At 36.0% G+C, this 72,089-nt stretch overlaps 3 protein-coding genes and 4 pseudogenes across 3 annotated transcripts; all 7 read left to right on the top strand.

Moving 5' to 3' along the window:
• The first annotated feature begins 10,432 nt into the window (after window positions 1-10,432).
• Window positions 10,433-11,689, top strand: LOC113915247 (olfactory receptor 8K3-like). The gene is given in 2 exon segments (XM_035723136.1): window positions 10,433-10,917; window positions 10,920-11,689. Coding segments are annotated over 2 exon segments (954 nt in total). The 5' UTR covers window positions 10,433-10,733.
• An 8,594-nt stretch (window positions 11,690-20,283) lies between these two features.
• LOC113913558 lies at window positions 20,284-21,230 on the top strand (annotated as a pseudogene).
• A 7,857-nt stretch (window positions 21,231-29,087) lies between these two features.
• On the top strand, window positions 29,088-30,011 carry LOC113914852 (annotated as a pseudogene).
• An 8,966-nt stretch (window positions 30,012-38,977) lies between these two features.
• LOC113914683 (olfactory receptor 8K3-like) lies at window positions 38,978-39,919 on the top strand. Its single transcript, XM_027580115.1, has one exon. It carries the CDS (start codon window positions 38,978-38,980, stop codon window positions 39,917-39,919), a length of 942 nt encoding a protein of 313 aa, XP_027435916.1.
• An 11,092-nt stretch (window positions 39,920-51,011) lies between these two features.
• LOC113915223 (olfactory receptor 5AL1-like) lies at window positions 51,012-51,986 on the top strand. The gene has a single exon (XM_027581045.2). The coding sequence runs from the start codon at window positions 51,012-51,014 to the stop codon at window positions 51,984-51,986; it is 975 nt and encodes a 324-aa protein (XP_027436846.2).
• Window positions 51,987-57,266: 5,280 nt separating this feature from the next.
• Window positions 57,267-58,171, top strand: LOC113913557 (annotated as a pseudogene).
• A 10,608-nt stretch (window positions 58,172-68,779) lies between these two features.
• Window positions 68,780-69,699, top strand: LOC113915334 (annotated as a pseudogene).
• The last annotated feature ends 2,390 nt before the right edge of the window (window positions 69,700-72,089 follow it).

Raw genomic sequence — 72,089 nt, forward strand, 5'->3', positions numbered from 1 at the left:
AACCAGTAAGGAAATTGAAGCAGTCATAAAGAATCTCCCAACAAAAAAAAGCCCAGGGTCAGATGGCGTCCCAGGGGAATTCTACCAAACATTTAAAAAGAATTAATACCTATTCTTCTGAAACTGTTCCAAAAAATAGAAATGGAAGGAAAACTTTCAAACCTGTTTTATGAGGCCAGCATTGCCTTGATCCCAAAACCAGACAAAGACCCCATCAAAAAGGAGAACTACAGACCAATATCCCTGCTGAACATGGATGCAAAAATTCTCACCAAAATACTAGCCAATAGGATCCAACAGTACATTAAAAGGTTTATTCACCACGACCAAGTTGGATTTATCCCTGGGCTGCAAAGTTGGTTCAACATCCACAAACCAATCAATGTGATACAATACATTAATAAAAGAAAGAACAAGAATCATATGATCCTCTCCATAGATGCAGAAACAGCATTTGACAAAGAACAGCATCCTTTCTTGATCAAAATTCCTCAGAGTATAGGGATAAGGGTACATACCTCAATATCATAAAAGCCATCTATGAAAAACCCACAGCAAATATCATTCTCAATGGGGAAAAACTGAGAGCTTTTCCCTGAGGTCAGGAACACAGTAGGGATGTCCACTCTTACCACTGCTACTCAACATAGTACTAGAAGTCCTAGCCACAGCAATCAGACAAAAAAAAGAAATAAAAGGCATCCAAATCGGCATAGAAGTCAAATTCTCACTCTTTGCAGATGATATGAGAGTTTTTGTGGAAAACCCAAAAGACCACCCCAAAATTGCTAGAACTCATACAGGAATTCAGTAAAGTAGCAGGATATAAAATCAATGCACAGAAATCAGTTGCATTTCTATACACCAAGAAGACAGAAGAAAGAGAAATTAAGGAGTCGGTCCCATTTACAATTGCACCCAAAACCATAAGATACCTACGAATAAATCTAACCAAAGAGGCAAAGGATCTGTACTCAGAAAACTATAAAATACTCATGAAAGAAATTGAGGAAGACACAAAGACTTGGAAAAGCTTTCCATGCTCATGGATTGCAAGAACAAATATTGTGAAGATGTCAATGCTACCTAGAGCAATCTACACATTCAATGCAATCCCCATCAAAATACGATCCACTTTTTTCAAAGAAATGGAATAATCCTAAAATTTGTATAGAACCAGAAAAGACCCCGAATAGCCAGAAGAATGTTGAAAAAGAAAAGCAAAGCTGGCGGCTTCACAATTCCGGACTTCCAGCTCTATTACAAAGCTGTTATCATCAAGACAGTATGGTACTGGCACAAAAACTGACACATCGATCAATGGAACAGAATAGAGAGTCCAGAAATGGACCCTCAACTCTATGGTCAACTCATCTTGGACAAAGCAGGAAAGAATGTCCAATGGAAAAAAGACAGACTCTTCAACTAATGGTGTTGGGAAAATTGGACAGCCACATGCAGAAAAATGAAACGGGAGCATTTCCTTACACCACACACAAAAATAGATTCAAAATGTTCGAGAGACCTAAATGTGAGACAGGAGTCCATCAAAATCCTAAAGGAGAACAGGCAGCAACCTCTTTGACCTCAGCCACAGCAACTTCTTCCTAGAAACATTGCCAAAGGCAAGGGAAGCAAGGGCAAAAATGAACTATTGGGACTTCATCAAGATAAAAAGCTTTTGCACAGCAAAAGGAACAGTCCACAAAACCAAAAGACAACCGACAGAATGGGAGAAGATATTTGCAAATGACATATCAGATAAAGGGCTAGTATCCAAAATCTATAAAGAACTTATCAAACTCAACACCCAAAGAACAAATGATCCAATCAAGAAATGGGCAGAAGACATGAACAGACATTTTTCCAAAGAAGACATCCAAATGGCCAACAGACACATGAAAAAGTGTTCAACATCGCTCGGCATCAGGGAAATCCAAATCAAAACCTCAATGAGATACCACCTCACACCAGTCAGAATGGCTAAAATTAACAAGTCAGGAAACGACAGATGTTGGCAGGGATGTGGAGAAAGGGGAACCCTCCTACTTGTTGGTGGGAATGCAAGCTGGTGCAGCCACTCTGGAAAACAGTATGGAGGTTCCTCAAACAGTTGAAAATAGAGCCACCATACAACCCAGGAATTGCACTACTGGGTATTTACCCCAAAGATACAAATATAGTGATCCAAAGGGGTACATGCACCCCAATGTTTATAGCAGCAATGTCCACAATAGCCAAACTGTGGAAAGAGCCACGATGTCCATTGACAGATGAATGGATAAAGAAGATGTTGTATATATATGCAATGGAAAATATGCAGCCATCAAAAAAAAAGAAAGAAAGAAAGAAAAGAAAAACCGAAATCTTGCCATTTGCAATGATGTGGATGGAAGGAACTAGAGGGTATTAAGCTAAGCAAAATAAGTCAATCAGACAAAGACATGTATCATATGATCTCACTGATATGAGGAATTCTTAATCTCAGGAAACAAACTGAGGGTTGCTGGAGTGGTGGGGGGTGGGAGGGATGGGGCAGCTGGGTGATAGACATTCAGGATGGTATGTGCTATGGTGAGCGCTGTGAATTGTGTAAGCCTGATGAATCACAGACCTGTACTTCTGAAACAAATAATACATTGTATGTTAAAAAAAAAAAAGATAGTAGGAAGGGAAAAATGAAGGGGGGGAAATCGGAGGGGAGACAAACCATGAGAGACTATGGACTCTGAGAAACAAACTGAGGGTTCTAGAGGGGAAGAGGGTGCGGGGATGAGTTAGCTTGGTGATGTGTATAAAAGAGGGCACGTATTGTATGGAGCACTGGGTGTTATACACAAACAATGAATCAGGGAACACTACATCAAAAACTAATGATATAATGTATGGTGATTAACATAACATAAGAAAAAATAATAAAAATAATAAAAGAAAAAAGAATATGATACAATTTATTATATATTTATCTATCGTTTTACTTTATTTTGGCCGTATTTAGCTGCAATAGCCTACATACATGCAATTGGGCAGGTATATTTCCTGGCAGAAAGGCATTCTCCTTGAGTCTAGTTCCGTGAACAGAATTGGAGCAACAGGGCTAAACTCACACTTTCAGGTCTACCGATTCTATGTATTTTATTAAATGAACTAAAATCAAGAATGAAAGCTGTAGCGTTTTATACTTATTAACTTGATTTAAATATATGTATTTTCTAAACACAATTATGTTGTCACTTGTGTTAGTTTCCTAGTGCTATATAACAAATCACCACTGACTTTGTGGCTTGAAATAACAGAAACTTACTATCCCACAGTTCTGGAGGTGAGAAGTTCAAAATGAGTCTCACTGGGCTACGATCAAGAAGTCAGGAGGCTGTTTTCCTTCCTCGACTTCCATGGAAGAGTCTGTTTCTTTCCTCTTCCAGCTTTTAGAGGCAGCCAACATCTTTTGCTTGACATCTCCTTCCAAGCAGTGATCCTATTACTCTGACCTCTGCTTGCACTGCTACATCTCCTTCTGACTCGGACTCTTTTGCCTCCCTTTCCTTCTTGGGATTACATTGGTCCCACATAGATAGTCCGGGATAGCCTCCCCATCGGGAGGTCCTTAACTTAATCACATCAGCAAATCTCTTTGTGTGGAAGGCATCATGTTCACAGTTCCGGGCATCTTTGGCAGAGTGGGGGACCAATTTTCTACCTCCAATATTTATATCCATATTGGCATATTTTGTGAAACCGGGCAATCTAAATTCTTGCACGTCTCATTCACTAGTACTCATTGGGATAGCTCACAAATGCTTACACTAGTTACGCTTTCTACATTACTTAGCTACAAAATTTGTCCTAAACAATCTATACACAAAGGCTCTTTGAAGGATAAGTAGAAAGCATTTGGTTCAATGGTTCCAAAGTGTATACACACATACACATGGGCTCACATATCACTTGTACACAATTAGGACTTGTAAGGCTTCCAATGGAGGTTTTCTGGTCCCTTAAGGTCTACATAAGTTTGGTTTGAGCTGCGAAAGCCATCTCCCTGCAAGTTCATAAGCCTTCCCCAGATTCCTAGATTCCATAGGTCACATCTACCCTCTCTGTTTTCCAAATGGCTATTCCACAACCCACCTCCATGGAAAGGAAAAAATCCTTTCAAGGAAACCATTCAAGAAAAAAGTAGAAATCCCTGCAGATATGGGTGATAAGAGACAAAATAGAGTTTTCTACTAGGTCAAGTTTACATATGCTTAGAGAAACTTAACCACTATACCACAAAATAATTCTCCACTGTACTTCTTATATCCTCCGTATATATTGGCTGTTAACCTAATACTGGTGCCTTTCTCTTACTCATTCTCTCTGTCTAGCCTTTCTTTTCTCTCTTTGTCCCATTTAAAGGCTATAGATTTTTTTCCTTTTATTAAACAGAACTATTACTTATAAGGCCTATGACCATTCCATAATACCACCAGTTGTCACCCTCTATCTTATGCACCTGTCCAGAATTGGTTTTGACTCTTTCAATACATAAAGGCACTTTTACAAACAAAAACCATCTACCAGGTTGGAGAAATTTTGTTGACAAAAAAGTTGTTGTCAAGCTTTGATAACAAACTCTTCCCTCATCTCACAGAACGTACATGACTTGGGCTTAACTAAAATGAACATATCCAAATATCTACTTCTTAACATCAAGCCACAAAAATAATTTAAGCTATAGTTGTCAAAAGAGGTCAGTAATGATTTTTAAAAAACACTAAAATTCATATTTCAAAGAATAGATTACTGAATGATAAAGATTAATGTTTACCCAATCACAAAGTGATTAATTTAAGACATATACTCAGATTATATATCAGTTAAAACCCTTATGAAATATAATGTAAAAAACTTCCATGTTAAGATATGGTTGCTTAAAATATTGCCTTGAGATCGATGCATGTCAAAAAGGGTGCAAACTAACAATTCCTTAATAGCTGTGGCATCTTTTCTTATATTGTAATCACTTTTCTCTTTGTTTGCTTCCTCTCTCACAGTTTTTCAGCATTTTATCTGCATTTCATATTTTGACCATTGGGAAAACTCTGAAAGAGAAAGGCACTGTGGGAGGCACTCAGGACCAGCACACAGCAGGGATGGAGAATGGCTGCACACAGGGAGGGGTTGTGCCTCCACAGAGGAGTCAGACTACAGCTCAGCCACTTCTCCATACCTGCCAGGAAGATGAGAAGTCAGCTGGCCATGTGCCCAGGAGGAAAGGCAGGATTTGGAGGTCTCCCTGCCCTCACTCTGCTAGGAGGTGTTTGTCAATGTTTTGTCACTTCAACATCTACTTCATCAGCATTATCACAGCTATAGACATTCAAATAGACATTCAAATCATTATATTAAAATTAATGTGTGTCTGTCTCTGTTAAAATTTCTGAACTTCTTTGTTGACGTGGATTAGTTAGTGCACTTTCCCATTTCAAATCTTGACAGATATTTAGATTTTTTATTATTTTTTTAAGATTTTATGTACTTATTTGAGAAAGAGAGGGAGAGCATGAGAAGGGGGAGGGGCAGAAGGAGAGGGAGAAGCAGACTCCCACTGAGCAAGGAGCCTGATGCAGGCCTTGATCCAAGGACCCTGGGATCATGACCTGAGCCAAAGGCAGACGTTTAACTGACTGAACCACCCAGGCGCCCCAGATAGTTGGATTTTTTTTAAAAAATAATGTATTAAATCAAGGAAAACAATATTAGCTCTATACGGTATATCTGATTTAATTATTTGCTGCAAACTTTACCATTTGTTCAAGAGGTACATATTCATAAGTTGGATGTCCACAGTATGAAATGCAGTGTACTGATGATGGAATGCATGTGGATAAAAGAAGTCTTGGAATAGATCCATCCTTATATAAATAAATTAAATGTGCTCTATTCATCCCCAAACAGGGCCTCGGGAGATATTTCAGACATGTTCATTCATGAGTCAGTGGGGACCACACACACAAAGTTGTTAATTGTGGTGATGCATGTAGAAGTCACAAGTTGGGAACTAACTAAATGCCTGTTACTATGGCAGCAAACCTATAGTAAATGGGGGCAGAGACAGATTGTAGCAATTTTATTAAACAGAGGCCAGCAGAATATTGGTGTGTATGTTACAAAATGAATAAAATTCAAAGCCATATAGATCAGTGAGAACATTGAAGTATCAAAGTAAGTTATATAAAAATCTGTGTGTGCACTTTAAAACATACATTATATTCACTTTATAAAGCCGCATTCCTTTTTTTTAAGATTTATTTATTTAATTTAGAGTTTGAGAGAGAGTATATGTGGCGGGCGGGGCAGAAGGAGAGGAAGAGAATCTCAAGCGGACTCCCCTCTGAGTGTGGAGCCCAATGCAGGGCTTAATCTCTCCACCCTGAGATCATGACCTGAGCTGAAACTAAGAGTCAGATACTTAACCAACTGAGCCACCCAGGCACCCCATAAAGCTGAATTTCTTGTTAAGAACATATATCAGCTTTTGTGGAGGAGATACTTGTGGAGGGAAAGGAAACTGATATAGGAGTGGGAATCAGGATGTGGATGCACACGGGAGGTGGAATTATGTATCATTAACTCAGTTTAGTCCCTTAGGTTAAAAAACTAAATATAAATAACTTTACATACATATTCATAATTTTTTATTCTTTCTGAGCTTTTAACACACTACAGGTCATGTGTAAATAGTCTTGTCTTTATCCTCAGACATAAAACATGGCAGAAGCCATTGTGGAAAAAGCTGAAAGTTTATGTAATTGATAGATGATGAAAGCATGTATCTGAGAAATACTCTACTTACATCCAGATGTTTGAGTGAATACAATAAAGATAACAATTAAGGAAAGCAGGTAAATTGTATATATAAAAAAACAGGGCGCCTGGTGGCTCAATTGGTTAAGTGTCTGCTGTCAGCTCAGGTCATGATCTCAGGGTCTTGGGATGGAGTCCAGTGTGGGGTTCCCTGCTCAGCAGGGAGTCTGCTTCTCCCTCTTCCTCTGCCCCTCCCCCCACTCCATCCTTCTCTCTCTCTCAAATAAATAAATAAAATCTTTAAAAAAGATTTCCTCAATAGGAAAATCAAAGTTACTCGGAATAATTAGCAAAGACCAGTAGCATCATTTCCTGCTCTCAGATGCTTGGGAATAACCAAGAATTGCATTCAAGCTCCCAGGGGAGTATCTCAAAGGGAGGAGATGCTCATAAATTCTCCTGGCAGCAGTCAGGTCTAGTAATCACAATAGAACAAGAGGACAGTCTTCATTTAAGGTGAATAGATGGTACTGATTATACTGATTACTAGATTAGCTACCGTAATGATTTTTGATGACTGTCTTCCCCTTAAATGACAGTTATGAGTATAGTCACCAGTGTCAGACTCAGAGCATTACATCATGTATATTAATCATCTCTGTTCATAACTAGGTTTTTTGGAACAATGATATATGTTTACCACAGTTAGTATGTTCTTTAAAGGTGGTAAGGGACCTCATTTCTATTTGTTATTATTTCTACATTGATATTGAGATTGCAGACAATAAACATGGTGAAGGGGGAGTAAGCATTTTTGCAAGCTCTACTTATAATCCTCCTCTCTCCTTCCCTCCCTCCCACCTTTTAATAAGTGTGCAATGTTCTCAATATGACCAACCTCTTCACCTCAGTCGAGGTTATTTAGAAAATGTTATAGAATATTAAGTTGAGCTTGGGTGTTTGCATTTGCATAAGAAGATTCTTGGGCTCTATGTCCATCCCCCAGGTCCTGGTACAGCTCTGGAGTTTCTGCTTCCATCTGATAAGAGTCAGATTTGATGCTCAATTTGCTTGTTTCTTTCCAGGCAGTGCTTGGGTAGGACTGGTGAGGACAGGGCAACACAAATATTCACTCAATTGAGTTTCAGAAGAACTCCAGGGATTTGTAACATCACAATAAAATGAATGTTGGGATGAAGAGGTTTGACAAACTGTACAAACTACTGTGGAATAGTCCTTTCTTTGGGTATAATTTTTGTAGCTTAAGACATTAGACTTTGTCATTTGATTGTTGCTAATGAATGTTTGTTATTGCTTTACTATAAACATTTTGAATAGATTTTTGGGTAGAACAAATTTGTGAAGTAATTTTATCTGCCAGATATTTTATTTTTTTTTTTAATTTCTGTTTATTTAAGGGCATCCAGAGGTTCTAGTTTTTAAGGTTACTAAAGTTTAGAGGCACTTGGGTAGCTCAGTTGGTTAAGCCTCCGCCTTTGGCTCAGTTCATGATCTCTGGGTCATGAGATTGAGCCCCGCCTCAGGCTCTGAGCTGGGCGTGGAGGCTGCTTAAAATTCTCTCTCTCCCTCTGCCGCACCTCCCACCCCCTCCATGTACAGGCTCTCTCTCTCTCCCAGGAAAATAAAAATAAGTTTAACATTTTCTATGACATTAAGTCCTTCACCAGTCTAGGGTTGATTTTTATATGGATCAACAAAACATCCAATTTCATCATCCTGTATATGGATAATCACTTTGCCCAGATACACTGAATAGGCCATTTTTGCATGCCTGTCCTAGGATGCCACATCTGTCATATACCACAGCTCTACACATTCATGGGTCTTTTTCTGAGGTCCCTATTCTTTTCCATTGGTGTATGCCATATTGCCTCAATAACTCCAGCTTTCTAATTTTTATTTATCTGGTAGCATTATTTAAATCAATGTCAAATTCTACATTCCCTTAGTGAGATTTTGATTGTAAAGCATTGTGCAAATGAGATTAATTTGAGCACAATTGAAATTTTTATAACACTAAATTACATAATCCAGGAACATATTTTACCACTTTGTTTAGGATTCTATATTTTTTTCCCAAAAACGTCTTAACTTTTCACCTTTTAAGAGTAGGTACATTGTAGTTTTTATTAGATATTCTATCATTATGGTTTTTCCCTTTTATTCTTAATTTTTATAGCTTTTATCCATTCTAAATGGTATTAATTCTTCATCAGTTAAAATGCTCCATTTTTTTTCTAATTCAGTCAGATAATGTGATGAATTCTAATTATAGAATTTCCAAAATTAAACCATCCAGCCGAACATGGGATCAACGCAGCTTGGACAACTGTCCTGTAATTGTTATACCTTTTTTAAATTGATATCAGCGACATATTAATATTGTTTAGTGGCTATAGATAGATAGATAGATATATTAAACCTGAATATATTATAGGTTTGTGGGATGTGTGTGTGTGTGTGTGTGTGTGTGTGTGTGTAGCCTAAATATATTGTGGGTTTCTTTTATTATCTTTCTTTTTTAAATCATGATTTTGTCTCCTAGAATGAGTTACAGGGGGGTTCTCATTTTTTCACTCTGGAATCAAGTTAGTAAAAAAATATGGATGATTTCTTTTTCCATGAAATTTTGGGACACCTGCCTTTAAAAACAATTGGAAGGAGAAAGGAGTTGGAAAAGTAGAGGTCGATAAAGTGGAATCTTTAAATAAAATGTGTTAACAGAAAACATTTCGTGTATACTTGATGGAAGATGAAAAAGGTGTAAGAATAGTATTTAAATTAAAATATGATAAATGTACTCCATTTCTTTCAATACCATGTCCAGTTCGCTTTATTTGGATCAATAAGTATTTGTTCTGTCCATGTACATTTAAACAGATAAAATTTAAGTACTTTAAATCTTGCCATATTTCTTTTCCCTTGTTCCCTATTACTCTGTCTTTCATTCATGTACCTCATGCAGTATTATTTACCAGCCTCTAAGATATTTGAGATAGTATCCCCTACTTTGGAGTGATATTTCTCTTTGTTGGATAAGCAGTATACTGGATGATTTTAGGCAATACATTAACAAATACAGTCTAACTTTTACTTGTCTTAAAATGTATTAGAAAGTACAACTACACCATTAAACACAACATTTCAGAGAATCAGTACTAAGGTCAAAGCAAATGTAAGAATATAGCGAATTCTTCTTTTTTATATTGAATAACTTGTAGATGCAGACCATACTTGGTGTGCAACATATCACAGATCAGAAACTGAAAAAAATCCACATGTAAGTGCTAAATATTGAGATACACTATTCTAAGAAAATAAAATGTATTTATGTGCATTAGAGTGGGCATGTTATGGACATCTGCAAGTTTGCTAAATTGTATATCATCATAAAAATCATTAAACAATATTTAAAACTCATAAAAGCATAGTGGAATGGGAACACAATTTAATAAATCAAATGGGTAATGGAATGGGAATACCATTAGATATGCAGAGTACTAATGAGAAATGCAAATCAAAGTCTATTAAATGAGTTATTCATGGTTTACATGGAGGTTGGAACTGACGTTGCAAGGGCAAGAAGCAGAGGATTATTACTTTTATTATAATTCCTTTTAAAGTAAGATATATTTAGCCAGTTATAGGTATTTTAAGTGAAAAACATTTTTAAAAATTTCAAAATTCCCAGCCAACATGTGGCACAAAAAATAAAATGGCTACGATATACCTTAGGTCATAACACTTTTTAGGTTTGGTTCCAGGTTCAATGATGGACGTGAGTCTTATTTTAAATTAACCCATCTAAAAAATTAGATTTATCTTACCCCTAATGGCTTTGCCTCCTAAAATGTCAACAGATGATGTTTCCTGAAACCCAATGATTCTTGTGATGGTTGTTCCCACAGCAATTTTCCTTAATGGCCTGGATGAACAAACAAAATCTAACAGTGCTAACAGAATTCAGCCTAATGGGAATCATAGACCATCCTGAGCTGCAGGTTCCCTTCTTTGAGCTCTTCCTCATCATCTACACAGTCTCAGTGGTGGGCAACCTGGGCATGATCATCCTCACCAAGGTGGACTCCAGGCTCCAAACACCCTTGACTTCTTCTTCAGACACCTGGTTTTCATTGACCTTGGTTATTCATCAGCTGTGGGACCCAAAATGTTAGTAAATTTTGTAGCTAATCAAAATACAATTCCCTATAACTGGTGTGCTACGCAGCTGGCTTTCTTCATCTTGTTCATCATCAGTGAGCTATTCATTCTGTCAGCAATGGCCTATGACCACTATGTGGCCATCTATAACCCTCTGCTCTACATGATTGTTATGTCACAGAGGGTGTGCTGGGTGCTGGTAGCAGTCCCTTATGTCTACAGTGCCTTTCTGACAACCACCACAAAGATATTTATGTCATCCCTCTGTGACCATAATGTCATTAGACATTTTTACTGTGACAGTCTTCCCTTGTTAACTTTGCTGTGCTCAAGCACACATGACATTGAGTTGATAATACTGATCTTTTCAGCATTCAATTTGGTTTCCTCCCTTGTGATAGTGCTTGTGTCCTACATCCTGATCCTAAGGGCCATCCTCAGGATGAACTCTGCAGAGGGCAGGCACAAGGCCTTCTCCACCTGTGGATCTCACCTGACAGTGGTCATTGTATTATATGCAACACTATTCTTCATGTATGTGCAGCCCAAATCCAGTCATTCCTTTGATACTGATAAAATTGCCTCTGCATTTTATACTTTGATAATACCTATGCTGAATCCCATGATCTACAGCCTGAGGAACAAAGATGTAAAAGGTGCCCTGCATAGGATATGGAAAAATCTGCACAAACTGCCTATATACAATTCAGTATAGACTATGTATACAAAAAATTATGTTATAGACTACTATTTATTATATGACATAGGCCTTTGAGAGGAGTAATGTGTAAAAGTAATGGAAAACTAGAAATATTTTTCCTGTTTTCAACTTATAGGTATTCCAATAGTGATCATCTTTCTGGTATCAACTTTTATTTGTCCTTAAGTATTATGTAAGGGACTGGAGTCCAGACTTCTGTTCTCACATTTCCAATACTTATGTTGCAATTTAAGGGAAGTCTGTTTTAATACATCTGCCATTAAATAATTTTTAAAGGCTTTCTGGTGTCTTTCGTTAAATATATTTTGTGGGCTAGACACCATTTTAAGACCAGTGCCCACCACGCTGGAATACTGACATAAGATGGCATTTATTGTTTGTTTGTTTGTTTTTTGTGTGTATGCTGGGCATATATACATCAGTGAGTAATCAGCAATATCTGTCTTAATGACACTTTGGTGGATGGCATTTCAGATTTGTTGCATTATGATATATGAACATGTATAAGCATGGGAAAGCAGAATAAAGTTTGATTATTTTCAAGTGTCATAAATATGTACATTAAAAATGCAAAAGACTGCACTGAAACATTAGAAATAATAAGTGAATTTTGTAAGATTAGTGGATATAGTATCAACATATTAAAGATCAATTATTTTGCTATACACCAACAAAAATAAAGTTGAAATTTTCAACTATCAATTATACTAGACAAAATTTATATAATATTTAGGGAAAAACCTAATGAACAATTTGCATGATTTCATTGCTAGACACTACAATAAACATTACTGAGTTATTGAAGGAGAGATAAATGTTAATATACCACCTCATTGGTTGGAAGATATAAATGTTGTGATGATGCTAGTTCTCCCAAAATTCTCCCTAAATTTTCAGATTTAATGCAGTAACAATCAAATCCAATACTATTTGTTAATGCTTAAATTGATATCAAAAGTTATGTGGAAATGCAAAGGATCTGGAATAGCCAGGGCAATATTTTAGAAGAAGAAAGAATTCAGAGGACTTCCAATAACAGATATCAATTTCTTTAATGAAGTAGATTATTTTTTAAAATATGTCATTAGTGCACATATTTACAGAGAGATCACAAATATAAAAATAAAGTCCAGAATAGACTCACATGTGTAATTCCACTTGTTTTAAAACAAAAGCCCTACTGAAATTTAATGAGGAAAATCATGCTTCTCAGTGAACTGACCTTGTTCAATTAGGTTCCTATGTAAAACATGCATCTTGGTCATTTATACACTACATGTAAACATTAATTGAGATGTGTTATGAATGGGAATGTGAAAGCTGAAACCAAAAGGTTTGTTAAAGTAAAATAAAATAATATTTTTATGACTTGGGATCAACAAAGATTCCTTAAATGGGATACAAAAAATAATAATAATAATAGAGAAATAGTACTCTCTACAATGAAAATGTGCATTAATGAAAATACACCATAAGAAAGCAAAAAATTCCAGAGGGACCACATTTGAAATACACACACCCGGGGTGCCTGGGTGGCTCAGTCATTAAGCGTCTGCCTTTGGCTCAGGTCATGATCCCAGGGTCCTGGGATTGAGTCTCCCATTGGGCTCCCTGCTCCACGGGGGGCCTGCTTCTCCCTCTCGCACTCCCCCTGCTTGTGTTCCCTCTCTCACTGTGTCTCTCTCCATCAAATAAATAAATAAAATCTTAAAAAAAAAGAAATACACACACCCTACCATGGTAATTTGTAAAAAAAACAAAACAAATTGCTTAACTCCTAGAATGAAGATGATCAAGACAGTCAATCTACTGGGAAGGAAAAATAAGTTGGGGACGGAGCAAGACACCTAAAGGAACTCTTCACAAAAGAGGATATCAAAACAGCCAAAAACATGTAAATGCGTTAAAAAAATACATAAATGTGTTAAAAAATGTGTTAATTATTCAGTACATAAATGTATGTGAAGACTCTATACTGTGACCTCATTACACACTCACCAGGATAGCTAAAATTCAAAGTTTGTTTGAACAATAATTCAAAGAGTTGATAAGAACGTGGAACACTGTAATTCTTTTACTTGTTTCAGGGAGAGTACATTGCTATAAAAACTTTAGAAAAATAAGGGAATAATTACTAAAGTTTAGTATATGAATACTCTATGATGCAGCAATTCCATTCCTGTGTAATTATGTCCACTGGAGAATAAGTAATAGAATGTTTATGGCAGATGTAGTCATCATAAGTGTTAAATGCTTATCAAGGGTGGAATGGGTAAATATGTGGTGGCATGTTCAAAAAATATATTCTACAGAGCAGAGCAAGAAGAAGAGGTAAAAAGAAGAGAAGGAAGACCAGAGGAGGAGGGGGGGTGGCAAAGAAGATGAATGAATATAATATTAAGTGAAAGACACCGTACTCCCCAAAAGTTACACCAGCCATACAAATAGCAATGAAACTAAGCTGTAGTATTATGAGTACTTTACATAAGTTACACATTTTGTTTTAGAATGCATAATATAATTAAGGAGTCCTGCTTGTAAGCAAGAATGTAGGGCTGATTTCACAATTGAAAACCTATTACATAAATTAACATTATTATAAGTTAAAAGAAAAAATAAAATAGGTTTATGATAAAATTCAACACCTATTTCTAGTAAACTGCCTGGCTGACCAGAATAGAAGAATACAGTATTATAAATGCTATCTATAAAAGTCCTATATACCAGGATATACCAGGGCGGGGAAGGACAAATAAATTGAGGACAAAAGATTTTAGGACAGTGACAATATTCTGCATGATATTATAATGATGGATACATATTGTTTCACTTAAAAATCTAAATAAAACTTTTAATGTAATACTAAAACGTTAGAAACTTTACCTCTGAAATTGTCCACAAGACTAGGAGACCCAGTCTCCGCATTTATCTTCAGTATGTATTGAACATTGTAGCAGACTCACCATGATAAAAAATAAAAGGTAAAGATGATAGGAAGTCACAAACTGCCATTTATACTTTTTGATAAATGTTGTAATTAAATACATAGGGAAATATATAATTTATTAGAAATAATAAATGAATTTAGCAAATTTGCTGGATATAAAATAAACTTTAAAAACTCAGCTTTATTTTTACATGCCACCCACAATTAGAAAATAAAATTTAAGGAAAGATAACATTTATAAAACCATTAAAAAAAAGAAACCTAGGAGTGCCTTTGGCTCAGGTCATGATCCTGGAGTCCCGGGATCGAGTCCCGCATTGGGCTCCCTGCTCGGCAGGGAGTCTGCTTCTTCCTCTGACCCTCCCCCCTCTCATGCTCTCTCTCTCTCTCAAATAAATAAATAAATAAAATCTTTTAAAAAATTTAAAAAAAAGAAACCTAATTTAGGAATAAATCTAATAAAAAGTTCTTAAAACCTCAGTAATAACGTGTACAAAAATTTAATAAGACATTTATAAAAGATAAATCAAGAAAATGTATACCAAACATGTCCATGGAATGGAAGACTTACTATTGTAACAATGTCCAATATCTTGATATTGATCTATAGTTTCAATATAATTGCAAGAGGAATCCTTTCTTCTTCTGTCCTCCCTCCCTCCTTCCTATCTCCTTCCATCTTCACTTTTTCCTTTTAGAACTTTAGAAGCTGATTGTAAAATTTTGTCTGTTTTTCCTCTTTTAGTGGGCATCTCCTTTGCCTCGTATTTTATTTTTCAACTTAAAATCATATTCATTTTTATAGCTGTCAGATAAGTAGGCATTCAGCATTCTTTTTTTAATTTAAATTTGATTTTATTAACATATAGTGTATTGTTAGTTTCAGGGGTAGAGTTTAGTGATTCATCAGTTGCATACAACACCCAGTGCTCATTCTATCAAGTTCCCTCCTTAATGCCCATCACCCAGTTACTCTATCCCTCCACCCACCTCCCCTCCAGCAACCCTCAGTTTGTTTCCAATAGTTAAGAGTCTCTTATGATTTGTCTCCCTCTTTGTTTTCATCTTATTTTTCCTTCCCTTCTCCTATTTTCATCTGTTTTGTTTCTTGAAATCTACATATGAGTGAAATCATGCAGTATTTGTCTTTCTCTGACTGACTTATTTCACTTAGCATAATACCCTCTAGTTCCATCCACATCATTGCAAAAGACAATATTTCAATCTTTTTGATGGATGAGTAATATATATATATATAATCACATCTTCTTTATCCATCCATCTGTCAATGGACATCTGGGCTCTTTCCATAGTTTGGCTATTGTGGACATTGCTGCTATAAACATTGGGGTGCATGTGCCCCTTCAGATCACTATATTTGTATCCTTTGGATAAATGCTTGATAGTGCAATTGTTGGGCCATAGTTTAGCTCTATTTTTAACTTTTTGAGGAACCTCCATACTGTTTTCTAGAGTGGCTGCACCAGTTTGCATTCCCACCAACAGTATAAGAGGGTTCCCTTTTCTCACATCCTCGCCAACATCTGTTGTTTCCTGAGTTGTTAATTTTAGCCATTCTGACAGGTGTGAGGTGGTATCTCTTTGTGGTTTTGATTTCTATTTCCCTGATGTCCAATGATGTGGAGCATTTTTTCACACGTCTGTTGGCATTCGTATGTCTTCTTTAGAGAAATGTCTGTTCATGTCTTCTGCCCATTTCTTGACTGGAGTTTTTGTTTTTTGGGTTGGGCAAAACACCATAAAAAGGTGAAGGATGGCACTTGTGATGAGCACTGGGTGTTGTATGGAAGTGTTGCATTACTATATTATACATCTAAACTAATATTACAGTGTATGTTAACTAACTGGATTTTTTTTATTTTTTTAAAGATTTTATTTATTTGAGAGACAGAGAGAGCACGAGGTAGGAGAGAAGGAGAGGGAGAATCTCAAGCAGACTCCCTACTGAGCTCAGAGCCGAACCAAGGGCAAGATCTCAGGACCCTGTGATATGACCTGAGTCGAAACCAAGAGTCAGCTGCTTATCACCTGAGCCACCCAGGTGTCCCTGACTAACTGGAATTTAAATAAAAACTTAAGGGGCACCTGGATGGCTCAGTTGTTAAGTGTCTGCCTTCGGCTCAGGTCATGGTCCCAGGGTCCTGGGATCGAGCCCCACATCAGGCTCCCTGCTCAGCAGGAAGCCTGCTTCTCCCTCTCCCACTCCCCCTGCTTGTGTTCCCTCTCTTGCTGTGTCTCTCTCTGTCAAATAAATAAAATCTTTAAAAATAAATAAATAAATAAATAAAACTTAAAAAAAAAGAAAGAAAGGCAAAACACCAAAAATAGCAAAGGTAATCTTGAAGAAAGAGAATAAAGTTGCAGGAGTTGCACTCCCAGATATCATGACCTATTAAAAGCTATGGTAATTAAGAAAACATTTTCTTGTGGACAGAGAGGCTGATCTATGGAATAGAATAGTAACTCCAGAAACAGATCCACACATATACCATTACCTAACTAAGGATGGAGACATCACTATTTTCCAAAAGAGAAAGAATGATCTTTTCAATAAGTGCATTAGGTAATTTGTGTATTTATTTGAGAAAAACTAAATTTGGACACCTACCCAGACCTTATCAGAATCACTTCTGCTTGATATAAAGGTCTAAATGTGAAATGTAAATAAACATTTTAGATGAAAACATAATGGGACATCTTTGTGGTACTAGAATATGTATAAATTTTAAACAAAACACGCAAAGCAATAATTGTATAAGACTAAAATAATTCATTGGACTATTTTAAGAATTCTGTTCATCAAAATTAATAATGTGAAAAGGAAAGTTTCGTAGTAGGAGAGAATACTTTTATTAGACCTATATAGTCAGACATACATAAATGAAAAAGGACTCATGCAAAATATAAAAATAACTTATAAATCAATAAATAGTTGACATGATATACAATACAAAGCTGACAAAAGACGTGAACAGGTACTTTTCAAAGTAAATATATAAATACTTCTAAAACAAATGAAAAGGTTTTTTTATTTCATTCAGTACAAGGATAATGCAAACTAAACCACATAGATACCCATACACAACATCTAGAAGGCTAGAAAGAAAATGATGTAAAATACCAAATCTTGATAAGAATATTGAGCAATTGTAAAAATTTGCACGGCTACCAGGAATGCACATTGATATAACCACTCTGGAAACTCATTTGGTAGTACTTACTAATGTGGAAAGTGCATATCCTATGGCTCAGCTATTTCAGGGTAGGAAATATACAGAAATAGAAATATATTCAAGATTAAGTCAATCTTGCTATACACACAAAGGGTGTGGGAGTAGCCATTTTTAATTACCATTGTTAGGAAACTTTTGTGTTATCAGGGTAATAGTCTCTATAATCTGTAAATGATTCTCTTTAATAAATACATGATAAAATCCAATTTTTATTATTTCACAAGAGCCAAGATTTGAAAAAGAAAGCTTTATGTTAATCAAAATATCAGATGAAGTAGAATGCTTATAATATCACTATCATAAAACCTAAAAATTGAAACCAGTTCTAATATTTAACAATAAAATAATGGGTAACTAATTTGTGATATATTCATAAAATGGAGTTGTACACAGACATGAGAATGAGCATTCTACAATGACCATAACAGTATGTTAACTGAAAGAACCCAGACACAAAAAATAGTATATATAAGATTTCTTTTATATAAAGTAACAAAAATAGGTGAAAATAATTTATGTTGTTAAAAAACAGAATAACGGTTATCTGTGTGTGTGTGTGTATAAGGGGGGCAGTTCATTGTAGATAGGAAAATGAAAGATCTTCTGGGGTCCTGATAATGTTTTATTCTATTTTTGTTATTGTCATTGCTGTTTAATCTGGATTCCAATTACACAATGTGTTATGTTTGCAAAATTTATTTATGATAAATACATTTGTCAGTATGTATATTATATGTCAGGAATAAGTTTAAAACACCACAAATGAGAAAATATATATTTTATATATATATATTATTTTCCCTTGTGAATTTTTAAAAGGATGCAATAAGCATCATTCAAACATTCCTCCATTAGGTCCTGATCCATGAAATCTTAAAAAGCCATTGTATTAACAGGAAACAATTATGGGTTGGGAGAAAAATGAGAATATCTTTCCTACAGATACAGTGTTTTGATTACAGATCTCTGAGTTAGAGTAGAAAGACTTTACCAGGAGACACTGTGTGGAAAGGTATCTAACAGAACTTTATCTGTAAGGAGATATAAAGATGTACTCTATAATTCACAGATATACCATGGCTTCATTTTTAACCTCCAGGCTTAATTAACTTGTATTCTTTCTCCTCAGGGAGAGCCTCAAAGGAGGAAAGATACACATAAATCCTTCTTACTGGGTTATGTTAGGAACACATGGGAGTACAGAAAGATTCCTCCTCAGAAGTGAGTGGACTGCTCCTGTCTCTGTAACTAACTCAGACTAGTGACTCTTCAGGACCCCATTAGTGTCTGATACCTCCCTTGGTGATTTAGCCATCTCTTTAATAATCTGCTTTGATAACTGAAGTTTCTGAGTGAATACAAGGTTGTAAACAACTTTATTATAATTGTGGGTGAAAGCTAGACATTTGCTATGAGGCAGCAAGCTTGTATTCTGTAGATCTAAAAGTGGATTTGCCAGGTTATAATGGCAATTCTATGGTTAACTTACTGAGTCACCATCAAATCGTTTTCATAGTGGTTGTACCATTTCACATTGCCAACAAGAATAGAAAGAGGTTCTAATCTCTCCACACTTTTGTCAGCATTTATAATTTTCAAAAAAAAAAAAAATAACCATCCTAGGGGTGCCTGGGTGGCTTGGTCCATTAAGCGTCTGCCTTCAGCTCAGGTCATGATACCAGGGTCCTGGGATGGAGCCCCTCATTGGGCTTCCTGCTCAGTGGGGAGTCTGCTTCTCCCTCTGCCTCTCCCCCCTTGGCTTGTGCGTGCTCTCTCTCTCTCTCTCTCTCAAATTAATAAATAAAATCTTTAAATAAGCATCCTATGGGGTGTGAGGTGGTGTCTCATTGTGGCTTGGATTTTCATTTTTTTAATGAGTAGTGGTGTTGAACCTTTCTTCATGTGCTTATTGGCCATTTGTATATCTTCCATGAGAAATGTCTGTTCAAGTCTTTAGCCTGTTTTCTAATTTGGATTTTTGTTTTGTTTTGTTTTGTTTTGCTGTTGAGTTGAAGAATCTTTATATATTCTATATAATAGAGTTTAACCGGATATATGATTTGCAATCTCCTCCATTGTGTGTGTCATCTTTTCATTCTTTGATAGTGTTCTCTGAAGCACAAAAGTTTGTCTGGTTTTTTTTATTTTGATTATGTCCATTTATCTATTTTTACTTTTGTTGTTTGTGCTTTTGGTGTCATATCTAAGAAAGTTGTAAAGAGCTCAGCTGAGCTGGGAGAGAGAGAATTGAGCTGCCGGGTGTTGGAACAGCCAATATAAAGCAACAAGATTTCAGCCTTTAATCACTTTCTACAATGGTCATCTCAGTGATATGTCATGCAAGTTAATGATTATTTTTATATTTAACCCCAGTATAGGTTTCCCAAATGGCCTGTACAGAGAAACACAATGTAATGAGATGGAAAGAATTCATTCTAATGGGAATCACAAGACCCCCTGAGCTGCAGGCTCCATTGTTTGGACTCTTCCTCACCTTTCACCTGGTCTCAGTGGTGGGTAACCTGAGCTTGATCATCCTCACCAAGATAGTCTCTAGGCTACAAACACCCATGTACTTCCTCAGACATCTGGCTCTCACTGATCTGGGTTATTCAACAGCTGTGCTAGTAAACTTTGCTGTAGATCAGCCTACCATCTCTTAAAACTGGTGTGCTACCCAACTCACTTTCTTCAGTATGTTTATTACTAGTGAAATTTTCATTTCGTCAACAATCGCTTATGATCACTATGTGGCCATCTGTAACCCTCTGCTCTACACAGTCATCATGTCACAGAGATGATGTCAGTTGCTGGTGGCAATCCCCTATCTATACAGCATTCTTTTGTCTTTGTTGACCATTATATTTCACCGTTTGGTGGCTATAACGTCATCAGGCATTTCTACTGTGATAATCTACCACTGATAGTTTTGCTCTGCTCAGGCACACATGAAATTAAATTGATAATTCTGATCTTTTCAACTTTTAATTTGATGTCATCTCTTCTGATAGTCCCTGTGCCTTACATGCTGATCCTTGTTGCCATCCTTAGGATGAACTCTGTAGAAGGCAGGCACAAGGCTTTCTCCACCTGTGGATCTCATCTGACAGTGATAGTCATATTTTACAGCACTCTATTTTTTATGTATGTGCAGCCCAAATCCAGTCATTCATTTGATACTGATAAAATAGCTTCCTTATTTTACACTTTGGTTATACCCATGCTGAATCCCATGATCTACAGCTTGAGGAACAAAGAGGTGAAAAATGCCCTATATAGGACCTGCAGAATGTTTGCAAATGTTCTATTTAAAATTCACGGTAGGATACACTAACAATAAATTCTGTATTAGCCAATGTACATTATAATTAACCTTGCTATAATCTTGTTCTGTTGCTTCCAGGGGATGAGCAAGAATCAATGTGTGATAAGCATAGAAATAAAGAAATTTCTTGATTATTTTCAAATTTCAAATGAGGATAATCACCAACAGATTTCTTCTTTCTCATACTTCAGATACTAACCTCATTTAGTTTCAATTCCAGGTCAAGTACAATTCCTACATGTTCTGGCACTACCCTATTTGTCTGCCTCTTCCACTAAACACTTATTTTTATAAAACCAAAGACACCATATATTCTTTTCACAATCTTATCTATAACTTTCTAGCATAGTAAAAGACACACACAAAGAAGATACCTGATAGATACTATATAAGTGAATTAATCAAGGAAATAAACATATATTGTGCACTTTAACAATCAAAATCCCTCTCTTTATGGGGCTTACAGAAAATAGGCATCAAGAGAAGTGGTCCGCACAGTGGGACGGATTGGATTAAGCAATGTGAAAATGGTATAGAGCCAGTAGCCAGGATGGGGGTTACCTTTTAATTAAAGTTGTCGGAGCACTCTGCTAAGATGGCATTGAAACAAACACTTGAGCTGAGTGGGTAGACTCTGACTACCTAGTGGAAGCCTATTCCATGGGGACAGAACTGACATTGCTGCAGCTACCGGTGACTGATGTGCTGAGGAACACCAGAGTCAAAGGTGGTGGGAGCATAAATGGGATTAGGAAATAAAACTCGTACTTTTGGTACTTTCCCATTAAAACAACTACAAGGTTGTACTCGTACAACCATTCTGGAACTTGTAACATAGAATTTGATCTTGTAAGACTATATAGACCACTGTACAACTTACCTTTTATTCCAAATGATAAAAAAGCCTTTGGAGGATTTTGAGCCAAGGAGTGGTTTGATCTATCTTTGATTAAGGGACAGCTATGACTACTGTGCAAATAATGGATGGCAAACTCTAAGGTTGGAAATTGAAGATGCTGAGGGGTTAATCATGGTACATTTGAGAGAGAATAGAGGTTTAATCCAGGACAAGTACAATCAGAGGATAGAAATGATGAGATTCTTAACATATTTTTAAGAAAATCTCAATATTTCTTCACATTTATGTGGAGTATAAGAGGCATAAAAAGGAAAATTAATGATTTAAAAAGAATGGAAAGGCTAGTTCCAAGGCTCATCTTAAGATATGCTGAATACTTTTTTCTGCTTTCAATTAATATGACCTTAACTTCCCATTAAAACAAGGGGGGAAAAAAGCACCAAACCAAGCAAAAACAGAGACAAGATATATGTAACAAGTCGTCACAACACTGACATCAAGTAACAAAGGCCAGTTTCCCTGATGGATGAGGAACAAATGAGGTGAATCCTATGATGGCTCCACCTGCCTGATGAGTTGAAGAAACAATGTTGAGGGTCCAGTAAGTCTATGGTAGCTCAATTTTGCAAGACAGAGTGCCAACACTAGGAGAGCTGTCCAAAGAAAGAACCCTGGATCTCTGCAGAGAATCCTCCTCAATTATTGAGATTAGTGATCAACACATGCAAGAGGAAACCATCCAGGCGAAAGAAAGAATCATCTAAGAATATGACAGGCAACTGTATCTGAAACTCAAACAGAGGTAGAATTTGTGCAAATGTATTGCACAGGGAGTAGAAAACCTCATAGTTTATAGGACTTTAGGTAAAGTATTCAAGAAGGTCTTCCTTCAGTAAGTGAAATAATTAGCCCTAAACTGCTACACTGCTCTGGTCCCACCCAGGAAATTATAAAAGCAATATCTGAAAGGATTAAACTATTTCAAAATAACTATATCCTAGAACAAAATTCAGGGAATATTTTTAAAATACAAATGTATCCAGTATCCATCAAGAAAAATTCGCAATGAGTTATATATTTATAATATATATTTTATATATATAATTATAATTATATATAATTAATTAAAATAAAATAAATAAATTAATTAATTTAAATAAATAAATTTAATTAATTAAATGATTGATTTAAATAAATTAAAATTAATTTTATATAATAAATAAAAATTAATTAAAATAAAATTAATTAAAATAAATACAAATATAAATATAATTATCAGGCATACAAAGAAGCAGGAATACATGATCCATAATGAATAGAATAACCAATCAATGGAGACTGGTCAAGAACTTGCCCATGTTTGAAATAACAAACAAAGGCAAAAAAACAGTTATTATAATTGTGTATCATAGTTTCAAAAAGATACCTAGAGACATGGAGGGTATTGAAAAATAAGAATCTCTACACCTAGAGATAAAAAATACCATGTTCAAGGTGAAAGATAAATGGGATTGTATTTACAGCAGATCGGACATTACAGAAGTAAAGATTAGTGAGTCTACAGATACAACAATAAAAAGTATCAAAATGAAACACAGGGAGTGAAAAGAACCAAAAACATAAAAAGAATAATAATCTGGGAGACAGTTTCAAGCAGCCAAGTATGCATGCAACTGGTTTCCCCAAAAAAGGATGTCATTAGAATTATTTGAAGAAGGGGCACCGGGGTGGCTCAGTCGTTGGGCATCTGCCTTCAGCTCAGGTCGTGATCCCAGCGTCCTTGGTAGAGCCTCGCATCCGGCTCCCTGCTCGGTGGGGAGTCTGCTTCTCCCTCTCCTACTTCCCCTGCTTGTGTTCCCTCTCTAGCCCTCTCTCTCTGTGTCAAATAAATAAATAAAATCTTTTTGAAAAAAGAATCATTTGAAGAAAATACAGGTGAAAAATAATCAAAGATGATAAAAGTTGAAAGACCTCAGATTCAAGAAGATTAACAAACCCCACATACAAGAAACACATAGATAACTACCTGAAGGCAACTCATCATTAAATCAATGATAGCCAGTGATCATAAAACATTAAGCAATCAAAAAGCAAAGATACTTTATATAAAGAGGAACAAAGAATAATGGATTTATCATCAGAAACACTGCAGGTGAGAAGACAGTGAAGCAACATCATTAAAATATTGAAACAAAATAATTGTCAACTGAGAATTTTGTACCCGGAAAGTATAGTGAAAAAAAAATGGATTAGTGGTTGACTGTCCTTAAACAGGGAATGAGGGAAGGGAAGAGCAGTTGGCAATGAAAGAATGGCATAAGTGACCCATATAGAGATGGAATAAGCCTGTATGTTGATTTTTATGCTGATTACACATGTGTACAACCAATTAAAACTGTATAAGTATGTATGTGTGTATATATAGTTTGGTGCAAACACAAAAATGAGCAATGAAACACTGGTGACCCGAACAGGCAGAGTATTGTACCAATATTAATTTCATGATTAATTTCATGATTTCCAGGGTACAATCTATTTTGTATGATATTGTTGCAAGTTGTTACCACTAGTGGAAACTAAGTGAGACATAGGAACTCTCTGTGCTCCTTTGTTCCATCTCTTATAATTCTATAATTATTTCAAAATAATAGAAAGTTAAATTAAATCCAAGTCTGTCTGAGACATTATGGGGTAGGATGAGGTAAACTGGAACTATTACAAAGAGAGATACATACATACGTCAAAACTTATCAAATTTTATACTTTATATATGTGCAGTTTATTATTTTCAATGATATATACTTAAGTTGTTTTACTTCATTACTAACCATGCCAAGAGATCAAACCAAAACCAAGGGAAAAGTCAGTAATAGAAACATTTTAACTATTACCCAGTTAAGAGGGGTGCTGGGGTGGCTGTTGGTTAAGTGACCAACTCTTGATTTTGGTTCAGGTCATGATCTCAGGGTTGTGGGAGAGAGCCCCATGTCAGGCTTTGCCCTCAGTGTGGAATCTGCTTGAGATTCTCTCTCTCCCTCTCCTCTGCTCCTTCCCCCATTCCTTCACCCCCCAAATTAATTAATTAATACAATCCTTTTTTATTGTTTTTTCTAATACTTTATTATGAAAATGTTTCATCATACCCATAAGTTAGAAGAACAATATAATGAACAGTCATACACACACCACTGAATTCCGTAATTAGCATGGGTTATATTATCCACCCTCAATTCCCCACTAACCCATCTCATGTGCCTTTCCTTAATGAACGGTGATACTTAATGTCCTTTCAGAAGCTTGCTGGCCATTTGCATGTCTGCTTTGGGAACACATAGAAAATGTATACCCATTCTTTTATTGGACTATAGCATTTTATCATTGACTTGTAGGAGTTATTGATATATTTTGGATATATGTCCTTTATTATTTATATAGACAAATACTGGGTATTTGGGATTCAAGAACCAATAAAATGATATAAAATCTTTTTAAAAAAGTATTATCCAGTTAACAGGAGAGAACATAATTCAGGCACCTGCCATAGATGTGAAGACCCAAGAACCTAATTTATTTGCTGGTACAAGAGAGTATTGGTACTCGTACAACCATTCTGGAATATTTAACAAAATTAAAAGAATTGTTTTCTCTTTCTAAGTGATCTTCCTGCTGTGTGGATGCTTATGTGTGGTCATATGCATACACGTAGGTGGATCTATATGTATATCAACACACACACGCACAGATGCACATACATCCAGAGACAGATATGTGAAATGTATACCATGGATAATTTTGTTTGCAGCATATTAACATGGCAAGTCAAGGCTTTTCATGGAACTCTGTGTTGGAGTAGTATTGCTGATAACTGGGGTTGGAGACAAGCAAATACCAAGAATAGATCCATAAAATTCATTATATATTATTGACTGTAATGAAGAAAGAAGCAAAAAGAAATCACAACATGAAAACATCAAAAATAAATAACGTGGCTTAAAATGCCACAACACAATTTATAGCAAAATAACATAGCAAAACATATGCACATAAAATATTATATTTTTGCAGAATATATTGATCTTGTAAGATATATGTCAAGTACAGTAGAGCAGGTGACAAGGAAGAAAAAAATAATTGGAATGGGTATTAGGCACGATGGAAAAACAAGAAATATTGAACTCTAATACAGACAAATAAAATGAAAGAGAAGACCTAAACAGATGAGAATTTACTCTGAAAAAAAGAATGAGAAATAAGAGTAACTAATTTCACTCTCTATAGTCAAAAAAAAAAAAAAAAGAAAGAAAGAAAGGAAAAAAGTAAAGGACACAGCACCTTATATACACAGTATCTTACTATTTTTAGTTCATTTAATTGCTTATTTTTTTAAGATTTTATTTATTTATTTGAGAGGGGAGTGGGTGGGAAGAGCATAGGGAGGGGGACAAGCAGACCAGGTCATGAGGGGCTCGATCTCAGGACCCTGAAATCATGACCTGATCCGAAACCAAGAGTTGGATGCTTAACTGACTGAACCACCCAGGTGCCCCTCACTTAATCTTTTTAATAATGCAATAAGACAGTGTTTAAAAATTACTCCATGTGTCATCTGAGGAGTCCATTGTGTCATCCATCTAAGGAGACCATTGTAGAACTCAAGGAATACTGGCAAGCTTGGTGTATAGATAACATACATGAATCCATTTCCCTACATGTTTGTTTGGGTAAAAGTACTTCAGAGGAACAAAACCAAAAGGAGGTCATGTATATATATATAATATATATATATATATAATATATATAACATATATAATATTTATATATGTAAAATTTTATATATACATAATATTTTACACATAATATTTTATATATGTAAAATATTTATATAATGTATTAACACATATATAATTATATATAATATATGATAATATAGGCTTGAGAGAGAGAGAGAGCGAGAGATTTTGAGAAATGAACACTTATGATTATTGGGATTGGCCAAGCAATCCCAATGTGGAATAGCCTAGCATTGTAAGAGTTGACCGTGCAGTCCTGAGTACAAAGGGGAGAAACTAGGGCGCCTGGGTGGCTCAGTTGGTTGAGCGACTGCCTTTGGCTCAGGTCATGATCCTGGAGTCCTGGAGTTGAGTCCCTCATGGGGCTCCCCGCTCAGCGGGGAGTCTGCTTCTCCCTCTGACCCTCTTTCCTCTCGTGCTCTCTCTCATTCTCTCTCTTTCAAATAAATAAATAAAATCTTTAAAAAAAAACAAAGGGGAGAAACTAGGTAGATTTTTTATATTTCAGTCTGGAGTATAATTTCTTTGTCTTTGGAGGACCTCATCTTTTGTTCTGTAAGGCTTTCAACTGATTGGATGAGGCCCACGTACATTCCAGAAAGTACATGGCTATACTCAAAGTCTATTTATTTGAATTTTCATCACATGTGAAAAATATCTTTATAACAGCATTTGGACTAATTTTTAACTAAACAACTGGGCACCATATCCTAGCCAAGTGGACATATAAAATTAACCATCAAAGCAAGGGGAAGAAAGAGTAAATCAAGAGTAAGATATATGAACGTAGTACACAAACTAACAAAAAAATCTAACTCATTGGTGAATACAAATTGTTCTAGACAATTAAATAAACACCCTCCTTGCATTCTGCTAAGCTTTTAAATACTTCAAGGATGATCAAGAAATTGCTTGGCATATCCTCAGGGAGAGTCTCAGAGGGCAAAAAAGAATCCATAAATTGATCTCACCTCACCATATTATGAAGTACACAGGTAAGCCAAGACAGAAATTTCATCACAGGTAAACAGAATATTTCATGTGGTGCTGTATTATACCAATACCCAAATAGTTTTGGTGATGTTTGCAACACTTTTATTCCATGTCAAAGCATAGCAAAATATTAGGATTTCCGATTCACTTCCGCATCCTACTATTGATAATGCATGACAGAGCAAGAGTGCACGCCCTTCTCTTCACATTATTGTTCAAGTATTTTCACAACTGCTAATAGGCATTTTTGAAATGTCAGGGACATATTACTTATGTAAATGTACGTTTCATGTAAATACTTCGTCATATAAATAATACAGGACCAAACTGAGCAACCATAAAGCCTAACTAAAGAGTTAGGAATAAAAAAAAAGAAAATTATGGCAGAATTATGAAACTGTAGCTATTGAGGTGTCCGTTTGATACCTAAATCCTCAGTCATTTAGTGACTAAATTCTTCTTATACCTTTCACAAAAACATTGTGAAAGTTATTTACATCAACTTATTTATAAAGGTGATTTTTTTTTCTAATTCATAATGAGCAAAAGGAGAAATTCTACCTCACATTGAGATGTGAAGAGTAATACTTGGAGGTTAGGAGACTTTTAAGTGCCCAGTTTTATGGTGATGGTACAAACACAGCATGTTCAATATCCAGTGGAATCTGACAGCACAGATAATTTTCTCAAAGAGTGTAACTTTAAAAAACAGTGATCAGATCATCAAAACAGATAGTAAACTAGCAAAAAGCAATTTGATGCTTTCCCTAGTTGTCTCAAACTGGTGAGAGAGAGCCCTCTCTCTTCTCTTATCTCACACGAAATCAGCACTGACAATGATATTTTTTTTCTTCCACGTTTCATCCTTTCAACCTCAAAATTCACATCGTTTCTTCTTCTGTTCATTTAAAACAGTTTTTCCTAACCATAGGTCAGAATTTCTGGCATTAGAACATGTGTACTTGGGTATGGGGTAGTTTATCAGAAGCTCACAATCTTATCAGCAATGTTTTATGTGAGGTAAATGTGGATTTTCCAGAAATATGTTTATAATTTAATGTTACACAATGCTCTATTTTTCTGTTGCTTTCTTATAGCTCACTCATAGACTTCTGACACTGCTATTTTACTTGAATTCAGGATAAAACACTACCAGATGATATTCCATGAAAGCTATTTACTATGCTGATTATCTATTCAGAATAGGTTTTCCAATAAACCTGGATGGAAAAACACAATCTGACAGTGCTTAATGAATTCATTCTCATGGGAATCACACATCATCCTGAGCTGCAGGCTCCCTTTTTTGGGCTCTTCCTCATCATCTATTTGATCTCAGTGGTGGACAACCTGGGTATGATCATCCTCACCAAGATGGACTCCAGGCTCCAAACACCCATGTACTTCCTCAAACACCTGGCTCTCACAGATCTGGGTTATTCAACAACTGTAGGACCAAAATTGTTAGTAAGTTTTGGTGTGGAAGAAAACACAATTTCTTATTATTTGTGTGCCACACAGGGAGCTTTCTACATTATGTTCATTGTTAGTGAGCTGTTCATTCTGCAGCAATGTCCTATGACTGCTACGTGGCCATCTGTAACCCTCTGCTCTACCCTGTCATCATGTCACAAAGCGTGTGTCATGTGCTGGTGGCAATTCCCTATCTCTACAGCAATTTGTTTCTCTCATAGTCACCATAAAGATTTTTAGTTCACTCTTCTGTAGCTATAATATTGTCAATAATTTCTACTGTGACTGTGTCCCCTTGTTATCTTTGCTCTTCTCAAATGCGCATGAAGTTGAATTGACAATTTTGATTTTCTGTGTTTTAAATTTGATTTCATCCCTTCTGATAGTTCTTGCGTCTTACCTGCTGATCCTGGTAGCCATCATCAGGATGAACTCAGCTGAGGGTAGGCACAAGGCTTTTTCCACCTGTGGGTCCCACCTGACAGTGGCCACAGTGTTCTATGGGACTTTGATATTTATGTACGTGCAACCTGAGTCCAGTCATTCCTTTGACACTGAGAAAGTGGCGTCTGTAAATCCCCATAGCTGAATCCCTTGATCTACAGCTTGAGGAACAAAGATGTAAAATATGCAGGACAAACAATGTGGAAAAAACTATGCAATCTTTTTTCTTAAAGTTTATTTATGGCACAGTCTCCATAAATTAGGTTATGGGCCTCAAAGAGAGGGAGAGAGAGAGAATCTTAAGCAGATCTTGCGCTGATTGTGGAGCCCAACACGGAGCCCAGTCTCATAACCCCAAGATCACGACCTGAGCCAAAAATCAAGAGTAGCATGTTTAACCAATTGAACCATCCAGGCACCCCTAGAAATGGAATTTTAAAATACCTGCTACAAATATATCAAAACTGTAAAATACTTAAAGATAAATATGAAAAATACATGTACACAACATTAAGAAACATTGCTATAAGGCACTAAAGGAGGTGTAAATAAGTGAGAAATATACCATGCTTTTTTTCTAGAATATTCAATATTGTTAAAATATCAAACTTCCTCAAATGTACCTACAGATTCAATGAGACTCAAATAAAAATCCAAGCAGGCATTATTTTTGGTAGGAAATAGGAAGCTGAAACTAAAATATAGAAAGAAATGCAAAGACCTGGAATAGCTGAATTAACTTTAAAAGAGAAACACAGTTGTAATAAAAACACTACAGCAAAAACTAACTTGATCTCAAGCCCTATTCCAAAGCTACAGTTGTTAAAAGGGTGTGGCACTGGTATAAAAATTGACAAATAGATCAATGAAACAAAATTGATAGACCAGAAATGGGCCCACACATGTATGAACAATAAATTTTTCACAAGGCAAACGAAAAAGGTCATTTGTTGAAAAAGACTAAATCTTTCAACAAATGATGATAGACTAATTAGATGCATACATATAAAATATAGAATGTTGCCCCATAACTCATATAAAGATTCACCAACAATGGATCATAGATGTAAATGTAACACCTAAAAATTTAAAAATTTCAGGAGAAAACGTAGTAGAAAATATTCATGATCTCGGGTTCTGTAAGGATTTCTTAAATATAATACCCAGAGTAAAACCAATAAAAAAAATTTTTGATACATTTTATGACATCAAAATGATGTATTTTACTCTTCAAAAGATACTCTTAAGAACGTGCAAAACCAATTTATGTTCTGGAAGACAATAGTTTCAAGTAACATATTTCATAAAGTGCTTGTTCCACGATAGACACAGACGTCTCAAAACTTGATAATAATAATAGACCTCCAGCATAGGCAAAACATTTGGAAAGTACTTCACCAAATAACACATAAAGATGGCAAATATGCACTTTAAAAGTTGCTCAGTATCATGGTCCACTAATGAAATCCACTTTAAAACCTCAATAAGATAACACTCTAAATCTATTAGAACACCTAGATGTTGTGAGTATATGGAAGAACAGAAACTTTCATGCATTGTTGGTGGAAAAGTAAAATGGTATAAATATTTGAAAATAGTTGTTATAAGCATCAGTGTCTTAAAAATTAAACATGCATTTAACAGTATTTAGCCTTTTCACTCCCACTTATTTACTACAAATGACATCACATTTCCCTTTAAGATTTGTATCCAAATGTCCATAGCAACTGTAAGAATACAGAACATAGCACTCCCAAATCTGCTGCTTTGGCATATAGATTACTTTGAGCCAAAGACACTGAAAACACAGGAAGTGCAAGAAGGGAACACTGAAATCCCCTTTTTTCTCTGAAAGCAGAAAATGAAATTACCATCTTAAAGATGCCCTCCTTATTCTAGAAGGAAAAAAAAATTCTCATCACCAGAGATGGAGACTCGAAGTCAAGAGAAACCTATACTAACAAAGCTTGTTAAAAATAACTGTTGGGGAACTTGGGTGGCTCAGTTTTTAAAGTCTGCCTTCGGCTCAGGTCATGATCCTGGGGTCCTGAGATTGAGCCTTGCATCCGAATCCAGCTGCCTGCTCCACAGGGAGCCTGTTTCTCCCTCTCCTGTTCCCCCTGCTTGTGCACTCTCTTGATCAAGTAAATAAATAGAACCTTAAAAAAATAACTCTTATTTGCCTTTAGTCTCCCCAAATATTTTAGTCACTTTTCTACAATTGCCACTCTTTGTTCAACCTCGCATATAAGCACTCAGGCTGAGCCAGTTCTTTGGGTCTTCATTCTTCTTATGAGGACTCCCACATACATGTAAAAAATTACTAAATAAAATTTGTATGCTTTTGTCCTGTTAATGTCTTATGTCAGTTTAAATCTCAGGCCTAGGTGGAAACATTAAAGTGGTAAAGAAGGATATTTTCTTCCCCTTCACTTTTATTGAAGTTTTATTTGTGATGGCTCTAAACCAGAAACAAACCAATTGTTCATCCACTTGAGAATGGACTGTAGGATATCCAAGCACGTGAATGCCCCTCACAATGAAAAGTAATGAAGTATTGGTACATCCAAAAATGTGGATAATCTCAAAATAATTCTGTGGAGTAAAGGATGCCAGAACAAAAAAACTAAATAATTTATAATGACATTGCAAAAAAAAAAAACCTAAAAATTTGAAATCATCTATATTTATACAAAGCAGATCAAACAAGAATTCCCAGAAAGTGCAAGAAAAGAACATAAAATTATATACAACTTGGAAAAAAAAAATGAAACCATCCCAATAGGCAAATGATATGTTATCTAATAGAAAATCTCCACAAATCTGAAAAACAAAAGTCTAAAACAAAAATATGAGTTCAGCAAGGACACATGATACATGATTAATGAACAAATGTCATTCCATATGTACATATAGAAATGAATTTAAAAATAAAACATTCACAATCCCCCACATATACTGAAATATGTAGGTAGAAACAAGCAAATGATGTATAGGATCTGTATGCAGAAAAGTACAGAATAGTGATTAAAGAAATCAAAAAAGTTCTGAACAAATTAATAGACATTGAGTTCATAGATTAAAAGACTTAATACATTAAAAATATCAATTCTTTATAAACCGATCTATAGATTTAATGCAAACCCAGCAAGACTTTAGTAAAGGCAACTTTATACTGAAATTTATGTGAAAGTTCAAGAAACTAGCAGAGATCAAACACATTTTAAAGTGTAGCATAAGAAGGAAGAAAACAATCTACTCCATGTTGAGATTTACTACATAGCCACAGTAATGGAGACCCCAAGACTTTGGTGGAGATACAAACACATAAATCAGCATCACAAAAATAGACAGAAATATACCTTTGGAAATAGTTCAACTTATTTTTCCAAAAGATGCAAAGATAATTCAACAAAAGGAGACTAGCCTTTAAAAAAAATGGTGTTGGGGTGCCTGGGTGGCTCAGTCAGTTGAGCAACCAATTCTTGATTTCAATTCAGGTCATGATCTCAGGGTTGTGAGATCAAGCCCCCTGACAGCCTCCGTGTTCAGCATGGAGTCTGCTTGAGAGTCTCTCTCTCTCTCTCTCTCCCTCTACCCCTGCCCCTGCTTGCACTCTCTAAATAAATAAATGAATGAATAAATAAATAAATAAAATCTTCTAAAAAAATATTGGTATTGTAATTGGGAGTACAGAGATGAAAAGAAACAGAAAAATAATGCTAGCCTAAACCTTATGCAAAGATTAAATAACAACTTAAATTAAAATGGCAAACTATAATACACTTAGATAAAAACGTAGGGGAAAGCCTATATTCAGTACCTTGGGCTAGTGAAGAGTTTATAGACATGACATCCAAAGCATAATCTATAAAAGTAAATACTGGTAAACTGGACTTGATCCAAATGAAAACAACCTACCAATCACACTCTTGGTTACTTATCCTAAGGGAATGAAAAATAATATTCATGCGATCATCTTTAAGTGAATGCTTATAGATGTTTTACTCATAACAGTTGAACACTGGAAAGAACCCAAATGCCTTTCAGTGAGTGAATGGTTAAACAAATTCTGTCATCAATATCATGGAATACAACTCAGCAACAATAAAGGAACAAATGATTTATATACAGAAAACACAAGTGAATCTCAAGAGAATTCTGTTGAATGAAAAAAATCCAATCTCAAAAGATTACAAATGGTATACTATTTATAAGACATCCTTTAAATGACAAAAAATATAGTGATGGAAACTTGATTAGTGATTACCAGGAGTTAAGAACCATGGCAGAGGTGGAATCAGTGGGTGTTGCTATAAGGGGGCAGCCGGATGAAACTCTGAGGCAAGGAAATAGATCTGTTTTGGAGGCGGGTGGTACACAGAGTAGAATCACTGAAATGGTGCAATATGCAATAAAAGGTAAAAACAAAAACAAAAATAAAAGAGAAGTGGTGAACAGATAGATGGAAACTCACAATGAAATGAGAAGTAACAGTAACTAATTTCTGTCCCTGAAGGGAAAGTGAAAACAACTTGAGCAACAAGTCAAGGTTGTAGCACCTTGTATTTTCATAATGTATTATTTTAATTCCCTAAAAACCTTAGAATAATGTGACAAGACAGTGTTTAAACTCTTCTACTCTGTGCCATTCATTTGAGGAGACCACCATGGAATTGCAGATTCTTGATGCCATGTCCTATAGATATGATATTTTAATCAAGAGTCCCATATGCTACAAAAGGAAAGTTAACCAAGAGTAAAAAATAGGGGGGAAAAAAAGAAGGAAGGGAGGGGAAGGCAGGGAAGGGAGGGAGGGGGGAAATGGAGGGAGGAAGGGTGGAAGTCAGGAAGGAATTCAGGAAGGAAGTCAAAAAGAAAGAAATGAAAAAAAAAGTGAATGCAAATTTTCTCTGATAATTAAAGGACAACCTTCAGACATGTTGTTATGCTCTGAAATACTTTAGGGGTAATCAACAATTTGCTTGGAATCTCCTCAGGGAGAATCTCAAAAGGTGAAAAAAAATCCATAAATTGTTCTCATTATGCCACGTAAGAAACACATGAGAGAGTCAAGACAGAGGCTTCATTGCAGGTAAAACGATAGACTATTTTATGAGCTATCTTATGTTACCAACATCAACAATGATCAAGTACATAAGCAACGTTCTGCTTTAATTCAATAGCAAAGCTCTAGCAAAAAGTTGCCATTTATGATTTAGTTTTTGGCTTTCTTTTTGTTTTGTTTTGTTTTGTTTTGCTTTGCTTTCTATTACTCCGTAATGCCTGAGCAAGAATAGGACACCTATCCTTTTCTTTTGTTTTTCTTTTAAAGATTTTATTTATTTATTTGACAGAGAGAGATACAGTGAAAGAGGGAACACAAGCAGGGGGAGAGGGAGAGGGAGAAACAGGCTTCCCGCTGAGCAGGGAGCCCAACACGGGGCTCGATCCCAGGACCTGAGCCATCATGACCTGAGCGGAAGGCAGATGCTTAACGACTGAGCCACCCAGGCGCCTGGACACCTATCCTTTTCTATTCACATTATTTTTTTGAGTATTTTCACCTGGATCAATAGACTAAATATTCAAAAACATCTTTGAAGCAACATCATGCTATTGCTTATAAACTATTCATTTTATATAGATAATTTTATCTTCAATGCAGGCCAAAATTGAGAGCAAATAAAGCATAACTAAAGAGAAACTCATTTTTAAAAATTGGTAAAATTAAGAAGCTGCCTGTATTCAGACTTGCGTTTTGATGTCCTTCCAAATTCTTAGTCATTTAGTCGCCGCAGGTTGTTTTTTGTGATGCTCTCAATATCATTTAAGATTTAATGATTATTTAAATAAAAATATAAATATGATTCATTCCAGATAGCTTGATGAGACCAAAAGGGATTTCCACCTCACACTGAGATGTGAAAAGCATTATTTGGATATTAGCAGACTTTTAAGTACCCAGTTTTATGGTAATGGTACGATGTTCAGCGTGTTCTTCAATTTGAAGTAGGATCCCACAAGAAGCAGATATAATTATCTCAAAGAATGTAGCTTTAAAAAAGAATAACAAGTGATCTTCAACAAAGATGTTAAAATATGAAAGCAATTTGGTTCTTTCCCTAGAACTCTAAAGCTTAGAGGAAAATAAAAATACATGTTTATCTTTCCTTACCTTACAGGAAAATTGGAACTTACCAAGTATGATTTTTCTCAGCCTTTCATATTTGTGAAACAAAATGAAACAAACAAAAAACAAGGCTTATACCACTTCTTATAGCATTTGTTGGAGATATTTTTCTAAAATTACTACCTATGGATACACGTTTCCCTCTTTCTGATGTGAGAAAGGCACATGCATCAAGGCAGGGTAGGTGATCGGGTGGTCACAACATTAGAAGCAATAGTTTAAGTGAATTAAATGCAAATTTTATGTAATCACTTTTATATTTAATGTTATAAAATTGTATGTTTTTATTTTCTTGAAGGGCAGTCAGAGACTGCTGTGATAATGTAATGCAACTATATTATAATGTCCCTATTATCTCATAAGTTTATCATTATAACCTGTATCATTTCTATTTCTTTTTTTTAAGATTTTATTTATTTATTTATTTTAAAGATTTTATTTATTTTATTTGACAGAGAGTGAGAGACAGCAAGAGAGGGAACACAAGCAGGGGGAGCGGGAGAGGGAGAAACAGGCTTCCCGGGGAACAGGGAGCCTGATGTGGGGCTCCATCCCAGGACCCTGGGATCACAACCTGAGCCAAAGGCAGATGCTTAACGACTGAGCCCCCCAGATGCCCCAAGATGTATTTATTTTAGAGAGCAAGGGTGAATTGCGGGAGAAGTAGAAGGAGGGAGAGAGAGAGAGAGAGAGAGAATCTTAAGCAGACTCCCCACTGAGCACAGAGCCCAATGCAGGGCTTGATCTCATGAGCCACCCAGGTGCCCCTATTTATTTATTTATTTTTGAGGGAAAGCACATGAGTGGGGGAAGAGCAGAGAGAGGGACAAGCAGACTGTGCACCGAACACGGAGCCTGACTCTGGGCTTGGTCCCACAACCCTGAGATCATGACCTGAGCCGAAACCAAGAGTCAGGTGCTTTAACTGAATGACCCACCCAGATGCCCCTGTATTTATTTTTTCTTAAGAAAGGATTCATGCTTGCAATATTTTAAACTTAATAATTCTCTTACCTTAATCTGCCATCTAGTTCTTACTGGTATATTCTTAATCTGTATATTATTAGGAATAGTCAGATGCATTTTATTTGATAATAATATTTATCTGTGTTTTGTATTATAGTTTGGAGAAGTCCCTGTGGTCCTAAGGTGTAGAAGAATTTAATATCAAAGAATCCATGTATATCTCATCTTTAGTGTATTTTATTTCACCTCTATGGTATTGTATAACATAGTGACTTTATTCGGTTTTTAAAGGGAGTTTTTTTATGAATCTTTATCATATGAAAACAATGCCAGTGACTGCTCATTCACCCAGTTTTTTTTAAAGATTTTATTTATTTATTTGAAAGAGAGAGAGCTGGAGTGGGGGGAGGGCAAAATTAACGTTTACAAAATTATATCAAAATAAACTTATAGTGGCATTTTGTTAAAATAGTTAAGAAAATTAGAAGATAAAGAATTGAAGGAATAGGGCGCCTGGGTGGCTCAGTTGGTTAAGCGACTGCCTTCAGCTCAGGTCATGATCCTGGAGTCCCAGGATCGAGTCCCACATCGGGCTCCCTGCTCAGCAGGGAGTCTGCTTCTCCCTTTGACCCTCTTCCCTTTCGTGCTTTCTATCTCTCATTCTCTCTCTCTCTCAAATAAATAAATAAAATCTTAAAAAAAAAAAAAAAGAATTGAAGGAATAGCACCTTGATGGTTCAATTTAGTTACAGAGAAGGGGTCAGGACAGTTGCCTGCATTATGTCGCATTCCATCTTACTTGACCTATTCCTATTCATCATCATAGCCTAGACAAAGAAGATTCATCATAATCCAGAGGATTTACATACAAATATGTAAAGAATTTTTGAGCTAAGTTATGGTCTGTTTGAGCTAAGTTATGGTCACCACTTACAAAAACAAAACAAAAAGCCATGACGTAGGCACACAATCATCTGATCTTCATTCATGCCTCTCAACAGCGCTATGTAAGGAAGTATTGTTTTGTATATGAGAATAAAGAGTTTTAGATATGTTAAATTATTGGCCCAAAGTGACCCTCATATATGTCATAAATAGAGGTTTAACACAGACTATATCTATATAAATATATCTCATATATTTATGAAATAAAGATAATTCTCAACTGCAATCTTACAGTTTTCTTATTTATTCACTTGTCCAATATCTGTCAAGGGTGTCAGCTGTTTCAGCCTGTATCACCTGTGGGTGTAAAGGATTTTATAGGACTATGTGTTGAAGTAGTGGTTTCTGTATATTTTTCGAATTTGTGGTTTTAAATTTTTATTTGTAATCATTATGTAATTGTACAATATAATTTATTATATATTGACCTATGTACTAAGTCATATTATTAAGTGCAATTTATAAATGTCACTGTGTAATTGCAATTATATAAATGATGAATAGAAAACTTTATTTTTAATAGAAAATTTTCAAATATAGCACAATAGAGTTGATATGTTACACCCAAATTTTTAACATAGTTTTGATTTTTTAAATTTTTCCTATATATATCTATGTCTATATTTATATATCTATATGTGTCTGTACCGACCTATGTATCTATTTCTCCCTCCCTCTCTCCCTCTCTATTATTTATCTGTCACTATCATCTTGGTTTCTCAAACTTGGCACTATTGATACTTTGGACTGGATATTGGGTCTTGTAGGATGTTTAGAAACATAACTGACCTTTAACCATCATTAGCCAGTAGAACCCCACCTTCCAGTTGTGTCAACCAAAATGTCTTCTAGACATTGATAAAATGTTATCTGGTTAGCAAAATCACCTTCAGGTGAGAAGTATTGACTATCTGTGTTTATGTAGATTCATCTTTGTGGGAGATGGGTTTATTTTCAAACATCTGAAATTGGAAAGTTTGGATGTATTTTATTTGTACTAGTTTTGCATGCTAAAAATCACTCAGGTGATAATGCATGAAATTTTTGACAATGCTGATATCTCTATCCAGAATAGGTTTCCTGATAAGCCTGCATGGAAACTCAAAATCTAACAGTGCTCAATGAATTCATTCTCATGGGGATCACAGACAAACCTGAGCTGCGGGCTCCATTGTTTGGACTGTTCCTCATCATCTATTTGATCTCAGTGGTGGGCAACCTGGGCATGATCATCCTCACCAAGGTGGACTCCAGGCTACAAACACCCATGTACTTCTTCCTCAGACACCTGGCTTTCACTGATCTTGGTTATTCAACAACCGTGGGACCCAAAATGTTAGTAAATTTTGTTGTGGATCAAAATACAATTTCCCATTATTTTTGTGCTATCCAACTAGCTTTCTTTCTTCTGTTCATTGTTAGTGAACTTTTTATTCTAACAGCAATGTCCTATGACCGTTACGTGGCCATCTGTAACCCTCTGCTCTACCCTCTCATCATGTCACAAAGGGTGTGTCACGTGCTGGTGGCAATTCCCTACCTCTACAGCACATTTGTTTCTCTCATAGTCACCATAAAGATTTTTAGTTTATCCTTCTGTGGCTACAATGTCATCAGTCATTTCTACTGTGACTGTGTCCCCTTGTTATCTTTGCTTTGCTCAAATACACATGAAATTGAATTGATTATTCTGATCTTAGCTGGTTTTGATTTGATTTCTTCCCTTCTGGTAGTTCTTGTGTCTTACCTGCTGATCCTGGTAGCCATCATCAGGATGAACTCAGCTGAGGGTAGGCACAAGGCTTTTTCCACCTGTGGGTCCCACCTGACAGTGGCCACAGTGTTCTACGGGACTTTGATATTTATGTACGTGCAACCTGAGTCCAGTCATTCCTTTGACACTGAGAAAGTGGCGTCTGTATTTTACACCCTCATTATCCCCATGCTGAATCCCTTGATCTATAGCTTGAGGAACAAAGATGTAAAATATGCAAGGCAAAAGATGTGGAAAAAAATATGTAGTATTTTTTCTTAAAATTCACTGTCTAGTATGACTCCTATAAACTGAGTTATGGACTTTAAATTTTGTTCTATGTGCCTCCAAATAAAATAGCAAATACAACTGAGTTCAACATATATTATCTATTTATAGATTATTTTACACACGCTAGGCACTTCTGACTGCTATAAATTGATTTGTGAACAAAATAGTAAAAAATTTACCTTCCTAAAAAAAATTGGTTCTTTCAGAGAGAAAGGTGGATTGTATATATTAATGAAGTAAATACTATAGTACAGTAGAATGTGTTAGATGGGTGTACACACACACACACACACAAAGCTGTCAAGGATTCTGTTTTTCTCACCTATTAGAATAAAATTGCAGTCCCTGTGTATGTGTGTGTGTTTATGTGTGCGTGTGTGTATATGTCTGTGTGCATGTGTAAGTCCTTTCCTTCTGTTTCAGCCTTCATACTCTTCCCTGGTATGTTGTAGAATTATAGTTAATACTGGTTATTTCTGGGATACCTAATGATTTGAAGTACTCATATTAGTTTGTTCAGACACCCTTATTACAAGCATCGGGATCCCATTTTTTTCCTCATCAATGTATGAGTCTATTGGCTGAACATACTTTGTAATCCAACAATCTGGTTTGTCTCAAAAAGTCCATGTTGTTGATATCAGAGGATGTTCAAATTAAGGTAATATTTTGAGAGCTCCTCAGTTTGTGCTTTTTCCTCAATGGTTGTTCTTTCTTTTATTTTTTTAAGATTTATTTATTTATTTGAGGGTGAGGGTCAGAGAGAGAGAATCTTCAAGCAGACTCCACGCTTAGTGTGGAGCCAGATGTGGGGCTCGATCCCGCGAACCATGAGATCATGACTGAGCCAAAATCAAGTGTCCAATGCTTAACCAAGGAGCCCCTGTTCTTTCTTAATAACTGGCTCTTTGGTTTAGAATATTGTACATTTCCTTATCTTTTTTAAAAAGAGTAATTATCCATGTTTAAAAAGTATGCCCCAGTTGTTTGGGTATCCTAGCGTAAGAAGACTATTCTGCAGTGCATTAATTGCATTGCCTCTCTTTCCTCAGATTGATCGTTCCCAATGTTTATCAATATTGATTGTGTACTATATTTTAATTTGCTGTCATCATTTAACTACATTGATTCATTGTTCTACTTGTGGGAAGCCTACTTGGGTCATTTGTACTATGCCACATTTCTAAGGTGAATGAGGATTGATAGATGGCAAAGACATACTGATCTTGCCTTTTATGCATAATTGCTTTACATCACTCCACGTTTTCCCATGTACTTATTTTTATTTTTTATTTCCCTTTTGCTTATTTTTATTCTTCTTAATAGTTCTGGGATTTTACTGAAGTTATTAGTTTATAATATTTGCTTTGTTCACCATCATGCAATAAAATTCTCTGTTTAACCAATGACCATTTAATAAAAAGAATTCATTGGAATAATGAATCTTGGTTGCAAAGCAACCAAGATTCCCTTCAGCAGGTATATGGGTAGTAAGCCAGGACACATGCAGACAATGGAATAATATTCAGTACTAAAAAAAAGGAGCTACCAAGCCATGAAAAGATATGGTGCCACATTAAGTGAATGGATGCTGTAAGATTCCAACCCTACAACACTTCGAAAAAGGCAAAACTACGGAGACAGTACAAAGATCAATGGCTGACAGGAGTTAGAGCAGAGGAAGGGATGAATAGAGGAGCAAAGAAAAATTTTAGGGCAGTAAAAATACTTTGTATGAAACGATAATGGTAGAGACAAATCATTATATATTTGTCCAAAGCAATAGAAAGTGAAACCCCAAGGGGGAACCCTGACGTAAATGATGGAGTTTCAGTGAAAATGATGTAACAGTGTAGGTTCATCGATTGTAACAAATGTACCACTCTAGTGGGGGTTGTGGGTAATGGGATGGGAGGCTATGCATTTGTGGGGGCAAGGAATGTATGGGAAATCTCTGTACCTTCTTCTTAAGTTGGCAGTGAACCTAAAACTTCTCTAAAAAATAAAGTCTCAAAATAGAAAAAAAAATACTGCCTGAACAGTTTCATGTGAAGATAAATATTATCAAGCTGTTGATGTACTTGAAAAGAATCTTGGTGATTGTCATAAAGACTACTGGGTAATAATATCTCATCTTTGGGTACTATATGACAGGCATCCTTCACATCTGGATTAATTTTCCTCACAACAGCTGTCTGAGATAGTCTATTAAAACTTTTATTTTTTATATTATAAAATGTTGATTCAGAGAGGTTAAGTAAATTGTCAGAATACACACCAGTGCATTAGGTGTTAGGTTCAAAGCCAGGTGATCTAGTTCATAGTCGAGACTTCATGCCTTAAGAAGTACCCTATATTGTCTCTTACTGTCATTTTTATGCTTCACCAATGTCATCCCAGAGATGACAGAGAGTAACATTTCACTTTGGCAGATGTTAGATTAGAAGAGGAGGAACAGCAAAGAAATTCATAAAATAGTGAAAGCCATGTGTGCATAGAAAAAGAATTCAAGGGGCACCTGGGTGGTTCAGTTGGCTAAGCATCTGCCTTCAGCTCAGGTCATGATCCTGGAGTCCTGGGACCGAGCCCCAGGTTGGGCTTCCTGCTCAGTGGGGACTCTGCTTCTCCCTACTGCTCCTGAGCTCTCCTTCTCTCTCAAATAAATAAATAAGATCTTTAAAAAGAAAAAGAAGAATTCAAGAAACATAAGATTAGCCAATTAAAAATAAACTCACTCACAGTAATTAACAAATCAGGCATTATATATGAGCAATTTTGCTCAAATAGAAAGCCACAGCAAAGTGAATGCAGGACAAAGCCTTAGTAAATCTGTAATAAATCAGAGGAGGGACAAGAATTATCATTAAGTTGTCAGAAACATCCTGAAAAGAAACAAACAAGGAGGTTTCTATTTTAAGAAATGATTTTTGTTCTAAGATGTTTGGCTGCCTTTGAGAAATGAAGGGTAAGGAGAAGAAGCATAATTCCAAAAAATGCCAAGTCTATTGCAAATGATTTGTAATAGGAATTCTACCAGGGGCAGTATGAAAGATATTCTTTCCCAAAGAAAAGAGAGGCCTGTAGGGAAATATTTATTCTCTATCATCTTCTGCTCCTTAGACTTTGCAGAAATTTTACCTCAGCTTCAGTCATTGGGGAAATCAACTTAAAGGCAAAAGAATATATTGACTCTGATACTGTTATGCTATGGAGCTAGTGAAAGCCATGAAGCTCAACAGTCCATCACTTTTTTTAAATGAAACTCTCTATCTTGAGCCAATATTTGTGGAGTGACCCATTACATGCATGGGAAAAACATTCCTAAATGACACAATGGGGAAAGGCTGACCATCACATACAGTTGTGAAGGGTGGCCACCATGCTATTTTAGAGTGTGCCATTCATATACACTAAGATGTGAAAAACATCTCCCCAAAGAAATACAATATATTGAAGATGGTCCTGATTCATGTAAGCATCAAATGGCTGCCCACTAGTGATTACACAGATAAAAAGAATAAGGTATAACTCTATCAACCTCGTCTCATAAAAAAAAACTTTATTAATCAACCTACACAAGTTATCATTGAAAGAGCTCCTGAAAATATGAGAGAGAGATTACTAATTGAGAAGCTTGAGTATGAAAGTTAAATGTTATTATATTTAGAATAAGTAATGATATGTGATTCATTAAATATTTAATGACCCCACAATAGTCATAATATTCCCAGGTGTCAAACTGCATCTGTATATGATTTCTTAACTGGAGAAGGGCACCATTGGGAAAGAAGGATATGGGAAATAACTGATACCACGTATATCTCAGAATATCCCGGAGAAAGAGGAACCACTGGAGAGCTGAATAGGAATGAGGTAGAGAAGCCTCAGAAGCCTCAGAAGTCATATTACAGGAGGAACTCTATTCGAATTTCTGGTATGTGTGAGTGACACATTCTGGAACTATGAGGGCATGCCTTCCCATTCCTTCCTGTGTCATATCTGAGCAGAAGTTCATATTACATTTACAGTCAATCTTACCTTTATTGTCTCCTTGATGATAAGGATTAAAATATTTTGTATGATATTCTTTAAATGTCAACAAACTTACATGACAGAATGCATGAAATAATAGCAAATATATGGTCAGAGGGATCTGCCTATTTATATAATTCATAGCTCAATATATTGATTTATAACTCAATAAAAGAAATAGGTCAACCATAGAGTAGACAAAAGAAAAATTCAGTTTTTATTCTGTCATAGAAAATGTTGGCATTTTTAAAACTTACCTCTCCATAGAATTTTTCCTCAGCCATCACAGTGCACATTGATTCCATAGAAATTATAAACTTATTTTCAAAAAAGTGATTTAGAAATAGAACAATACAAAGATATCTTTCAAGGCTTTATTTTTTATGAAGTCATCAAACTTCACATTTTTTGTCTAGCCATAAAGAACTTAATACCTATTAAATAAATATGGTTTCTGTCTTTTGCAGGGTGGATTATATAGATTAACCTCCTGATTTCAGATCTATAACAGTCACATAAATTGATTTTTTTTCCTGTTACTAATTTTATTTTTATAGCAGTTTTATTGAGATGTAATTTAGAAGCCACACAACATACTCATTATAAGTGTACAATTCAATGATTATAGTATATTCACAGAATTGTACAGCCAATACCACAATCAATTTTAGGGCATTTTCATTATCCCAGAAAGAGGCTTTGTGCCTCTTAGTAGTTAGTCTTCATTTACTGTCAACACCTCCAAACCCCAGCCTCAAGCAACAACAATCTTTTTCCTGCCCCTATGATTTCAGCCATTGGGGATTTCATATAAGTGTACTTATACAATATTTGTACTTTTGTGTCTGGTGTTTTTTACAGATCTGAAACTTGAACATTTTATATCATAATACTGGGTTTTACATTATATTGCCTGTTTAATTGACTTTCTCTGACAGTGCTCTAGCAGGAGAAGGAGGGAACTGCCTTATGACTGTCAGATGGAAAAATAAGTCCAGATTCCCCCGTTGGTCTCTGGTAACACCTCTGGTTTTCAGCAGCTCTTTCAACGACAAGCTGTAAGGGTTGATTCATGAAGTTTCTTTTTATGGGGTTGATAGACATTCCTGAGTTGTACCTTGTTCCTTTTATTTGCCTAATCCCTGAGGTCAGCAGCCTTGAGATATTTACATGAATCAGGACAATACTCAATATATTGTACTGGCATACTTTGGACATATTGCAGATTAACTTCCACTGCCACAACAAAGCCAGTATCACACTAAAGTCAGTGAAATGAATCCCCCAGTGCCTATAAAAGTTGTGTTTACACTACACTGTATTCTATTATGTGATGGCTTTATGTCTAAAAAACCATGTACATAACTTAATTTTTAAAAATAGTTTATTGGGGCGCCTGGGTGCCTCAGTCCGTTACACCTCTGCCTTTGGCTCAGGTCATGATCCCAGGGTCGTGGGATCAAGTCCCACATTGCATTCCCTGCTCAGCAGAGAGCCTGCTTCTCCCTCTCTCTCTGCTGCTTCCCCTACTTATGCTTGCTCTCTCTCTCTAGCTCTGTCAAATAAATAAATAAAATCTTAAAAATATATATATTTTATTGATAAAAATGCTAACCGTGATCTGATGGAGCTCTGAGCTTCCAGAGAGTCATAATCCTTTTGCTGGTGGAAGGTGTCACCTCCATGTTGCTGGCTGCTGATGGGGCAGTGGTTGCTGAAGGCTGGGGTGGCTGAGGCAATTTCTTAAAATAAGACAATGAAATCTGCTGCATTGATGGATTCTTCCTTTCACAAATAAGTTTCTCTGTAGCATGCAATTCTTTTTGATAGCATTTTTCCCACAGTAGAACTACTTTAAAATTTGCATCAATCCTCTCAAACCCTGTACTTCTTTTATCAAATTAGTTTATGTACTATTTTAAATCCATTGTTGTTCTTTCAACAATCTTCACAGCGTCTTTACCAGGAGTAGTGTCCATCTCACAAGAACCTCTTTCTTTGTTAATCCAGAAGAGACAAGTCCATCCCATACTGGAGGCTGGGGGAGTTCTAGAATAAGGCAGGTAGAACAGGGAAATGCTGACCTGACACCTTGTTCCCAGCCCTTCCTCCTCCTGTAGTTCCCCAACATTTCCCTATTCTACCTGCCTCACATCCATTCAAGTTTTATTATGAGATTGCAGCAGTTCAAATATAATAATAATGAAAAATTTGAAATATTGTGAGGATTACCAAAATGTGACAAAATGAGCAAATGTTATTGGAAAAATGGTGCAATACACAATTGCTCAATGCAGGGTTGCCACAAACCTTTGATTTGTAAAAAAAAAAAATGGTATCTGTGAAGTATAATCAAGTGAAATATAATAAAATGAGTTATGCATGTCTTCTGTATATATATTGACAGCATGCCTTATTAATAATATTAGAGTTATGATATTGTTGTTGGAAATAATTTTATGGCACTAGCTTCCTATCTCTCCTGATTGATTATTATAAATATTTGAAATCAATTCATATCCATATCATGTACATTCCAAAATCTCTTTGTAAATACAATCATTTTACAATTGTAAATTTGTACAATTTTATCACAGGAATACCTGAAACTGTTTTTTCCTGTTTATTTATTTTTTTAAATATTTATTTATTTGAGAGAGACAGAGATAGTGAGAGAGAGCACAAGCAGACAGAGGGAGAGGGAGAAGCAGACTCCCCGCGGAGCAGGGAGCCTGACATGGGGCTGGATCCCAGGACCGTGGGATCATGACCTGAGCCGAAGGCAGACGCTTAACTAACTGAGCTACCCAGGCACCCAGTTTTTTTCCTGTTTATAGAGATTTTTGTTAAGCAGTTGAATATGCTTAGCTTATCAGTTATAAACTAGCAACAAAAAATCACTTGAATATTTCTTCAATTGACTCAGGGGCTTTGAGGATCCCAGACGGCAACTACTAACCTTAACAATATTAGAACTCAAAAATACAGAAAAATTATACTTCATTCAATTTAATTTAATGTTAATGCAAATATCTTTCCCTCAGATTTGTTTTTGTTTGTTAATAGTAAAAGTTGACATTATTAAATGAAGGAAAGTTATCAAATCACTGAGTACTTGCAGAACTAAACCAGTAAGTATGTGTTAGCTTACATAGTCTGATTTTTAAGTGTATTCAATGGAATTTTTGTAAATGATAAGTTTCAACCATGTTTTGGCATTTTTTGGTTTTAAATCTTGAATGAAGAGGAAGAGGATGCTTGAAAAGAGAGAAGGCTTTGGAGCGCCTGGGTGGCTCAGTCGGTTAAGCGTCTACCATCGGCTCAGGTCATGATCCCAGGGTCCTGGCATCAAGCCCCACCTTGGGCTCTCTGCTCAATGGGAAGTCTGCTTCTCCCTCTCCCACTCCCCCCTGCTTGTGTTCCCTCTCTCGCTGTGTCTCTCTCTGTCAAATAAATAAATAAAAAGAGAAGTTTTCAAATTTTACTAGAAAATTGCTCTTTAAGTGATCCTACACACAGAACTAGAACAGAAACATCTGAAAGGGAAATCTTGAAGCTCCTGTTATAATCTCAAAAGTACTCATAGGGCAACCACCCTCCCTCTTCAGAGAGTTATATGTTATATATATATATATATATATATCAATGATCGTATATATATATATATATATAACATATATATATATATCAATGATCGTATTTAAACTTGCCTTAGGTCAAGGTGTGCTTTTGATCTTACCATACATTTTGATGGATCATAGAGACACAGGGCTGGCTGCTCTGATCTATGATTCTCAAAAGTTACCTTCCTTCTCTTCTCTTTAAACACATTTACCTACTATTTGAACATTTCAGTGGCTCCCTGTTTTCTGACAAAACTCCTGCAGCAGGTTGTGAGTCTGTATGCTATATGCCCAAAGCTGATCACTGACATCCTTGAATTCACAGTCTCCTGTCTTAGAAGGCTGCCGCGTTCTCTATGCCACAGCTGTGCCTTTAAAAAGCATGGATTCCTTGGAGTCTAAAAGCCCAAATGTGAATGCTGGGTCTCACACTGGCTGAATCAAAAGACAATTTATTCCGCTTACGTTATCCCTCAGTTTCCTCAGCAATAAGAAGGTGAAAACAATATCATCTGTTGAATCTATCATTCTAGGATTTAAAAAGGCAATGGATTAAAATAACATTTTGGAGTAAAAGACTTTTTAAATTGACAATTTTTAGATTTCTTACTCTTAATTTTAAAAGACTGAACATTTAGGAAACCACCCAAAGTAAGATTTAAGAACGTCAAATTAAATCTGAAGATTTGACACACCATTTTAATAAAAGAGGAAAAATATTGTCATGATTTTCACTTCAAATTTGATGATTTTGTAAATTGGTTTTGTCCTCTTTGAGGAGAATTGTTTTTAATTTGTTAACAAATTAGTCCACCTTTACAACATATCACAATGAAATATTGCCCCCTAAAATGTAGGGATTATGAAGTCATTTTTAGCGGTAAATAATTAGGAACTCTTCAAACATCCATATGGGCACTAGATAAGCACAAATTATAGGGATAACTAATACGAAAAATTAAATTGTCAGTATTCATAGACGTGGAATGCATAGTAACATGGAAATGTACATTTGAAATTGAAATCAAGGGAACCTGGGTGGCTCAGATGGTTAAGCGTCTGCCCTCAGCTCAGGTCATGATCTCAGGGTCCTGGGATCGAGTTCCGCATCGGGCTCCCTGCTCAGCGGGGAGCCTGCTTCTCCCTCTGCTTGCCGCTCCCCTGCTTATGCTCTCTCGCTCTCTCTGACAAATAAGTAAATAAAATCTTTTAAAAAATGAAATTGAAATCAAGCTTGTTGAAGTAGAGTATAATGCAAAATCTAAAGGATGATTACAACGAATAGGGAGGAGGGAAGAGCCACAGTACCACCTCATAACTACTGTTAATATCGTGGTATGGTTTGCACATTTTCCTTCTGTGTATAAATGATCTACAGGCCATGATGTGATGTGCAGATATAGAAATCATGTATCACTATATAACCTGTTTAGTATGCTGCCCTTTTCAATGTGTTATATTGTGAACATTTTTCAATATCAATAAATGTAGACTTAGTTCAGCTTTTGAATGGCTACTTAATATTTTACTGAGATGTGCAAAAGATGAATTAACTATCAGGGTATATTTAGATAACCTTCATTTTTTGGTAAGTAAAAATGAAACCATTCATATATTTGCATACTTTTATTATTTTCCTAATTGCCTAGCATTAAAATCATTGTATCAATGGCAGGACTAATTTAAACAATTTTGATGCTTACTATTACATTGCCTTCCAGAAAGATGAAGACAAATTTCACCTCCTTTGGATGTGTAAGGCTATATTTGTTTTCCTACACCTTTACCAACCCTGGGTATAACGATTCTTTTAATTTGATGAATCTCATGAACAACTTATTGTTAGCTGATCCTTTTGTATTTTATAAAATGAACTTTTCCTCTTTGAAATTAACCACTATATTGAGGAGAGATATTTATAATTATAGATACAAATACATTGTGAAGAGAGACTCATCATTGATTTTAAGTGTTTCTCTAGCATATGGTATAATATAAATATGCATGTGCTTTAACAATATTTTATATAATTTTGCTTATAATACCAACCTACTTTTGTATAACCACCACCAGTGTCTCTCATAATAGCTTGTAAAAGATATAATCTGTATTTATTCCCAACTCCATGTTCAGTGGCTTTAATTTTGTAGCCTGAAATCAGTGATGGTGGAAATATTTACACCATTGAAATCGGAAAATCAACAGATGCTACAAATCAGCACTTTTTTTTTGAAAGCAAGTTGATAAATAATCACTGTCCTGCCACAGATTTCCACTTTATTTTACAATCTGTGGTTTATAATATGGTTCACTATTTGTAAGAATAACCCTCCATTACACTTTATTTTAAGAAATGTCTACGCTGTTCTTGTAGGTTTATTTAGTAGATTTACTTAGGGTTACCCAGCACGCATTACATAGCTGAATTAACTTATAAAAACTTTCTTCTTTCCTAAATACCATTCCACTAAGACATAATGTGAAACTATGAGTTTATTCAGCTTAAACATAAACAACAAGAACATATAAAGCCAACAGTTTGCTAAGTTAAATATTAAATGAAACCCTAGGTTTTAAATTTATTATTTTAAATGGAATCTTAAAAACTATATTTTCACATTTCTTTGTCGGTTTTTTTATTTGTTTTTTAAAGATTTTATTTATTTATTTGAGAGAGAGATATAGAGACAGAAATAATGAGAAAGAGCACGAGCAGGGAGGAGAGGGAGAAGCAGGCTTCCCACTGAGCAGGGAGCCCAACGTGGGGCTCCATCTGGGATCATGACCTGAGCCGAATGCAGACACTTAACAACTGAGCCACCCAGGTGCCCCTATTTTCACGTTTTTTTGAAGTTACATTTTTATTATAGCATCATTTTCATTATATTGACTTGTAGCAGAAGACTTTTCCACAGTCATAACAAACCTAATATCTTTCCCCTGAAGTTACTGGTTTTGATACAATATCACTTATTTTATAAATAATATTTTACCCCTTCCTTTATTGCATTGGCTAGCACACTAATAATGTTTAGTGAGAGTCATGATTGTTTTATTTCTCAGTTGAGTTGAAATGCTCAGTATTTAATCTTAATATATTACTGAAATGTGCTCCCATCTCTTTTATCACTGAATTATTTACCTGCTATTGTTTTAATACTGGGTTTTTATTGTATATATGAGATTCCATATTTTAATTCAAGACATTCTGTTTTCTTCATCAACCCCCCAGACCACTGAGCATGTGGGAATTTCTGCCTGGAGCAAATCACTTCAAATCAAAAGCAGGCAGTATGGAAACCTAAGAATGGCCCATAGAACCAGTAAGGATTATCTTTCCAATATGGTCACCATAAAATAAGTGTGAGTTAAATTCTTAATCCAAGAAGCAGAAGATTATCTAGCATGGATGTTCTAAAGACAATGATATGAAATGCTTCTACACATTTTCCATGGCTGAAGGCAATAATTCAGAAATAAGTGAATTCATCCTCTTGGGATTCACACAAAGCCCAGAGCTTCAAGCCCTTCTTTTCGGGATCTTTCTAGTGATCTACTTAATTAGTGTTATAGGTAATCTTGGGTTAATTATGCTAATTCATATCAGTTCTCAGCTTCATACACCTACGTATTTTTTCCTCAACAGCCTAGCTTTTGTTGATTTTTGTTATACCTCCTCTGTTACCCCTAACACCCTGGTGAACTTCCTCCAAGAAATTAAGAGGATATCCTTACCTGCTTGTGCCACCCAGTTGTGTTGCTTTATCATGTTTGCAGTTTGTGAAGTGTATATGCTCTCAGTCATGGTATATGATAGGTATGTCGCCATTTGCAACCCTTTACTCTATACCATTATCATGAACAGAAGGGTCTGTATTCAAATGGTTGTTAGTACATATGTGTATGGCTTTTCTGTTGGACTCCTACAGGCAGTCCTTACATTACACTTATCCTTTTGTAATTTGAATATAATAAATCACTTCTACTGTGATGACATTCCCCTGGATGGTCTGGCCTGCCATAAAACCCATTACAAAGATATCAAAGAACTGGTAGTGTTCACACTTGCTAGTTTCAATACCCTCTGCTCTCTTCTTATTGTCCTTATCTCCTGCATATTCATTCTATTTGCCATTCTGAGGATTAATTCAGCTGAAGGCAGGCAAAAGGCATTCTCTACTTGTGCCTCCCACCTGACTTCCATCACCATATTTTATGGCACAATCATCTTCATGTACATGCAGCCAAAAACAAGCCATTCTCTGGATACTGACAAGATAGCTTCTGTTTTCTATATTATGGTAATCCCCATGCTAAATCCTTTAATATACAGCTTGAGGAACCATGAAGTCAAAAACGCTTTGAAAAGAATTATGGAAAAGGTGTCTTCTACTATAAAATAAATGACCTATGGTCTAACTGAAAACCCTCAGAGTTGGGATGCAAAAAAACAAAAACAAAAGAAACAATATCAAAAAGACAGTCATCAAGTTATCTGCATTAGCATACTATTACTAACATGCTTTCAAATGTTAGAATATTAGGTAAGTTCATATCAAAACACAGGATACATTAATTTTCTGATTTTATTTTCTATTATCATAAAACTTATAACTCCTAAAAATATTGAAAGGCATGAAAATAAAATAAATTTGCAAATAGTAGGTTAGATTGTGTTCCACAGATCATTTAAAATCAATCTCTTTTTCATAGAAGAGTTTTGTCTTGAACACTCCAATTCATGAACTTGACATTGGTAAAAACCATGTCTACTTCAGATCACTAAAGCAGCTTTAAGTTATTAACATTGTCTATAAAAGACACACACGCACTCCCAGTAAGATGAATCTGAAAAGAATTATTTGTTCTGGTGACCTCACAGGGACAATGGCATCAACACTGGTAAAACACCTAAAAAAAGACTAAAAGAGCAAACTTGAATTTTACCAAATAAGACAAGTCCTTCAGAGCAGAATAAGGTCTGTGGATTATGTAATAATGCTGCACCAACATTAATTTGCAGATTTTTATAATAGTACTGTGGTCATTTAAGAACGCCCCTGATTTTAGTAAATATTATAAAAGTAAGGAAGCATTTGTCTCCAACTGATTATTAAACATTTCAGGATAAAAAAATGTGATAAAATGTTAATGTTTGGGAGTGCCTGGGTGGTTCAGTCGGTTAAGCCTTCGGCTCAGGTCATGATCCCAAGGTCCTGGAATCGAGCCCTGCATCGGGCTCCTTACTCTGTAGGGAGACTGCTTCTCCCTCTCCCTCTGCTTGTTGTTCACCCTCCTTGTGCTCTCTCTCATTATGTCGAATAAATAGATAAAAATCTTTTAAAAAAGTGTTAGTGTTTGGGGAATCTAGGTGAAGGATGTACAGGAATTTTTTGTAAAATATTAGCATCTTTTCTGTAATTTTGAAATTATGTCAAAATAAAAAGTTAAAATAAAAATAAGTCATTCAGCATTTATTATTCAATTTTAACGTTTGAGGTGCCTAGGTGGCTCAGCGGGTTAAGCATCAACTCTTGATTTTGGTTCAGGTCATGATCTTAGTTAGGATCCCAGGGTCCTGGGGTGGAGTCCCACATTGGGCTCCCTGCTCAGCAGAGAGCCTGCTTCTCCCTCTCCCTCTGCTCCTCTCCCTGCTTGTGCTCTCCCTCTCTCTTTCTCTCTCTCTACTGTTCATTCTCTCTCTCTCAAATAAATAAATAAAAATCTTTAAAAAACAAGAAAACTTTAACTCACAATTTTGTATAATAATTCTTAAAGTCACCGCATTTTTGTTAATAACTTTATGATCAGCCATAAAAGTATAGCCAAGTTATTGAAACTTGTCAATGTCTCTTCATAAGGATTCAGCTCTTCATTGAGTGAGAGTGGATCTGGCTCTTTCAGATTCATTTTAATTGTATCACATTTGGAAGTCTTATACTTTATAGGCATGACAGATAAGTGAGCCTTGTATCTGTCATATGCAGGCAGCAGTCTGCAAATGTCACATGCAGACATACATGCAGGTGTATACAGATACCTTTTTACCATGGCCGAAGTGAACCCTGATCCTGTGAGTGAATGCTTGAAACACACTCAGATTTCTGGTCACCTCAATATCAGATGCTGGCATCATCATTCCAGGTACTCCTAGAACTGATTTTCTCAACTGTTCATCACACTACTATAAGCTCATGTTGGTGATCTATAAAGAAGGAAGCCAATGCTGAAATAAAATTCAAGAATGTCTTATAATAAGACCCTTTGAAGACAAAATTCCCATTAGTGTAAAAAAGGAACTAACAAATTTAATTTCTTTACCCTTGATCTTAGCCAAAAGGCCTAGAAGCAATCTTTTAATTTCTTCAATGCTCATTTTGTAAATATTTTTTGATAACATAAAACTCTTTCAGACATTCTGTTGAATGCTGAAACATTCCAAAATTCCACTTTGGTCCCCAAGGCCTATTTATGTGATCTAAATTCTGTGGCTCTCATTTCTTATTTTTAAATGACAGTTAATTCATTGATCTCCATCATGCTTTCCTTCACTGATTGATTCAACCAAAAATTATTAAAAGTATTATTTCACCAAAAATTTGTAATCATTTTTCTTGTAGATGCTTAGAGGTCAAAAAAGCCAAATCTGTATGTAAAGGAAGAGGGTTTGGTCCCCAAACACTAAACATCAAATAACTGCCTGTTCTTGAATATATATAATTATGTTGTTTTCCAATGTGTGTTAAAAATAATGTAACACCCAAAAAATGTTTCCTGAGGGACCATACACACACAATACAAACTTGTCTCATAATACCCGGGTAATTTTAAATGTTACTGGCTTCACAAATATTCCTTTCAGGTGCACTAGACCAGACTACTTACGGGTTTGTGGTTGAACTGAATGACAGTGTATGGAATATTGAAAGATGCAAAATCATAGGAAAAATATACTTTATCTTGGTGAGAAAGCCTTCGGACTTATATATATCATTGAACAGATAGTTATTGATCATCTTCTTGGTATTAGATACCACAAAAGGTAGGTGATTAAATTAGGCATAAAATACAAATTTATTGTTTAGAAATAACAGTTTTAGGTTTAGAATGTGTACAGACATGTTAACAGTTGGTTGCCATACAGTATAGCAAGTGCTAGGATGAAGGAATCAATGGATGCAAAATTGTATATATAAGATCACTTAATTTGCCCTGAAAAGTCAGGAAAGCCTCCAAGAGGAAATGGTGCAACAGAGCACAGAAGTTTAGTGGAAGGGAAGTCAGATGAAGGGAATTGTGGCAAAGGGAAGTGTTCTGGGCAGAGATTAAAACGTATGTAAAATTATGGCTTACATTTGAATAGCTATGGTAATTGGGAATACCTGTGACATAAACACTATCTGAAGAATATCAGAAGAGATCAGCCTGATCTGAGACGCAGGAAGTAGATTTTCAAGAGTTATGTCAACTGTTAAAGACCTTAGAATTTTATCTTGAGAGCTATGGGAAGACACTGAAGGATTATATCATAAAAATGAAGTCCATGTCTATAAAAATTCATATAAGCTAAAACGTGAGGAACAGAAAGACATAGGAAAGATTGGAGGCAAGAATAAAAATTAGGGGTCAGTTGCAAACAAAACACAACAAATCAAAAAGTCATTGTGGTTTGGATCAAGAAAACAATATAAGTGAACAGATCTGAAAAGTATGTAAAGTATGAAATAGGTACTGGAGACGAATACTAGAACAGGGAACAGGAAAACAAAGTAAAAGATAATTAGTCTCTGATTTGGAAAACTGAATGGATAATGGCACTGTTCATTGAAGATGTAAAATATATACTCCAGATCTTGAGTATTAGGTCCAATGTAAGGAGATACCAAGTTATTTTCTCTATGTGATACTCTTGGATATGCATAATCAGCATATAGATGCCTATTGAGGATTTAGGATTGGATAAAACCACTGAGCAACAAAGTTAAAAAGGGGGGCGCCTGGGTGGCTCAGTCGTTAAGCATCTGCCTTTGGCTCAGGTCGTGATCCCAGGTGCTGGGATCGAGCCCCAGGTCGGGCGTCCTGCTCAGCGGGAAGCCTGCTTCTCCCTCTCCCACTCCCCCTCCCCCTCCCCCTGCTTCTGTTCCCTCTCTGGCTGTCTCTCTCTCTCTGTCAAAATAAATAAATAAAATCTTAAAAAAAAAATGTAAGTTAAAAGGGAAAGGGTGGGGGAGTTTTGGAGAAAGCCTGAACATGTTGTCTAAAGCAAAGTTAATAGGAGCAGAGCCTCCAAGATAGAAAATCAAAATGGACAAATAGTAAACTCAGAGACTGCTCTGTTCTGAAAACCAAAGGTGTATTCAATAGCGTTTAATGCCACCAAGCTGCCAAAAAAAAAAAGGGCTTTCTTGGATTTGGGAGTAGGGAAGTTGATAGTTAACTTGGTGAGGGGATTTCTTGTTTAATGGGAAAAGCAGGTAGGTTACACCTGGTTAAGATATAAATATGATTGAAAAATTGGGGGTAGATACTGTTCTAAGATGTTTGGTTGAAAGTGCTGAAGGGGAAGGGCACCTGGGTGGCTCAGTCGGTCAAGCGTCTGTCTTTGACTCATGTCATGATCTCAGGGTCCTGGGACTGAGCCCCACGTCAGGCTCCCTGCTCTGCGGGGAGCCTGCTTCTCCTTCTGCCTGCCACTCCCCCTGCTTGTGTTCTCTCTCTCTCTGTCAAATAAATAAATCTTAAAAAAAAAAAAGTGCTGAAGGGGAGAGAAAAAAATAAAGTAGTAACCAAGATAAAGTTTCCAAGGAGATGTTAATCAGAATTTAAGTGGGAGAAGTGCTTTTTGTATTTTACTATATTTTACCTGTCTTGACTCTCTGTGTCCTGACCATATGAAGTAACATGAGACAATGTAGTAAAGGAAAATCAAGTTAACTTTTCCTCTGCTGTGCTTAAGAAAGGAAGGGGGATGATTTCAATTCTGCCAGCTTTCATGCATTCAGAATCCAACCCGGGTTTATGGAAATGTTCTATAACATGTAGTTGTTCTAAACGCTGCTTCAATTCTGTTCACTTCTGACCATTTAGATACTTGAAGAAAGAAGGTAAAATAATGTCTCCTAATCATTGGAAGCTGTTTTACAATCTGGAAATTTATTCTCTGGTGTGCATTTTGTCAAAAGACAAAGCCAGAAAACCCACAGTCCTCTTTTTCCTTAATATTAATATTATATGTGTATTAAGAAAAAAAACAACATGGAGATAAGTAAAAAAAAAAGAAAAAAAAGAAAAAATCATTTTGATATATATTGTCAAAGCCACTTACATTCTTAACGTTCTTTTTTATTTCTTTATATTTAAAGAAAGGTACAACACAGACTTTGCTATTGTACTGATTATAAAATTTTAATTGAAATACTCTCTTTCTTCTTCTACAGCTCCCTAGTAGATTTTATATCATGGAATTTCTGCCTGGACCAAATCCTTTCATGCAGAAAGCATAAGTGAAATCCACATGCAATTCAGAGTGCTTATCAAGATTCTGCTTTGGCTGAATTTAACATAACGCCCTCCAGGGCTATCTTCTCACATTGAATTGATTATTCCTTACAGAGTTTGTGCCCTAGAGGAGTTTATTGTAGATTTATCTTTTATTGTTTATTGTTCATCTATTTCATGGCAAAATGCCGGATCATTCAGCAGTCACTGAGTTTATTCTCTTGGGCCCCACAGATAACCCAGAGCTTCAGGGCATTCTCTTTTGTGTATACCTATTGATTTAGTTGCTGTCTTGGGTAATCTTGGTTTTTTATTGTTCTCATCCAGATCGGTCCTCAACTTCACACACTCATGTATTCTTTCCTCTGTCATCTGGCTTTTGTTGATTTTTACAGTACCTCTGCCATCACTCCAAATACCCTTGGGAACTCTTTTCGTGAAATTAAAAGTATGCCATTTTATGCATGTGTCTCTCAAGTGTGTTGATTTATCACATTTTCAGTTTGGGAATTATTAATGCTCTCCTTCATGGCCTATGATTGGTATGTGGCCATCTGCAACCCTTTACATCATTCTCATTCCCAGGAAACTCTGCAACCAACTGGTCACTAGCTCTTATATTTACGGATTCACTGTGGGGCTCATACTAGCAGTAGCTACATTCCACATGTCTTTCTGTGATTCTGACGTGGTCAACCAGTTCTACTGTGATGATGTTCCCTTGATTGCTCTGGCCTGCTCTGACACCCAAGTCAAAGAGTTGATGTTGCTCATTTTTTGCGGGGTTCAATGTGTTCTGTTCTCTTATCATTGTTCTCCTATCCTATGTGTTCATTGTCTTTGCCATCTTAAAGATCCATTCTGTTGCAGGAAGACAAAAGCCTTTTCTACTTGTGCTTCTCACCTGTTTTCTATTACTATGTATTACGGGACCCTCAGTTTTATGTACCTGCACCCCAAGTCAAGCCACTCACTGGATAAAGGCAAATTTGCCTCAGTATTCTATGCAGTGGTGACTCCCATGTAAAATCCATTAATCTACAGCTTGAGGAATCAGGAGGTAAAAAAACGCCTTCAAGAAAATTTTTGAAAAGTATATTCTAGTAATTGATAATGAGGTGCGTTTTTCCTAAAGAAACGCTGGATGTTAGGAACTTTTAAATGAAGGCTTGTACATGGCACAGTGCCAGGACAAAGTAGAGATCTTTGTCCTCTGAAGCTCAGTTCCCTGATCTCTATCTCCTTTAAAAAATGGATGTTTTCTTGGTTTTGCTTACATGTTTGCAGTAGATATTTTATAAATGCTTATTTAATTGTTGAATTGGAAAAAAGAGATAAAAACCATCCATTCTGTTTTTCCATGAGATGCTTCAATAATAAGAGGAAGAACAAAGCAACTTAAAAACTTAACTTTATCTTATTTCACTGTGATGTTGAGAATTTTAGGTGGTCTTGTGAGACAGCAACTTTGCAAATGTTAGTGAAAATACCAGGTCTGATTTTCTTCCATAGTTGAACTGGAGTAAAAGATAACAAGGTGCTTGTTTGAAGGGTTTTGGTCTAAAAATGCCTAAAACATGACCTTGTCTTTATTTTAAATGTCCCTATTTATATGGTTGAGCATTTTTTTAAAGACTTTATTTTTGTAGAGCAGTTTTGGGTTTACCACAAAATTGGAAGAAAGGTACAGAAATTTCTCACAGACCCTTACTGCCGCACCTGCAAACCTCCCCTCCCCCCACTATCAACATCTCTCACCAGAAAGGTACATTTGTCGCAGTGAATGAAACTATATTAATATATCATAATCATCCAAAGTCCGTAGTTCTCCTTAGTCTTCACTCTTGGTGTTGTACATTGTATGGGTTGGGACAAACGTACAATGACTTATATCCACCGTTATAATATTATACGGAGTATTTTCATTGCCCTAAAAATCTTCTGTGCTTTACTTATTCACCTGTCCTCCACGGTTCCCATCCCTGGCAATTGCTGATCTTTTTATTGTCTCCATTCTTCTCTAGAATGTCATAGAGTTAGAATCATATCCGATGTGGCCTTTTCAGATTGGCTTTTTTCACTTGGTGATAATGTAAGTTTCCTCCCTGTCTTTTCATGGCTTGAAAACTCATTTCTTTTTAGTGCTGAAACATTCTACTGTCTGAAGGTAGCATAGTTTATTGATCCATTCACCTACCAAATGACATCTTAGCTGCTTCCAGGTTTTGGCAATTATGAATAAAGTGGCTATAAACATCAATGTGCAAGTTTCTGTGTGGATTTAAGTTCTCAGCTCCTTTGGTTAAATACCAATGAACACAATTGCTGGGTCAAGTGGTAAGAGTATGTTTAGTTTTGTAAGCAACTGCCAAATTCTCTTGGCTGAACATTTTAACATGATCGTTTAAGCACTGCCCTTTCTATGTTTCCCTCCCATTCAGCCAGGACTTTAGCTGCACCAATTATTCCTGAATGGACTGACACAAGCCTTACTCCACATGGTTACTGAGAATCTAATTGCCCTGTCCTTGTTGATTTATACATTTTGCAGTTGCCCATTGACAATTGCATTATCACTGGGCAAGAAAGTTCTAAAGATGCTCTGTGAATTCTTGTGTTCCAGCCCATTTGTGCTTTGGCACTCCTAATTTCTTATGTTAATTAGAATTGACTACCTTAGCCACCACACTAATTCATTCTTTGCCTGCTGGTCCACAGGCATGAAGTTGTCACAGATTCCAGTTTGTTAAAACACTAATTGAGACCCTGGTGGAAATATTTGCCTTCTGGAACTCCAAACCTATAACCCAGAATAGCCTAATATTGTAGGAAGAGGAGACACAAATTCAGAAATTGGGTCACAGGATGTAATTATGAGAAGGGCCGATCCTACTACCACTACTTCATTTCTAGACCCATGATTGCATTCTATTGAAGACACTATAACCTATATTGCCATTGGTTTGTAACCTACAGTGTATCATAGGAAGATAGTGCTCTGATGCAACAAGTTCTTTTTCTGGGCTGGTAACTTAGCTGAGCTATCAATATGCCATTCAGATTTCCTTTCAAGCTAGATGATTGTTGGTGATGAGGTACACATTAAGATCATTCATTATGTGTCATGGTCATGCCAAACTTTCGTTGCTGTAAAATGTACTTCTTCTGAAACAATATTGTATGATTTACTATTCCAGTGAATTAGAAATCCTTTAAACTGTGGGAAGATAGTACTCCTTCCTTCAACCTATTGATTTCAGTATAAACAAATTGCTGTCCCCTTCAATACTGAAGAGGTCTGATATAATTGACTTATCACAGTGTTTCTGACTTGTCTCTCAAAAGAATGGTGGCATATTTAGGACTTAGCATAGGTATCTGCTCCTAACAGAGTGAACACCCAATGTTGATAGTGGTAGAAGACAGCCTGTGTTCCTGGATACATGCATAAGCTTCATTCCTGACACTGTGGCTACTGTGTTTGGTTCGGGGTCATAGCATAAGCCCGGAGACTGCAAGAGAGAAGGAGGTGGCTGCTATCTATATGATAGCTTCTCCAGTCCTTCTCATTGTTGCAAACTTCCTTTACCATAGTTATATTTTAGTAGTTAAGAAATTAAATTGGCATGCTTTGTGCCCACTCCTATAAACTCATTTAAAATTTTCTCCCCAAGAATGCCATGTTTTTGGAGACTTGTTACTCTCAGTTCCTTAGCCAACAGTCCAACACTATTTATCACTGTCTATGAATCAGTGTAGATCCCATTCCTTCAAGCTACATTTTCTCCGTATTAAGTGGAGGGTCAAATGTTCTACCCACTCGGACAATTTGCTCTCACCACCATCCTTCAGGACAACCTTGTAAGTTGGAGCATAATGAGGCACAAGTCCAATGATGATTAATTCCTACATAACGTGGCAGCCCTTCTTTGCACTGGGCCCAAATCTTATTTGGGACTTCTTCAGTGGAACCTCTAATCCATGAAACCACAGCATAGGTTGGCAGGAGTCTGTGCAGCAGAGATAAGTAATATAAAAATCTGGACCACTTGTTCATATAATTTGTTAATGCCATTTCAATCCAATTTAACCAGGTTATAAATAAATTACTTCCATCTACAATGGATTGCTATTGTGCCAGCCCCAAATTATGAGTTGGTGAATCCTATAACACATTATTGGTAGCTGATGCTGAGTTTTCACTTGGTGTCCTTTCATCCAGGAGCATTTAGTTTTTACTAGGGTACAGTAGAACATGGAAAGCTATTTTATCTCTTCATCAGAAGGTCTGGCTTTGCTCCAACGTCTCTGTGGTGATGTGAATTTGAGCTTCCAAAGACTCAAACATCATTCTTTTCCAGTACAGATATCTCCAGAATCATTGGATCACTTGCAGAATCTACTCTTTCTCTGGAACTGAATCAAATCAGTAGTCTGCTGAAATACCCAGCAAATGGCTCAGAGCTATAATCTCAAGCATGGTATATGCTGCCTAGTAAGTCCAAAGAGTCCCCAAAAATGCTGTACACATTTCTGAGTTGCTGTCAGTTTGTGGCACACCAATGTGTCCTTTACTTTGGAGGGGATGGAAGTGCAAAGAGTATTACTTGTAATTCAACTTAAAGAAAGTATACTGAAGAAACTACTGTACTCTGAATATTTGTAGGTTTTTTCTCCCAGTTTTAGACTCCTATATGTTACTAAGGCATCAAAGGATCTTGCCACTCACAGTTCACCGGGTATAAGCAGCAAGATTCTATCAATATAGTAAACTTACATTATGTTTTGTGAAATATTAAGATAATAAAAGCCCCAGTGGACAATTTTTTTAACTTTATTGGGGTATAATTGACAAGTAAAAATCATATATATTTAAGAAGTATGACTTTTTGTTTTAAACTATATGTATATATCATGAAATAATTGTACAATTAAACTAATGAATATATCTATCACCTCACATAATTACCCTTCCTTCCTTCCTTCCTTCCTTTCTGTCATAAGAACACTTAAGATATACCTTCTTAGCAAATTGCAAGTACACACTACAGTACTGTTAACTATAGTCACATCACTGTACATTGCATCTCCAGAACATATGCATCTTGCATAACTAAAACTTCGCATCAACATTTCCCCCATTTCTTCTTCCACCTCCAGCCCCTGCCAACCATTCTACTTTCTGCTGTTAAAAGTTTGGATTTTGGGTTTCACATATAAGTTAGATCATGTAGTATTTGTTTTTCTGTGTCTGACTTATTTCACTTAGCATAACATCTTCCAGGTACATGAACAAACTTTGAAAGTAAAACGTTTACATATCCTTGAAGAAGTCTGCTCTAAAGTAATTTATTATTTTTTTCTTTTTTGGTAGAGAAACTAAGGGTAAACAAATTCTTCATTGATCCATATTAGCAGATGCATTTTCTCAAGTTAAATAATTGTATTAAGCTTGTGTGTGTGCATTATCCCCATTTTATAAATAACTGAATTTTAAAGATAATAAATGACTTGCTCAAGAACACACACCTTGTATGTAGTAAAGTTAGGATTTGGGGCCAAATGCTTCTGAATTCAAAATTCACGGGTTTTAACACTCTCAGACACTGACTGATGATCCAATGTGTCATATTTTTTATATGTTTGTTTTATTTAAGTGCCTTGAGGCAGATTTGGGAAGATCATAATTGTGGTAGATTACTACCAAATAGTCCACACAAATCCCTAAGTCTATATTCACACACTTGTATAGTTACCTTTCTTGTGGACTCTGGCCCTGTGACTTGCTTTATAAAATAAAATGCTCAAAAGTGAACAAACTGAGGGTTCTAGAGGGGAGGGGAGTGGGGGGATGGGTTAGCCTGGTGATGGGTACTAAAGAGGACATGTACTGCATGGAGTACTGGGTGTTATATGCAAACAATGAATCATGGAACACTACATCAAAAACTAATGATGTAATGTATGGTGATTAACATAACATAATAAATAAATAAATAATTAATTAAAACCTCATTATTGGGGAAAAAGAAAAAAAGTGATGTTACACTGTAATTTCTAAGGCTTGAATCTTTTTCTTCACTGGAGTGCTAAACGTTAGAACCCAACCACCATATTTATGGACACCCAAGCCAGATACCTGGAAATGTCACTTGCATAAAAGAAAGTATTCTAGCTGGTAGCCTCACCAAGTGTCAGTTGTGATCAAGATTATCTTGAGCCACACATCAGTCCTACTGTCCAACTTCCACCATATGAAGGATTGTCTAGTTAGCCCACAGAATCATGAGAGATAATAAATCATAGTTACTTTAGGCCACTAGGCTTTGGGGTGGTGTTTTTTTTTTTTTTTTTAATTATTGCAGTAGATAGTTGAAACGATAGTAATCACAAAAAGAATTGCGATTTTTTTAAATTTTTTAAAGGTTTTCTTTATTTATTCATAAGAGATAGTGACAGAGAGGGAGGCAGAGGTAGAGGGAGAAGCAGGCACCCCAGGGAGTAGGGAGCCAGACATGGACCCGATCACAGGACCCGATTCCAGGACTCGATCTCAAGACCCTGAGATCACGACCTGAGCCAAAGGCAGACCCTTAACTGACTGAGCCACCCAGGCGCCCAAGAATTGCAATTTTTAAAGATTAAATTAGTTCTGAGTTGCCTGGGTAGCTCATTCAGTTAAGCGTCCAACTCTTGATTTCTGCTCAGGTCATGATCTCAGGGTTGTGAGATGGAGCCCCAAGTCAGACTTCATGTTGGTTGTTCCTCTTGGAGCCTGTTAAGATTCTCTCCCTTCCTCTCCCTCTACCCCTCCCCCGCCTCTCCCTCTCAAAAAAAATTAAATTAGTTCTAAGAATAAATCCTAAACATAGATTTTATGATTTTGACAGAAGGAAAAAGTTAAAAATATCTTTTTTTAAATTTATTTTTTTATTAACACATAATGTATTATTTGTTTCAGGGGTACAGGTCTATGATTCATCAGTCTTATGTGATTCACCAGTGCTCATTATAACACATACCTTCCCCAATGTCCATCCCTCACTCTGTCCCCCCATCCCCCTCCCCTCCAGCAACCCTGTTTGTTTCCTAAGATTGAGTCTCTTATGGTTTTTCTCCCTCTCTGGTTTTGTCTTGTTTCATTTTTTCCTTTCTTCCCCTATGATCTAAAACAACTAATAAACATATTCTTAGAGGCCCGTAGCTGCATACGTGCTAATGGATGTTTTCAAGTCTCTGAGGAAAGCTACACTTAGTATAACCATTACAGATTAGTTTTAAAAAATGCAAAAACATGCAAAATAAAAATAAAATGCAGAAAATTAAAATGCAAAAAATATGGTGGCTTCTGTAGAATTTATGTTTTAAATTTTTTATTGTTTTAATTCTGTTAGGCAGAATGGTGTTATAAAAACTCAGAAAAACAGTGTTCTTAGGATAAAATATCCACATTCAATATGATTTAATTGTTCTTTTTTTCTTTTGTAAAAATAAGCAATGATTTTTCTATCCATGTCTCTCTCTGTGTATCACTCTATACATACATGTGTATGTGGAATGGGGAGGAACAGAGTCTGCTAAAGAGTTTGAAGAGGAGTGTTCATTTCTCTGTGGTTAGCATGCCTTAAATGCTTTCCAAAAGACTTCAGGAAACAAAGTAAAGTTCATTGTAAGTCATGTTCCTCTGACCAGAACTTTCAAACAATTTTTCTGAGATTAAGTTAAATGTACCTGCAGGTAGACAAGAAATTCATGGTTTAATTATTATTTGCCTACAGCTCAACAGATATTGACTTTCAGATGTAAGGTTGGATCTTTGGTGCAATCTTAATCAATACTTGGTAGCCTTGCAAAGTTCAACAGCAAGCCAATGAACTTTTATCAAATGCATATTGTTACCTCTTACTAAAATTCAAAATTTAATAAAATCCATACTAAAAGAAAAAAATTAAATAAAATATAGTTAAATATTTTCCCATGTGTTAAAACAATCTTTGTATTGTTATTAATTCTTTGTTATACTTGGGCTCAACACAGTAATCTGAAATTTCAAATGATTGTTCCCCAACTGTTAAGCAAATAGGATCCCAAAAGATTAACTGTAACGTAATTGCTCATGCTTGTGAAACATCATTACCTATTTTGTTTTGTTTTTCCAGAAATTACTTAAAATGATGTAACACAAAGAAAATATTCTAGAGGGATCAACAAATAGTACAAGATATACTCCCCCATACTTTAGTAACATAAAGTATTCACAGAATTTGCCTCAAGATATGTTGGACTCTCTTTGGTTACTCAAAGGCAGCTTGTAGAGGAGGAAGAAATCGAGGTAATTGAGGTAATAAAAAGGGTTTGATGTAACACAAACTTTGTATATATTTTTTCCATTATTCTACTATTATTTTAGACCATCTATGAATTGCTGAGTCCTATGAGGTATTGGAGGGAAAAAAAGGAAAATATAAAACTATCTTTGTTTGCCAGGAATTTGAAATTTAGAGTTGGGTTACAAACAAATCAATAGGCAAATCAATTATTAGATTAAACACTTGAGAGGTAATGAAACCCATCTAGAAAGAAGCAAAATTTCACCTGAGGTCTGAAGGATAAATAGAAAGATACTAGCCAACTAGAGGAGGGAAGATAAAGGGAAGAATATTCTGGCCCAACTATGTACAAAATCCATGGTCACATCTGAGAAATGAATAGTTTGCAACATCATTGGAGCATGGAGATTACATGTCAGAAATTACACTCAAGGCACCACTATATGCATAGAAAGAGTGCAAGGCTGGTGGGTAAAATAAATGTTAGAGGTCAATAATCCAGAAAGTTTTGATAAGAGTCCTGAACAAATAAAAGAATATAGAAAGTGTTAGAAGTAGAAAGATTTTTTTAAAATCAGTTAAATAATTAGTAGTGTTCAATAAGGCATTGTTTATTGGTGGAAGTTAGAGAGACATATGAAAAATGTTTTCTTGGTTTCTTATGTGGATAACTGGTTGATAAACATCACCATTCACTGAGGTATGAGCAGGATAGGGTGGTTCTTGGATTACTGAATTTTCTTTTGAACGTGTTAAATTTAGATGCATTGGGAATACCTAAATGAAGCTGTCTGGGAACCTATTAAATATATGTATATGGAGTTCAGAGGAGAAATCTGGCCTAGAAATTTCAATTTTGCATCACCAGCACATAAGTGACAATTTCCCTTATAACATTAGATGAGTGCTCCCAAGAGAAATGTGCAAAAATGTCATGAGTTGGCTGAGGGAAGAACCATAAGTAATCGTCTACCTAAAGTGTGAACAAAGGAAGCAGAGTCACTAAGGAATAAAAGTACACAGAAAGATAAGAAAACCCAAAGATTCTAGCAACTTGGAACCAAAACAAAACAAAAACCAATGGTTTTCATGATGAAAGTTGATGTTAATACTGTCTAATGTTACAGAGATGTCATAAAAGAAGTCCTCACTGTCTTTGGGAATAAGGAGAGAATTGGTGAACTTGGAATGAGTAATTGCATTGCAATTATGCTGAGAACACATTTCAGAATACAATAGATTGAGATATATACGTGAAGGATGAAGTAATGACTTTTACAGGATGCTTGGTACTGAAGGGATAAAGAGCAGAGCTTAATGGAGGGTAAAGGAAAAGAAGTCAAAGTCTCTGGTGAGATTTTTTTTGCATATATCCTATTTTTACATTGGTGGGAAAGACTGAATGAATTGGTAGAAGAAAAGAACAGAAGACAAAAAAGTTTGGAAACCAAAATATAAGCTTAGATATTAGAAAAAGAATAACATCCCCACTCCCCAAAAAGTGGAAAGACTAGATGTGGAAGCAGGAAGTTTTGCACAACTGGTGACAGGAAGTTGAGAAACGTTCCATTTTATGGCACTAAGTCTCCCTGTGATGTCGGAACTATTAACAACTACTGAGAGTAACGGGGTGGGACAGGGGTGTGAAAGCATCCAAAGGGTGGGAAATGACTGTATGCAGATTGAGAGATAAACATTGTTTTGCAAAAAAGCAGGTCAAGTAAGTGACTACTTGATCTTAAATGTGATACGTTTGTAATAATTCATTTTTGCCTAGATGGTGTTCTTGGTAGTTCAGGAACAATCACAGACAGGAATATTTCAAAATACCCAAATTTTGGTATATCTGGGAGGAAATAGGACCACAAAATTTGGACACGGGAAAGAGTCATTGTAGTAACTCATCTCAGAGTCTAAGCCCTATAGGGTAAGAGTTGAATAAAGGAGATGCCAATAGATCCAAGATAATGAGTGAAGTTAAAGGAATAGTGACATGCATCCATAAAGGAAAAGTTATAGTGTCATAACTGAGGTGAAAAGAAAGGGTAGGATGCCTGTGATCATAAGATAATGCTTTAATTTTGGATATTTAGCATTTAATCCATTTCCGGATAAATCAATTTTCAAAATGGAACTATGGGAGTGGGAAGCTCAAGGCACCATGGTGGTGGGGGAAGTCATATTATTAAATATGTGGGGTGTATGGGCACAAACGACAACAGTGTGGGAGAGGAACAGAGTGATTTTAGTACCAGAGTCTTCAGAGAAGTGACCTGGAAAGAAGTAGATTTTCAAGGGGGACCCAAATTTCGGTTTAAGGAAAGGAAAATAAAATGATTGAAGATGTTGGAGAGTTTTGTAATAGATTAAGAGCTACACAGGCTCCAGTACATCACAGAATTAACAGTACTAGAAACAATAAGAGCCAGGAGAAGCAAATATTTGAGATCACTGCTTGTGAGGTGATGGAAGAACACTTCAAAGTACCGTCAAAAGAATAACCAGCTGGGTGGCTCAGTCAGTTAAATGGCTGCCTTCAGCCCGGGTCACGATCTTGGGGTCCTGGGATCAAGCCCTGCATGGGGCACCCTGCTCAGCAGGGAGCCTGCTTCTCCCTTTTCCTCTGCCTGCCACTCCCCCTGCTTGTGTGTGTTCTCTCTCTGTCAAATAAATAAAATATTTTAAAAAATTATACAATATTATGAATGTTTGATATAGACATCATTGGCATTCAAAATTTTGTTTATGACTTTTCATATTACCTTTTTTGGCACTGACTTTTTTGTTTTTGTTTTTTCTTTTTTCTTTTAAAGATTTTATTTATTTATTCATGAGAGACAGAGAGAGAGAGGCAGAGGCAGAGGGAGAAGCAGACTTCCGCTGAGCAGGGAGCCCGATGCAGGACTCAATCCCAGGACCCTGGGATCGTGACCTGAGCGGAAGGCAGACACTTAACTGACTGAGTCACCCAGGCGCCCAGGCACTGATTTTTTTGAATTTTTGTTTCCTGTTAACTAAAAATTTCAAAGGAATTAGTATAATTTTGTTTAAAATATTTCAACAATTTTAAAAGTATTTTATTTGTGTTCACATGATACTCAACCTTTATTTTCTTTTATTAAAAATAGTTATGACATAGATTACTCAGTTATGTAAAAATTTAGATAAAATACCATCCTTCTATGTTTACAAATCCCCACAGAGTTTCATCTTTTGGAATTGCTGCTTAGAACAAATCACTTCATTCTGAAGTCAGACCTAAGAACCAGCTCCTATTATCTGCTTGATTATTGCCAAAGGTGACAAGAATATTCAGAACATATGCTCTGGAGGGTTTTAAAATATAAAAAATCTTTGAAGTCTATTCCATGGCCAGAGGCAATCATTCACTAGTATCTGAGTTTATCCTCTTGGGACTCACAGATAATCCAGAGCTTCAAGCCATTCTCTTTGGCATGTTCCTAGTCATCTACTTAGCTAGTGTCATGGGTAATCTTGGTATGATTGTGCTCATCCAAGTCAGCCCTCAGCTTCACACACCCATGTATTTTTTTCTCAGCCATCTGGCTTTTGTTGATTTTTCTTTTACTTCATCTGTCACCCCAAACACCGTGGTGAATTTCCTGTGTGACATTTTATGCATGCACCATTCAGGTATGCTGCTTCATCACATTTGTAGTTTGTGAACTGTATTTGCTCGAAGTCATGGCCTACGATCAGTAGGTGGCCATCTGCAATCCTCTACTCTATGTCATTCTCATGCCTAGAAGGCTCTGTAATGGAATGATTCCTAGCACTTATGGATTCACAGTGGGTCTCGTACAGACAGTAGCAACCTTCCACTTGTCTTTTTGTGGCTCCAACATGGTCAACCACTTTTACTGTGATGATGTTCCCTTGGTTGCTCTGGCCTGCTCTGACACTCACATCAAAGAGCTGATGTTGTTCATCATTGATGGGTTCAATACCCTCTGTCCTCTACTGCTTGTAATAATTTCTTATATACTCATCTTTTTGCCATCCTAAGGGTCCATTCTACTGAAGGAAGACAGAAAGCCTTTTTGATGTTTGCTTCCCAGCTCACCTCCATCACAATATTTTATGGGACAATCATTTTTAAGTACCACTGCCCAAGTCAAGCCATTCTCTGAACACAGATAAATTTGCTTCGGTGTTTTATATGGTAATGATCCCCATGTTAAACCCACTGATCTACAGCTTGAGGAATCAGGAGGTAAAAAATGCACTGAAAAGAATTATAGGAAAGTTGTGTTTGGCTGTCAGATAACTGAAAAATCACCGGACAGGAATCAGAGGACTTTGAGCTGTTGTCTTACATAGAGTTACAATGCTGACAAATGGTAGATTTGAATTCCTCACTTCCAGGGCTCAAATTCAATCAGGAGATGTCTTACCCACTGTTCCATTCTGTGATTTCCACATGAAAGGCATTCTGTAAATTTTAAGTTATTGAATTGTAAAAGGAGAGAGAAAAATAGAGAAAGCAAGAGAGTGAGAGCCAGAGAGAGTCAGGGGTGGGGGGGTAGAGAGAAAGAGAAAGAGATTCTTAACCTGTTTGACCATGACATCTTCTCCAAAATCAAAGGAACAGAGTATGGGGGAATAGTGGCTTTATCTGAATTCTGTGTCATATTGAAAAATCTGGGTTGTACTGAAATAGATCAACATCTGGTATCTTGTATTTCAAGTTGCTGCATAGATAATCTGGAAAACATGTCAAAGTTGAATAGCAAGGATTTTTGGCTTTAACACTATGGATAATTTCCCTGATACTCCACTTTCTGCATTCAGCTAAAAGCACCAACCAGGCTCCCTTAACATTGAGTATTTAGTGACACTGATTCTGTATCAGTTTAGTTCAGTGGAGTCACTTTACCTGATTATAATTCACTGCCTATGTTATATATATATATATATATATATATAAGATTTTATTTATTTGACAGAGAGAGATGCAGTGAGAGAAGGAATACAAGCAGGGGGAGTGGGAGAGGGAGAAGCAGGCTTCCCACAGAGCAGGGAGCCCCATGCAGGACTCGATCCCAAGACCCTGAGACCATGACCTGAGCCTAACAACTGAGCCACCCAGGCGCCCCAACTGCCTATGTTATATTAAGTGTGTAGTTAGGAATGTGGACTCTTCATTCCCACAGTTTGGCAACAATCTTAGCTTTTCCAAGAGCTGTTGCCATTGGTAAATTATTTTACACTTCTGTATCTTGGTTTCCCCACTGCAAAAGGTAGTAATAGTTCCTTTCTTTAGGACTGCTTATGAGGATTAAATAAGATTTGAATACAAAAGGTGTCGCATGGGGCCACCTGGGTGGCTCAGTCGATTAAGCATCTGACTTTGGTTCAGGTCATGATCTTGGGGTCCTGGGATCCAGTCCCTTGTCAGGCTCCCCTCAGCAGGGAGTCTGCTTCTCCCTTTCCCTTTGCCCCTCCCCCTGCTCCTGGTCTCTCTTTCTCAAATCCAACACACAGCAAGCATTTCATAAGTGTTGATTATTATACTTAATTATTAACATTGTTATTGTATCAGTGATTCCTTTTATTAGGTTTTAGGTTTTAGGAAATAGTTGGCAACATGACATGCTTCATTTCAAAATCAACAAAATGAAAATGTAAAAGCTAAGAAATTATTTTATTGTGATCTTCAAAACAATTCAGTTCTTTTAAATTTCCTTTTCCGTCATATGTTTATGACCATATTTTAAATTGAATTTTTTTAGGTTCCTCCACTCCTGCTATTAAAATAAGCATCTTTTTTTCTTGAAGAATTAAGCTGCTTTTGTTACATTTAGCAATGACTAGACAAATAAATAATGAATTTAACTAGTCTGAAACTTTTCAAAGTAAAAACAGAGCTAACATTGATTTTTATTTTTTTAAATCCCCATCACCTATTTCACCATCCTTCCACCCACATCACCTCTGGTAACCATCAGTTTGTTCTCTAGAGTTAAAGGGTTTGCTTTTTGGTTTGTCTCCTTTTTCCTTTGTTTTGTTTCTTAAATTCCACATATGAGTGAAATGATATGCTATTGTCTTTCTATTGAATGTTTTTCCAGAAGTCCTTTAAATTAGTTACTTTAATTAATTACGTGGTTAATTTTCCTGACACCCTGCTTGAGACAGGTATCTAAAACCCAAAAAATTCTAAACAGTTTATATAATTCATTAACACAACACATATCTAATAATTGGGGGTGACGAGATTTGAATTCAATTTTGTCCAACTATAAAGCTTCCTTTTTTAATGGCTATCTTATATTTCCAGTTACAGTTATACAACCTTGGGATTTTTAAAACACTGAATGTTGATTCACAAAAATGTCACCTAAAAACTAGATTTAAGTTAAATTTTTCACAAGTCAAAGAAATAATTAGAAAGATATGTGAGCCTTAGTCTGGCACAGAAAATGTATCTCCCCTGTTGCTCATACACTCTGGAAAAGAGAGTAAAGAGAAAGGTCACCACATATGAAGCTGAGTAACTTCTGTCTTTCTCATCCCTTTGCCTACCAGTGATGTTAGCTTCAAATATTTCTGAGCATCTCCCATCTCCCTGGAAAGTCAGATTCTTAAGGGTTTCCATAAAGCCTAACCATATTTCACTTCAATACTTTGATGTGACTGGGTCCCATTTGCTATCAC

Source organism: Zalophus californianus, chromosome 11, assembly GCF_009762305.2.
Source record: "Zalophus californianus isolate mZalCal1 chromosome 11, mZalCal1.pri.v2, whole genome shotgun sequence".
Lineage (NCBI taxonomy): Eukaryota > Metazoa > Chordata > Mammalia > Carnivora > Otariidae > Zalophus > Zalophus californianus.

Excerpts from the sequence above, each read along its gene's own strand:
- LOC113914683 (XM_027580115.1), top strand. The coding sequence starts at position 38,978 with ATGGAAACTCAAAATCTAACAGTGCTCAATGAATTCATTCTCATGGGG.
- LOC113915223 (XM_027581045.2), top strand. The coding sequence starts at position 51,012 with ATGAAATGCTTCTACACATTTTCCATGGCTGAAGGCAATAATTCAGAA.